The following is a 72,089-nucleotide window of genomic DNA, read 5'->3' as shown; positions in this document are numbered from 1 at the left end:
GGTTTTGCAGCCTGCATTTATAGCGACAGGGGGGCTAATTTTGAGAGTGCACTCATAGCAGAAATGCTTCAGATGGCAGGGGTTGAAAAATCCCATACCACGCCATACCATCCTATGGGAAATGGACAGGCAGAACGTCTAAACCGCACTTTAGGTAGTATGATCCGTGCTTTGCCACCTCGTTCCAAGGTGAAATGGCCTCAGATGTTGAACACATTGACGTTTGCTTATAATTGCACGGTGCATGAGACCACAGGGCTCCCACCCTTCTTTTTGATGTTTGGCCGCACCCCAAGATTACCTGTCGATGTTATGTTTGAGAGTGTCCTTTTGGATGGAGATACGGTGGATGTGGACAAGTATGTCCAGTCACTGGGGAAGGATCTGAGGGAAGCAATGGCACTTGCTCAAAAGCATGCTGAGAAGCAACAGACCAGGCAAGCTGAGGTGTATAATAGACAGTTGAAGGGACATTCGGTAGAGAAGGGGTGTAACTGAGGGGTACAATTCCCTGACTGTATTACTAGATATGATACTTACTACCACTACCTTTGTACTTAATATTCGGCCACCCAGTACACGGCATAAATATATTATCATAAACACTCTCACGTAGATGAAACGGATCCAACACAAATGTACGAAGTCGAAACAGGTCTTTATTTCTACACAGCGATGGTGTGTAGAACAAGCACTTAATCACTTGATTACATTTATGAATTGAAATAGTATGCACTTTTATGGCAAAGAGTATTCGTCGGTATATCAATAGAGAATGTCCAATCTCTGAAGGCGCAGGTGGTAAATATACGACCTGGAATAGTTAAGGAATAACAGCAATGATACTTTAATGATTATATACTAGATACACTAGAGGGGGTTAATCCGGTCGCTTGTAAGCCGACAGGAGTAGGAGGGGGGGGGGGGTAGAATCCGGCTGCCTCGTCCGGCCAAGGGTATCCCAGGTGAACCCACTGTAGTGCCGTTCAATGCGCCGGCGATCCTTGGACCACAGATGAAAGCAGGTGGACTCTTTGTGGGCCGGCTCTCTCCGGTCCACGGGGGAGAGACGTGAAGCGACCTCGTCTTGCAGAGCGTCTCCTCACCTTGCGTCCTCTCCAGGGGGGGGGGGTTCCAACACACGGCAGTGTCGGGGGTCTTTATCCATGGAATAATCAAAGTATACAAAGCATAATCCGTGCCTGGGAAGGCGGGCTGTCGTCGGTAGAATAATCCGGTATACAGGTCCACTCGCTCGTCGGCTCTGGGGCTCCTCGGGTGCAGCTTCACATGGGGTCAACCACCCTGGGTAAGCAGCCAGTTCTCTGCCCGAAACGATGGGGTACTGACTACGGTAGTATTCTCACCGCACGAAGCACTATATATTAACAGACTATTATTAGCTTAATAGACTACGTCCAACTCGACGATATAGTGCCAAATATGACTATTCAAATATTAATATACACGATGTCTCAATACCGATGGTAGGCGAACTTGGCCTTACTCCCACACGTGGCGTCGCGGGGAGGCTTTACGTCTGTGACTCTATTGGAGGGTAAGAAACTGGACTGAAAAGAAAGTCCTACTTTAGTAGCGCAGTATATATACGCACTATGAACAAATAGTCCCATTAGTGGTGCGGTAGCCAGATTCCTACGCGGAACTAGGACTTGTTCGTACATGTGGAGCGGTACGTTTGAACTGGGTCTGAGGGGTATGGCAGCCTGGCACCAAGGTCTCGACCAATAGTAGAATGGAGACTATTATGGGATGTTCAGTAGGCTAGAATGGATATTCAATGCATATTGTACAAGGAATATACAAGGGATATCAGGGAATATTAGAGAATATACAAATACAATTAAATATATATATATAAATAAATATATATATTCGGTTTAATCTGGCCCTTCACAACAGCCACCCCCTGAATAGGTCCCAGACCTAATCAGTTAAACAGAGACAGATTAATCGCGTTGTCTATTTACACATAAGGGTTTGCTGTAGGGGTCAGTCAACTTCACAAAGTCATAGGGTTGTAGGGTCATGGTCATCATCGATTGTGTCTGGGAGTCGAGGCAGTTCTATGAGCCTCGCCACGGGACGGGTGTAAGTGCGACCCTGGACGAGCACTTCAGCTGCTCGGACCTTGCCGTCGGCACCGGTGATCACTTTGCTTACGCGGCCGGCCGGCCACATAGCTCTGGGCAGTGATTGATCAATAATCATGACGACTGTTCCTTCTGTCAAATTGTCTCTCTCCTTTACCCACTTCTGGCGGGTCTGTAGAGACGGTAGGTAGTGCAGTAGGAAACTGTTCCAAAACTTGTCGGCTAATACTTGGCTGTACCTCCACATTCGTCGGCCGTTCGCTTCTTCAGGCCGGTACATTGTCTGGGGTAATGCAGGATCTAGCCGCCCCATCAGGAGTGTGTTGGGGGTAACTGGGTCGATATCCGCCACATCACTGGAGACATATCCGAGGGGCTTCGAGTTAAGTACTCCCTCAATCTCCGTGAGGACTGTCATTAGGACTTCTTCCGCCACAGTCTGGGCCCCAAGTACTGCGTACAGGGCTGTCTTTATGGAGCGCACTTCTCGTTCCCAAGTGCCACCGAAGTGGGGTGCGTTTGGGGGGTTGAATTGGAAATCAACCTGTGCTGGAGCGAGGTGGGTCTTAAGTTCTGGGCCCATAGCTTGGAAGCTCTCTCTCAGCTCTCTTTCGCCGCCTTTGAAGTTTGTCCCATGATCGGACAATAGGGTAGACGGTCTTCCTTTCCGTGATGTGAATCTTCGGAAGGCCATAAGGAATGAGTCTGTGCTCATGGTCGGGAGAAGCTCGATGTGTATCGCTCTGGTGGTCATGCATTTGAATACAATACCCCACCGCTTCTCGGTTCCTCTTCCTTTCTTTATGTGCAGCGGGCCAAAGCAGTCCATACCCGTTGAGTGGAATGGCTTGTCACCGATTCGGAGGCGACATGGAGGAAGGTCAGCCATCCTTGGTATGCTGGGCTGCGCGCGCCACTTGCGGCAGTCTAGACATGTTCGCTGGAAGCGTCGTACCGCCTCTCTTCCTTGTAGGATCCAGTAACGACGTCTGATTTCCGCGAAGACTCTTTCTGCTCCTGCGTGATGTACATCCTCATCGTATTTCTTTATAATCAGCTCTGTGACCTTGTGTCGGCTGTTCAATACGATCGGGTATTTAATGTCATCCGGTAGATTGGGGGCTCTGCGTAGGCGACCACCCACTCTGATGAGGGTATGAGCGTCGCTCTCGGGGGCCAGGTGAATTAATCTGCTGTCGGATGGGACGGGCTTTCCTCCCTGTAGACAGGCCAATTCATCGGGGAACGAGTCTCTCTGGGCTCGCTGCAGTAGAAGCAATTCTGCTTCCTCGTAGTTAGCTGCTGACATATCAGCGGGGGACTTGCACTCCGGGTGGTACCGCAGGAATGTTCTTTGTTGTGCACTCTCTATGGACGTGCAATCGTCTATGTTAGGGTCGGTGGAGGCTACGGTGCTCAATCCACAGAACACAGACTTCTTATTTTCCACCTCCTCTGGACTTGCTTCCCTCGGGATAGGCATGGGCCACTGTCCTTCCGGGAGTCTTAGGAATGCGGGGCCGTCACTGTAGACATTGCGACGGGTGAGGTCATCCAGGGGCATCCCCCGGGTGATGACGTCAGCTGGGTTCTGTTTTGTATCAACGTAGCGCCACTCTGTTTCTCCGGTTAACTCTTCGGTTAAGTCTTGAATCTCGGTGACTCTGACTCCCACGAAGACTTTGTACTTGCATGAGTCCGATTTGATCCAGGCGAGTACCGTCGTGGAATCTGACCACAGGATTGTTCTAGACACCGGTATGGTGAGCTCACGTTGGATGAGCGTGGCTAGGTGCGCTCCGGCTAGGGCTGCGCAGAGCTCTAGACGTGGGATAGATTGTTGCTTGCGTGGGGCTATTCTCGAGCGGGCGAGGACAAATGCTGTGTAGATCTCTCCCCCCTGGTCTTGGGCCCGCAAGTAGGCTACTGATCCGTATGCGACCTCTGAGGCGTCACTGAAGACGTGTAAGTCCATTTTACATGTCTCTGGCCTCACCGTGGGTGGGAAGTAGCTTCGGCGCATATTAACGCCTGGGAGTGAGTGGAGCTCCATCTCCCACTCTCTCCAGGTGGATGCAAGGTGTGCGGGAATGGGGTCGTACCAGCCCTGGTCCTTGTCCCACAATGCTCGTACAATCATTTTTGCCCTGGTGGTGTACGGTAGAATACATCCTAGCGGGTCATATTGTCGGGCGAGTGTTGTGTACACACTCCGTCTGGTGGTCGGCGCCGCCGCCGGCCTTCCCTGCTCCGTAGTCAGGGGCTTGTGTCTGTAGTGAAGCGAATCTGTTTTGAATCGCCACACCAATCCCAGGGTCATCTCCTGGGCTTCTCCCGGGATTGTAGCCATCCAGGTCTCGCTGCTGGCTGCCTTGTCCTCGGAGGAGAGGCTGCGCAGTACTTGCGGATCGCTGCTGGCCCACTGCCTGAGATCAAAGCCGCCTTTGATCAATGAGGCGCGGAGTTTAATCAGGAGAGCCTCGGCTTCTTCCTGGGTTGAAAGGCTTTGTAGACAGTTGTCTACGTAGAAGCTGTTCTTTACGCTGTGTCGGACCTCTTCGTCCGCTGCTGGGTCCTCTGCTACATGTTTCTGTAGTGCAAATGTCGCACAGCAGGGGCTGCACGTCGTTCCGAAGGGGAGGACTTCCCATTGGTAGATGGCTGGGTGCTCATCTCCTGGCTTCTCTCTCCATAGGAACCGTAACAGGGGCTTGTCCGCCTCTACTAATCTCACCTGCAGGAACATTCCTTTAATGTCCCCGCTGATGGCCACCTTTTCCTGGCGGAAGCGGAGTAGAACGCCGAGTAGGGAGGGGCCGAGTGTGGGACCGGGCAGTAACTCTTTATTCAGATTTTGGGATCCGATCTGGTAGCTGCAGTTAAATACTATGCGGTCTTTACCGTTGTGATGGACCTTGTGGTGGGGCACGTACCACGATTCAGTGGTCTGGTCAGCCTCTTTAATGTCCATCTTTGTGACGTGTCCCGCTGTGATGAGCTTCTCAATCTCAGCGCGGTATACACTCTCTTGGGCGGGGTTCTTGGCTAAGCGCCGCTCCGTGTTCAGCAGGTACCGTTCTGTGGCGTCTGTCTTGGCGTGGAAAGTAGGCATTCCTTCTCGCCGCAGGAGTGGCGTGGCGTATCTCAACACGCCGTTGACCGGGACTCTCTTGGTCCCTGTCTCGAGGAGGTGAATGGCGTAAATGTCATCTTTAGAGCGAATGTCTTTCTTTCCGTTCTTAAAGGGCATTTGTTCCAAGGTCCATAGCCGCTCTACGTGTTGCAGGAGTGCGGTTTCTCCCTCTGTGACTCGGGAGTGGAGACATCTAGTGGCTGTACTTCGGTTGAGAGATTTGGCGAGCGGGCCTTGGAGAGTCCATCCCAAACGGGTCTCGACTGCTGCAGGACAGCCTCGGGGTCCGGTATGAACCCGGTCTATCGGGACAATGAGGTCTGCATGGTCGGAGCCTATCAACAGGGTCGGCATAGCATTGTCTATGAGCGGGATCGGTAACTTGCGCAGATGTGCATATTTCTCCATCAGCTTGGCGACGGGGTATGTGTACCGCGACAGTCCTATTTCTTGGCTGGTGAAAGCGTCTGCAATCTGGTACCGTCGCTCAGGCTGGCCGCTTGCTGCGATAGAGAATGAGACATTCTCGCCCTTTATCGTCTTCAAATCTCGTCTTATTGTCCGAATTGTCATTTGGGTTTCGCTTCCCCGCAGCCCTAGCTGGGCCGCAGCGGAGGCGAGCAGCAGGGTCTTCTCTGACCCGTCATCGAGGACGGCGTAAGTGTCCAGGACTTTATTCTGGTAGCTTAGTGTCACACGCACTACTTTTAGGAGTACTCGGGCTCCACTGCTGCTGGCGGGATCGATGTACATGACGCTCGCTTTGCGGCTGGATGGTGCAGGTGAAGGGCGCCGTCTGTTACTGTCGTGAAGTATGTCCAGATGGGCTCCATCGCACTTGGTGCACCTTTTCTTTAAGCGGCATTCGGCTGCCATGTGTGAGCGCGCACAGCGAAAACAGCGCTTGTTGGACTTTATCCATTGACCTGCTTCCTCCGCGTTCAGCTTGGGGAAGGAGTCACATTGCGCTAGCCAGTGTTCTTTCTCACAGTAGGGGCACACTATCTTCCACTTCTCCGTTCTGGAGGGGGTACTGTGGCTCCTGCTGCTCGGTACTGACTCCGATTGGTGCATCACAGTCACCGATCTTCTTCCATCATTTAGTCGTCTGGTTCCTTCTCTGGAGCCAGGGGTGCTCCGTCCGAATGTATCTAGCCGTAGGCTGCTGACTTCTCTCGCCAGGAAGTCTGCTAGATCGAGGAGGTTCGGTTCGGGGCCATTCGGGTCTCTGTGGTCCCTCTGCCGCCTAAAGCGCTCCTGACGAGCGGGCGGCAGCTTCTCCAGGATCCTTTCCACATTTGAGTTGGCGTAAAGTTCATACTTCCCCTTCTCTCTTTGCGCTCCCAACATCCCTACCAGGGACTGCACTCTGATGGACAGGTCGTCCAGTGCTCGATTGTCTATTGCTGGGGGTAAGCGGTCGATGTGTCGGATCTCCTGGATCACGTAATCCCATATGCGCCCATACCTCTGGTCCAATGCTACCAGCGCTGCTGTGTATGGGGTGGTGGAAGTCGCGTAGGCGAGCGCTATATTATGTGCGCGGGGTACCTTTAAGTGCTTCAGTAGGATGGCGTATTTGTGGCGTTCATCCAATACATCCACCAACATGGTCTCCAGACACATGCGGAGTTCTGTATACTGGGCCCGGTTCTCCTGGGTGAAGTCGGGTACCATAGGCGTGCCAATGTATGACGCTGACTGTGGATACATCGGCGAGCGTTGGGGGAGAGGCCTCCTAGGCGAGTCTCCTCCCGCTCCTTGGTATGGGCTGGTACCGGCAGTGTACCATGGCCCGCTTGTCCAGGTGCTGTTCCTCGGTGCGGGTCGTGCGTCGTGCTCACCCGTGTATAGAGTCGGGGGTCTGTAGCGCAGCTCCGCGGGAGTATAGCCTGGGCTGTACCGGACCTCCTGGTCCGGTAGAGTACTGTGCTGTCTTCGGGCGTGGTTCTCCTCCTCTTCCTCTTCGTCTTCAGTTAGGTCATCCAGTGCTTGTAGTCTCTGGTTTAGCCTCTCCACAGGATATGCTGCTCCTTCCCGGTTGCTAGGTCTCGCTTGGACCGGTGGGGGGAGGTGGTCTGTGGGGGGTATAGACCTCGTCTGTTGGTCAAGTTCAGGGTTGTTTACTCGGCTAGGGGATGCCGCCCTGGAGGTGTGTCTAGACGAGTTCCTGGAGCCTCTGGCGGAGGGAGAGGGTGTTGTCCGTCTGATCAGCTGTTCTATTAGTTGCGACTGCTGTCTGTCGCGCGCTGCGTCCCGTTGAGCACCGGCTCGTTCTCGGGCCACATTCTCTTCCATCTGAATGCGTCTTATTTCTAGACGTATCTGCTCGTGTTCGCTTCGCTGCTGGATCTGCAGTCGGTCGCGTTCAGCAGCGGCGTTCAGGCTGATGAGGAAGGCCTGCTGTAGGGTCCTCTCTGCCTCGCTGGGAGAAGGCGGTTGTATAGGGGAGCCTTCCCTCGGGGTACTCCTTGCGGAGCCTTGGAGCTCTATCTCCACGGTGCTCTCCCCGTCTTCTTCCGTGCCGAGTTCTCTCTCGGTAGCGTTGTATTCCTCCCGGGACTCATCGGGGACTACTTCTTCAGTACTGGCGGGGTGTGAAGTCATGTCTGGTTCCCACTGGTCCCCACCGTGAACTTGGTCAGTTACATTAGAGCCCGTAGGGGCCTCTATGGTCGGGGTAGTCTGGGCGTTGGGGTTAGACATACTTTTACTTTCTAGTTTTACCGCGTTTACTGTTAGTAGAAGACTAGGTTGTTGACTGACAGCGTAAGCCTCTAAGTACTGAGGGAGCCGTCGTTCGCGCTGCGGGCGTTGGTTAGGAGGATCGTTTCGTGGAGTGTTCATCATAGGCCATTTCAATATTAATAACACTATATTAATATTACACTGATTACCCTCCGGCTCGAAGGACCAATTGTAACTGAGGGGTACAATTCCCTGACTGTATTACTAGATATGATACTTACTACCACTACCTTTGTACTTAATATTCGGCCACCCAGTACACGGCATAAATATATTATCATAAACACTCTCACGTAGATGAAACGGATCCAACACAAATGTACGAAGTCGAAACAGGTCTTTATTTCTACACAGCGATGGTGTGTAGAACAAGCACTTAATCACTTAATTACATTTATGAATTGAAATAGTATGCACTTTTATGGCAAAGAGTATTCGTCGGTATATCAATAGAGAATGTCCAATCTCTGAAGGCGCAGGTGGTAAATATACGACCTGGAATAGTTAAGGAATAACAGCAATGATACTTTAATGATTATATACTAGATACACTAGAGGGGGTTAATCCGGTCGCTTGTAAGCCGACAGGAGTAGGAGGGGGGGGGGGGTAGAATCCGGCTGCCTCGTCCGGCCAAGGGTATCCCAGGTGAACCCACTGTAGTGCCGTTCAATGCGCCGGCGATCCTTGGACCACAGATGAAAGCAGGTGGACTCTTTGTGGGCCGGCTCTCTCCGGTCCACGGGGGAGAGACGTGAAGCGACCTCGTCTTGCAGAGCGTCTCCTCACCTTGCGTCCTCTCCAGGGGGGGGGGGTTCCAACACACGGCAGTGTCGGGGGTCTTTATCCATGGAATAATCAAAGTATACAAAGCATAATCCGTGCCTGGGAAGGCGGGCTGTCGTCGGTAGAATAATCCGGTATACAGGTCCACTCGCTCGTCGGCTCTGGGGCTCCTCGGGTGCAGCTTCACATGGGGTCAACCACCCTGGGTAAGCAGCCAGTTCTCTGCCCGAAACGATGGGGTACTGACTACGGTAGTATTCTCACCGCACGAAGCACTATATATTAACAGACTATTATTAGCTTAATAGACTACGTCCAACTCGACGATATAGTGCCAAATATGACTATTCAAATATTAATATACACGATGTCTCAATACCGATGGTAGGCGAACTTGGCCTTACTCCCACACGTGGCGTCGCGGGGAGGCTTTACGTCTGTGACTCTATTGGAGGGTAAGAAACTGGACTGAAAAGAAAGTCCTACTTTAGTAGCGCAGTATATATACGCACTATGAACAAATAGTCCCATTAGTGGTGCGGTAGCCAGATTCCTACGCGGAACTAGGACTTGTTCGTACATGTGGAGCGGTACGTTTGAACTGGGTCTGAGGGGTATGGCAGCCTGGCACCAAGGTCTCGACCAATAGTAGAATGGAGACTATTATGGGATGTTCAGTAGGCTAGAATGGATATTCAATGCATATTGTACAAGGAATATACAAGGGATATCAGGGAATATTAGAGAATATACAAATACAATTAAATATATATATATAAATAAATATATATATTCGGTTTAATCTGGCCCTTCACAACAAGGGGGATTGGGTCTTACTGGCAAATAAGGGGGAGCGAGGCAAGAAAAAGCTAGCTGACCGCTGGGATAGTGCTGTTTATACTGTAGTGTGTAAAAACGGTGTGCTGAACATATACAGTATCCGTCATCCTGTCACAGGGAGGATTAAGACTGTTCATAGGAACTTGATTATGCCCGTCAATTTCCTGCCTCTGCCGTCATGGGACGAGCCAGAGATTGAGGTGTCTATTCCTGGCACTGTTCCGAGTGAGGAAATGACAGATGATTCTGATCAGGATGAGCTGAGAACTGCCCGGTGGGTTGCTCATCTTCCTGAGTCCAGTGTGGAGGGGGTAGTAGATACCGTGACAGGGACGGGTGTATCAGAGCCGGCAGAGGAGCAGGTGGGAAGTATGGGTAGTGATCAACATCATAGAATTACACTTGAGACACATAATGGTGGGGAGCAGGAGTGTAAACTGAAGAAACCACGCCACTTTTGGATGGAGGGACCAGATGCAGATGTTGAATCAGAGGAGTCATACTCTGTAATTGTTTATCAGGATAGTGATCAGTCGTCAGACACGACAACTGTGGAATCATTCACTGGAGACATGATGGCTTCGGAGGAGGCCCCTTATTAATTTCCTCATATTGAGTTATTGATTCTCCAAACGAAATCCCTTTTGGTCTTTTATAATGGGTTTAGAGAGGATAGGTCATCTTTCCAGTTGAGTATTTGTTGTATAGTAAATACTTTCAACCAATGTACATAATGGTTTAGCCGGTTCGTCGGCAAGGGACACGCCGGCGGAAGTGGGCGTTCTCTTTGAGTTTACCGTGAAAGAGCACAGAGGTACGAACTTTCGGTTACCTAATATTTGATTTAATTGCTATGTATAACTTGTAAAATTGATTTATGTTCTGGTTTTGGTACTGAAATTGTCCTGTGTGTAATGACATTAACTCGCCCTGTGTAAAACAGCCACAGTACCGTCGTGTGCTAACCAGTATTCTGTTTGGCAATCACAGGTGGACTACACGGTGATGATGGTAGCTCACGCCATGTTTTGTATGTGCTGTTTTGGTTCGCTAACAGGTATGAACCGTTGTTTTTGTATTTCGGTTTAATTAATGCTTACACACTGCCTTTCATTTCATATTATTTCATATGTTTTTGCTGAAGTTGACTTGTATTGAGTTACATGTATTTAATAGTAGCTAACAATTGTTGTAACTGTGGATGGCGCACTGTTGTGAGTGTGCGCGAGCTCTCTTTGAGTTCTAACGTGAAAGAGCACAGAGGTGGACTACACGGTGATGATGGTAGCTCACGCCATGTTTTGTATGTTCAAGTTCAAGTTCTTTAATAGTTGTCATACAGAAGTACAGAATACTTTCATACAAAATGCTTCTTACTGTTACGCTCCAGAGACTGTGCTAGACAAGATAGTATCAAATAACATAATAACATAATATAGCATGAATTTAGAAGAAGAAAATGAGGTCACAGTGTTCGGTATAGACATATGTACAATGTTCTGAGTTACCATATAATATACAATACACAATACTATGCAGTGTACTAATGTACAGTACTATCTAGTGCAAAGCAGAAATGGGATGAGGTACAATTTTAGGTACAATTTACAGTAAGGTGTACGAGTTGTAGTGCAATCCTTCATCCATAAATATAAAGTGTGGGGAGTGGGTGCTACAGTGTGTTTGTTTAAAGTGGGTGTGTGCTATAAAGTGTGTGGAGTGGGTGCTACAGTGTGTTTGTTTAAAGTGGGTGTGTGCGTGTGGATGTGTGTGCTATGTGCGTTTGGTGGTTGTTGTTGTGTAGTGTTCATTCATTGTTCGTTTAGCAGCCTGATGGCCTGGGGATAGAAGCTACTTCTGAGTCTTTCTGTGCTCGCCTTGAGACTCCTGTATCGCTTGCCTGACCGCAGCAGTTCGAAGAGGCAGTTGTTCGGGTGACTGGAGTCTTTAATGATTCTCTTAGCCTTGCCCTTGCAACGCTTGTAGTAAATGTTCTGGAGGGTGGGGAGCCCCCCTCCAATTGTGCGTTCGGCTGAACGTGTCACTCTTTGTAGTCTGCTTTGGTCTTTTGCAGTGCTATTCCCAAACCAGGAGGTGATGTTGCCGGTCAAGATGCTCTCTATTGTACATGAGTAGAAGTTCTTAAGGATCTTCTGGCTGACTTGGAACTTCCTTAGGCGCCTGAGGAAGTAGAGGCGTTGTCGTGCCTTCTTCACCACACTGTTAATGTGTGTGGTCCATGTCAAGTCCTCGGATATGTAGGCTCCGAGGTACTTGAAGCTGTTGACTCTCTCAACCGGTGCCCCGTCGATGCTGAGGGGGCTGTAGTCCTTGACCCCCGACCTCCTGAAGTCCACAATCATCTCCTTTGTTTTGCTGACGTTCAGGGAGAGGCTGTTTTCCTGGCACCATCCCGCCAGGACCTTGACCTCTTCCAGGTAGGCCCTCTCGTCGTTGGCAGAGACCAAACTGTGCTGTTTTGGTTTGATAACAGGAGATCACCAATAAAACAACCATCAATTGAGTACCGTTGTCTGAGTCTACTTCCACCTCACACCAGACACAACGCAGATTGGATCACGCTACACAAGCCAGAGTAAACACAGTTTTCATTCAATCAATAATCAATAATAACATTAACGAGACTCTCGTTGTGTCTATTCTGCTAACGCTACCTCTCATTGCTTTAGCGTTACCTAGGCTCTCGTGTCTATCTGCTAACGTTAACGTTAGCATTAAGCTAACAAGCTGGGGCCGCTGGTGTACAGCTGAGAGCTCCAGCATAGCTAACTTATGTCCGCGAGCTAGGCGCAAGCCAGAGTAAAACAGTTTTCATTCAATCAATCAATCAATAATAACATTAACGAGACTCTTGTTGTGTCTATTCTGCTAACGTTACCTCTCATTGCTTTAACGTTACCTAGGCTCTTGTGTCTATCTGCTAACGTTAACATTAGCATTAAGCTAACAAGCTGTAACAGCACCAGTCGCGCGTCTATCTGCTCACGTTAGCATTAGGTAATAACCGGTTTAAAATGGATGGTGATTACCTCACGTTGTGTCTATTCTACTAGCATTAACCATTAGTTACTAGTACAAACAATCAATAGCGAGTTATATTGATCGCACTATGTACGATAGCCATGCTAAAACGCTAGCACAACATTAGCACCTAACCTAACAACAACAACAAGCTTAACAAGTCAGCAATCTTTTTGTGAGACTAAACTCTCCGCTCGGTGGCAAATTGTGTTGATGTCGGTTTTGTTTCATCAATAAATGAGGCAGAATACACAGTGACTGTATCCTTTTTTGTTTATTGCACAATGAAATCCTACGCGAGACATTAAAGATGGCGGCTTTCTGTTTTTCTGGAGAGCCTCCAACGAGTGACGCGTCTCTCTTCTGACCAATCAGTGGTCTGCAGTGTTTCACGTGACTCATGAGGGGGTAAACGAGCGTAGAGCGGCTGGTATTCACGAAGGAGAGCGCTGGCCAACACTGGCCAATCAGAGAAACGCGGAAGTACACAATTGGTTGCCGAAAGTGTTCACGCGTCCCCGACTAAGGATTTGGATGGTCGACTATGATTGGCCAAAATTTGCCGTTAGTCGACTATTGGTAGACTAAAAAAATATATAAAAAAAATTATTTTTTTTATATTTATTTTTTTATTTTGTATCATTCCATTTGGGCTGTGGGGGGTGCTTAATGTCTGAAGGAGTCGACTGAAGGCTTCTTGTCCTCTGCAAAAGTATGCAATTGGTCCACTGATGGATACATCTTGATATTTGTCTAGTCTGTGTCATTAAATGGGTGAAATCCTCTTTCAGTGCCTCTGTGCCTGTTTTCGTAGGCAGTTAGCCTCTGGTATGCGTGCCATTAGCGTTAGCCACGCTTCTAGGCCTCTTTTCTTTTGAAAAGAATGATAAAAAAAAAGATTATAAAAAATTTGTATTTTTATTTTTTTATATTCGACTAAGAGGTTGGCCAGTCGACTACGGCTCCTTTCGACCGATTAGTCGACTAATAGGGGTCAGCCCTTAGCTAAAATTTTTACAAATGAAAAACACTTAGTTAGTTACTTTTCCACCACTGCCTGCTAGATAAGATAAGATAATATATTCCTTTATTGATCCCCTTGTACAGTATATACTGTAGCACCCAACCGGTGGGAGACACTGCCACAAGGAGTGAAACCTCTAATCAGACATTATAGAATTGTCACCTTTTTAGATTATCTCACTGAGCTAACTTCTAGTGAATGAAATAGACTAGGGCTGTCAGTTTATTGCGTTAATTAGATTAATTAATTACACAGCAAATTATCGCGTTATGAAAATTAACTCAAAATTAACCCTTTAATCACCGTTGACGCTGAAACACGTCATTCCCCGCCATGCTTATTCTGCCGATGACGCTGGACAGCGTCTTTGATATCAATATTTCAAAAATCTGTGATCGAAATCATATTTCTCCCCCGGAGACATTATATGTACTGGTGAGCCCCTGTCAACTCTCTAACGGTTCAAGAGCGCCATCTGGTGGCTGATCGGCAGATCGCCCAGGGAAGAAACAGGGAAGTGGAAGCTGGTGCTCATTTCAATTTGGTCCGATCACTTGCTATAGGTCCCGGGACTCGAGGTCGACACAATGGATATCGATCCGTTGCCAATAACTCGATAAACAACATGATTTGGACGTATATACTATTATACAACCTGGAAATGGATCGGGTATTTCTACATCCCATAATAGAAAAAATTCTGTTCCACGCTCATCTCCCAACGGCGAGAGGAAGCTACGATGAGTTTCAGCGTTATTTTGTAATGTCTTCTATACTAACTGCTCTAATGATCATATCACCCACACTAGATGAATGATATAACGTTGCCCACGGAATTATAAACGACCCCCCGCCCATCCGGTCAACATCAGATCATACGTAGTAACTTCTAGAAGTACGTGCAGTTGAAATGTTTTATCTCGTGCCGATTGCTATCAAACTGTATACAATCATCAATATAATGCATTCAGGGCTATAAATCACGTTCTGGAGAAAGCTGCAGAAAACGATAAAAACATACTTTAGACCGTATTTTAGTATGAATATGTGAATGAAAAAGTATAACGTTGCTACACCCTGAACAATAGATATAGGACTTTGAATGGGCCATGGTAATGTCAATTTAGCAATACAATTTAAAAAGTTATAGCCCTGCAAAGAAGGGGAACTTCTCCATGTTAAATAGGGCTGGCGAGGGATGGTAAATTATGAATTTAACCCCGGCGATCAAAGTGTTAATTACAAAAAATAAAATAAAAAATGTAATCTCATTCATTCCATAAGAACGTAGAATACACATTTACAGACTTTTTTTTTATATGGTCCATTTGCATGTTCTTGGTATCTGATTCTAGGGACATCTATGGATCTCAGGGAATGTATTCCCAGTGTCAGAAATACTGTATCTGTTACTAGGCTTGAGTACATTGTAAGGAACCAAATGAGAATATCAATTAAAAAAAAATTTATCTTTGACTGTGAATAACACTATGCTCAAATTGACCAGACCTGAAAAATCTAAGAAAATTAATAGATGGAAGATGATTAAACAGAAGGTTTTGTACAGTACTGAATTCTGCCATCCGGACACATGCAATTTGAAATATGATTATAGAATATAGAATATCAGGCATAAAATGGTTATGCGATTAAAATGCGATTAATTAATTACAAATCCTGTAATTAATTAGATTAATTTTTTTAATCGCCTGACAGCACTAAAATAGACTAGAGACATTCAAATATTCCCAATTTGTCCTAAGACCCCCTGGAACCTAGGGGTCCCCAGGGCCCAGGCTTCGGTGACAGCCCCGTATAGACATTAAGTAAATGAGTTACAGTAGAGGAAACCAGCTATAGAGCTCACGTGTCACAACCGTGATAAGCATAGAGAGTTTTAGACAACCGACTAGACCGTTGACCTTTGAAATGGTGTCATCAACGTTGTGCACACACTGAGTGACTTCGATTACCCTGAAGCAGCCTTAGGCGGGGGAAAAACAACATCGCTGGCCCCTTTTCCAGTAGATGTGTTCTCATTAAATGTCCCTGCTTTGGAGTCATTCAAAGTTTTATTATCAATCACGGTGTGGCTATAGGTCGGAGTGGGTGCAGGATGATTTATGGTGCCACCTCCTTATAACTAGATAGATAGATCTTAGTGTTAATGATGTAGCCATTTCAGATAGTGTGAAGGCCATTGGTTCTCAGGGGTCCTTGAGGGGGGTTCCAGAGGGTCTCACTATTATTTAATTGTCCAGAAGTTAGACCAAAGAGAGAATATATAAGAAGGACTATTCTCCCCCCACTGTCATCACAGTGCAGACGGATATAATCAAATGTGGGTCTGTATCAATTTGGGGCGTCCTTGACATGAGAAAGATGGAGGATCCCTTGTGTAGGCGGTATTTACTCTGGGGAAGGGCCCCCAGCCCCCCAACACCAAGGGCCCTTCTGCAGTTGCATCTCCCGAACCCCCTGCACTGTGTGTACACCCTGTTTCACAAAACAGGACCTAATAGAATAGAATAGAATAGAATAGAATAGAATAGAATAGAATAGAATAGAATAGAATAGAATAGGATAGGATAGGATAGAAATCCTTTATTTATCCAGAGGGAATTCGGCACTACGGATCACTCACAGTAAACAATAAACATTTAGGTAGTGAATAGGACTAAAATAAGAATAAAATAAGAATAAACAATAAAATATGGTCCGGGGAATATACATTCTGGTATGTATATACATTCTAAAATCTTAAATATAGGGTGGCTGAGTGGCGCAGTGGGCAAGGCGCTCGCCACTAACGCAGGAGATGCTGGTATCGAGCCCAGCTCTCTGCGTTGCTACCGGCTTGGCCAGTCGTCATACTAACACAATTGGCAGTGTTAGAGGGTGGGAAAGCCGGTGGGTGGGGATTGGACGTTGTGGACAGCGACTCCTACAGGTCGGTTGGTGCGCCTGTACAGCAGAATCAGGAAGTATCGGGGGCAGCGTGAGCCTCCCACGCGTTACTCCTCGCCACTGAGAGATCGCGCTGTTCAGGTGAAAAGATGCGACAGCTGCCTCCTCGTGTACCGGAGGGGACACGTGATGCAAGGCTTGGTCCTCACTGCAGCCGACCAGTGGGAGGCATGGTCTAACAACGTTCGAGACAGGGGAGGGGAGAATTGAAGGGAGAATTGGCGAGCCGAAATTGGGATGGGAAAAAAAATAGAAAATAAGGAGAAAACGTGGATAAAAAAAGAAATCTTAAATATAAAAAATATACAGAAATATACAGTCAAATGTACAGTAATAATAAGTGTAAAGTGTCCAGGAAGATTGGACCATGGATCAGGACCAGGGATCATTCATAATAAAGAAATGTTTAAATCACACAGTAGGATGATGATTTTGATGATTTGAAATGCAGACCGTGTGTCGATGCATTGCTATCATGACGAATGTGGACTTTGAGCCACTAAATGACATGCTTATTCCATGTATGTGTGCGTGTGGTTGAGTCAACACAGCCCTCGTCTCAAATCAACAAGATATTTCTTAATGTATCTGTTACAGTACTTTTACAGTTTTTGGGAGTATCTATACTTTACTTTTTTAATTTTTTTTTACTTTATTGTGACTTTCCCTTTTACTTCACAACATTAAAAATATAATAGATACATTTAATGTAGTGGAGTAAAAGCGTTTTTAATATTTTTTTTAATTATTAACATTGGACACCTCGTTATACAAAATACAAATCTGAATATAATGTCTCTCATCATGATATTCAATTATCCGGACTGTATAAATCAAAGCCTCTGGGTGGCTGTATACATGACATGAAAACAGTCAATCACTCCTGCACATAGAAGATAATTTGTGCATGAACAACCAGCGCTCTCATCAAGACAAGTTGAGATGGCATTAGCAGTAAATGTCACAAGGATTTAAAATATTATATAAAAAATTGCTTTCATTACCAATGGATGTGCACAGTGAATCGAATAATAATCTTTGGGAAGGAGTCCTTAGTTTACATGGTCCTAATGCGAGGGTTCTTTGATACAGCCTTGACATACTGTACATCCGGGTACTTTTGTCAGTCACGCATTACTTTGGGTACAAAACACAGACACCGTTCATCGCTATTGTATATACTGTATAGAAACTGTTGGCAGGTTGCTTTGTTAGTGCATCAAGTTACGTCAAGCAATTGCTTTCTAATACTTTTATACATTTGATCCAGGACGTTTAACGTTTATACGTTTAATAAAGTCTGGAGAGGATAAAAAACAATTTTCTGGCTGTTTTCAACACCAGATGAATACATTTGATATGTAACTACATTTATGTAGCTACTTTAAGACTTCTTCTCAAGTGACTTCAACTGGAGTCACTTTCAAGTAAGACATCTTTACTCTTACTCAAGTATGACTTTCAAGTACTTTATACACCACTTAAATAAACACATACATGGACGGTGATGTGAAATGAAATGACACAACATGCTATGCGGCAGTGTTGTAGTCGAGTCACTAAATCTCAAGTCTGAGTTGAGTCTCGTGTCCCCAGTGTTTCAGTCCAAGTCCGAGTCACCAAAGAGAAGCCAGAGTCGAGTCTGAGTTGAGTCCCCATTACCCGGCCTAGTCCGAGTCCGAGTCCAAGTCATCAAGGTTGAGTCCACTCCACTCTGGCAGTCAAAAAGCTGACATACAAATAAAAAAAGGTCTACATTAATGACACAGCGGTCACCATTTCAGAGGGAGTTTATTTTCTTTGTGACACAATAGCCAAACAAACGCACTAGCCATCAATATCTTATGCCAAATGATTAGGGCCCATTACAAAAATAAAAACAAATAAATAACTTTATTTATCAATTAACAAGTCCGAGTCCAAGTCTGCACCGTCCGAGTCCGAATGCAGCCAATGCTCGAGTGCAAGTCCAAGTCCGAGTCATCAGTGCTCAAGTCCAAGTCGAGTCACGAGTCCTGAAAATCAGCCCAGGACTCAGACTCGAGTCAGAGTCCTGAACTCGAGTACTACAACACTGCTATGCGGTATTGCGGTATGACCACTAACTATGTCATACTGCTAATATAGTACTACAGTGTGTCACTTCCCAAACACATGCACACATGTTTGGATTTAGGCGTGGCATGTCCTGCTGTCTTCAGCACTTCTTTCCCAAGAGCCATCCCTACAGCAGATCCAGGACCAGGAGTCATGGCATGTCCTGCTGTCTTCAGCACTTCTTTCCCAAGAGCCATCCCTATACAGCAGATCCAGGACCAGGAGTCATGGCATGTCCTGCTGTCTTCAGCACTTCTTTCCCAAGAGCCATCCCTACAGCAGATCCAGGACCAGGAGTCGTACTGTCCGGGAGCCTGAGATAACACGATCCCAGCTGACGGCACGAGATCCCTCGGAGGTCAACGGAGATGAACCCACACTGAGACCAGTGACCTGACGGGTGTGAGCTGCTCGAGTCTCTCCGTAATACGATACAAAAACATATGATATGCACCGTTGAGGCTTGAGCCTTGGCCTACACACTATGTAACACAGTGTGTAGCACTAGACCATGCTGCTGCTGCTACAGGCTTCCTGACACAGAGGCGCGGGCGGAGATGGAGTCACAGCAGACCAGTTTATTTATTGAAGAGGGTGGTTGAAGAGAACAAGCCAGAGCGGGGGGTGTGTGTGTGTGTGTGTGTGTGTGTGTGTGTGTGTGTGTGTGTGTGTGTGTGTGTGTGTGTGTGTGTGTGTGTGTGTGTGTGTGTGTGTGTGTGTGTGTGTGTGTGTGTGCGTGTGCGCGTGTGCGTGTGTGTGTGTGTGTGTGTGTGTGTGTGTGTGTGTGTGTGTGTGTGTGTGTGTGTGTGTGTGTGTGTTTAACTTTAGATTTACCCTGTGCACACACAGTGATATGCAACAGGTGAGCAGCCACTCCTGCTCTACCTTGTGATTTCGGGCTTTACAGATACATTTGATTTGATTTGATTTGATTAAATATACCCAGTGTTGATGGGTTTTCAGTCGTCATCTGTCTCCCGTCTGCACTTGGGTCCACCTCCATATCTGTTTGGTACATACAGTGGGTGTGTTTAACCCTTTCACTGCCACACTACCAAATGTTTAACCCTTTCACTGCCACACTACAGCAGGTTAACCTTTCACTACCACACACACTACAGATAACCGTCTGTAGCGTGGCAGTGACAGGGTTAACCATTTGGTAGTGTGGCAGTGAAAGGGTTAACCTTCTGTATTGTCGCAGTGAAAGGGTTACCCCTTTGGTAGTGTGGTAGTGAAAAGGGTTAACCTAGAGGTCTGCTATTGTTATGTGTATATCCGCAAGATAACAATACACTCTGGATGACAAACCACAGTACATACATGTCTTTAATATATTAATCACAACACATTTACCTGGATATTGATTTCATATAGAGCTTGTTGCAGATACATTTACGCTTTCAATGTGACATTCATTAACATTCATTTTATTAATTTTGAAGCATCTACTAAGTGTCTGATATGGATAAATTATTAGAAGATTGAATAATTTGTTGATATAAACATAGATAATGTATGAAAAAGCTAAATTGTATAGTATGCTGTATTGTATTATGAATTGATTAGGAGTATGTATTGTTGTATTGTATATTATGAATTTGATTAGGAGTATGTATTGTTGTTTTAATTTGTCTGTATGCCATGCATGCCTCCGGAAGGTTGGGGATCTCACCCTCAACATAGACGTCTGCTCCATCTGCCCATCCCCTAAGGTCCGCAACCTGGGCGTTATCCTGGACTCCCATGTCAGTTCCCTCACCAAATCCGCCTTCTTCCACCTCAGAAACATCTCCAGACTCTGACCATCACTTTCCGACACCACAGCTGAGACCCTCATCCACGCCTTCGTCACCTCCCCCCGCCTGGACTACTGCAACGGGGTCCTGTCCGGGGTCCCAAACAAAACCCTGGACAGGCTCCAGTACGTTCAAAATTAAGCTGCCAGGGTTCTAACCCGCACTGAACCCTGGCAGCACATCACCCCCACCCTCATCCACCTCCACTGGCTCCCCATCAAATCCCGCATCACCTACAAAACCCTCCTGCTCACCTACAAATCCCTTCACGCTCTGGCACCTCAGTACCTACTACCTCATTGACCTCCTCCACCCCTACACTCCGTCACGGTCCCTGCGATCCACGGACACTGGTCAGCTCTCCATCCCCCGAACCAGATTGCGGACGTTCGGGGACAGAGCTTTCAGTGTGGCAGCTCCCACCCTCTGGAACTCCCTCCCCGCAGAACTCCGCACCGCCCCAACTATGGACTCGTTTAAAAAACTGCTCAAAACCCACCTTTTCAACTTGGCCTTTAACCCCTAATTTCTCACTCTATATGTATATGTATATGTTGTGTCTGTCCAAGTTATTATTATGTGAATGTTTGTGAGTGTATAAAGTCTGTAACTGTATTTTACGTGTTATGGACCTGCTGTGCATTAGCACTGCTGTGGCTAATGGGGATCCAAATAAACTTAAACTTACTAGAAATGATTTGTCTGTTAAAGGGTGAGGTGTGTATAGCCCTGCACGTGCCACTTGTTTTTTTCCTGGTAGTTTTCCATCAAGTTTGCAGGGGCTGTTCTGCTATCTGCAGGGTCTCAGAGGGTGGGGCTATGTGTGTCTTTGTTGCACCACTAACAACCCAAGTGTCCTTAACCCTTTCACTGCCACACTACAGAAGGTTAACCGTTCACTAGATGGTTAACCGTCTGTAGTGTCAGTGTGGTAGTGAAAGTTTAACCTTCTGCAGTGTGATTGTGAAAGGGTTAATCCTTTGTCGTGTGGCAGTGAAAGGGTTAAGGACGCTTGGGACATTGTTAGTGGTAATACCGTCTGTATTGTCGCAGTGAAAGGGATAAGCCTTTGGTAGTGTGGTAGTGAAAGGGTTAACTCATCATACATAAAGGGCCCCCATGGAGGACCCCTGAAGCAAGGAATCTCTCCAGGAGAAATAAACAATTCAGCAGTTATGAAGACACATGATCAGGCATTGATAAATCATTTTGTTTCATGAACTCTATGCCAGAGGCCAAAATATATAGCCTACCATTTAGAGCATGGTTCGATTATATAGACATGCCTTTATAATAACCTTTTTATAGATATAAAGAGTGTAATAATAAGAGTGTAATCATCAATAGTCTAAGAATGAAATAATCCCTCTATATTTCATGGGAAGACTTTTGAATCCGCGATGTCATTCTTGTTTACTATAATGTCCTCATGGCTCATTTCCATGCTCTGTCCCATAGGCTGGCTGCTGAACGCTGCTGCTTGTGTTTTGGAAGGGGACCAACTCTGTCGCATAACTGCCAGAGACTGAAATCCTCCACTTGGATTGGTCGGGATAACTTATCTGGCACCTCTCTCGTTGCGTTTCTCTCCCGCCCACTTCGTTTCAGATACACAAAACCCGTTAACATTTCTCTTCACTGCTGCATTTTGTGTGAATATATACCGTTGGCTCAATGAAGATACTTTAAATTGGACAGAGTTTGGACACACAGAGAGCAGTAGAGTGCATTGAATTATTATGACCACCAAGGAACTGGCTGCTGCATCAAAAAGGACTGGGTTTCATATTGATGATTTCATTGCGGGATGGATCGGCGGTGAGTTATCGATATTATTATCCCATCCCATCCATACGGCCATGCAGAAATGTGTCATTATATTCAGTGAGGCGCCGTGTGCCCCTGGGACCATGTTCTAAAGTAAACAATGGCCCCTCAGATAATCCTGATGACTCCCCCTCCTCCACCTCTGCTCTCTGTTTCCCACTGCTGTCCTCATGCAAAAAAATGCAATATTCTAACATGTAGGATGAAGTTGTTGCAGCATAATTGGATACTGTACAAAACCAATTCCATTAGTTCCTCTGTAAAATAACGGTATTCGAAAGCAATCACGGGCATGGCCACTATGGGCGTATACTTGCAGAAACAATTCAACTGTGGAATGCAGCAGGGTTTTACAATGAATGGCCTATATAAGTTGTTGGAGTTTTGCATAGACTATTACGTATGGTGAACTCACTGAACTAAATGGATGCTGCATGCTGATTACATCATTCATCTGTTTTGTGCACTAGAATACTCTTTTTCAATTAAAAAAAAAAGTTTTTAGTTACCAAATTCTTCAGGATATTTTTTGTTTCTGTTTCCAAATAAATACATAAATAAACACGTAGAAAGAGGTGTTTATAAACATGCCAGTCTTGGATTTCGTTTTAATTGCTTCATGCAATATTTCTAGCTTTCTTTTGTCATTTTCCCCTTTACTCCCTTTTATTGCAATTGTGATGGTTTATTGTTATATATATTTTGTCTTTTTTGTACTTTGTGAAGTGCTTTGTAAACTCTATTATTATTATTATTATTGCTATTATTATTATTATTATTATTATTATTATTATTATTATTATTATTATTATTATTATTATTATTATTATTATTATTATTATTATTATTATATATAATATATATATATATATACAATATATATACTATATATATATATACAAATATATATATTTGTTTAATTATTATTGATAATTAAATGCTCTAGTAACATTACTGGCTGCAATGACTTAGTATGCCTTTAAGGCAGAAGATGGAGGGTTTTCATGAAACCAGGAGATACAGTTTTGATTGATTGATTGATTGATTGATTGAAAACTTTATTAACAGATTGCAGAATGGGTACAATACAGTACAGCTCAATACACACAATTGTTAAGGGGATGCAGACCAGAGAAAGACTTTCGTCTTGTTTACATCAGGGTCCCCCATTTTCAATTCATCAGGAGTCTGTTAAAGGGTGTTTGGTTTATTTTTGGGATGATACTATGAATAGCCATGCAGGGTTGAACTGTTTCCTAGTCAGATTTGATGTATGGGTGAGTTTGTTACTAATACTACAATCACTAGACACTCTGGGTTGCTTTAAGTTTGGACAGCGCTTACCTGTCCAGCCCAGGATGTTGTTATTGTTATATTGTTATTATTTAGAGGCTTTGGGGCTTTTTAGTGTACAATACAACTGTGGACATGTCATGGAATGGGAGATTAAACAAAATACTCTAGTACATGATAAATAACATAAATGACATAAGACATGAATGAGCTCAGCATACAGTATAGGATTGTCACTAAACAGTAGAGCTGCAAAGGGGAAAAAGGTTGCTATATCCTTTATCATTTATCACAGAAATATTAGTTTTCATCTCTGTTTTAGGTTAGGGTGAGACCTCTCCACGAGGTTAAGGTCAGGGTTAAAGGTAAGGGTTAGGTTTATAAACAAAAAAAATTGGTTATTGTAACTGAGGGGTACAATTCCCTGACTGTATTGTTAGATATGATACTTACTACCACTACCTCTTGTACTTTAGACTCTGGCCACCCAGTACTAGGTATAAATAATTATGATAAACACTCCCACCTGATGAAACGGATCCAACACAAATGTACCAAGTCGAAAGTCTGCGTTTAATAATAATACATAGCAAAGGGTATGTACAACGATCACTTAATTACATTTATGATTTGAAATAGTATGCACTTTTATGGCAAATGAGTATTCGTAGGTAGATCAATATCGAATGTCCAATCTCTGATTGCGCAGGAAGCAAATATACAACCTGGAATATTTAGGGAACAATAGCAATGATACTTGAATGATTATATAGCTGGATACACTAGGGGAAGGTTCCGACTGCTTGTAGGACAGCTGGAGGGGGGGGGGGTAGAGTCTGGCTGTATCCCGTCTGGCCGAGGGTATCCTGGGAGAGCCCACAGTCGTGCGACCCGGTGCCCAGCGATCCTCGATCCACAGATGAAAGCAGTTGGACTCTCTGTGGCCGGCGTCCTCCGGTCCACGATGGAGAGACGTGAGGCGACCTCGTCGTGTAGAGCGTCTTCTCACCTGTCGTCCTCTCCGGGGGGGGTATTTCCAACACACCGCAGTGTTGGCCTTTATCCATAGAATAATCAAAGTACTCAAAGCATAATCCAAGCCGGGGAAGGCTAGCCGTCGTCGGTAGAATAATCCAATATACAGGTCCACTCGCTCTTTGGCCTGGAGCTCCTCGGGTGCAGCTTCACGTGGGGTCAACCACCCTGGATAAGCGTCCAGCTGATGCCCGAAACGATGGGGGTGCTGATTACTATAGAACTCTTACCGCACGAGGCACTACATATGAATAGACTATTATTAGCTTAATAGAATACGTCCAACTCGACGATATAGTGCCAAATATGACTATTCAAATATTAATATACACGATGTCTCAATGCCGATACTGGGCCGAATTGGCCTTACTGCCCACACGTGGTTCGCGGGGAGGCTTTTGCATCTGTCACTCTGTTGGAGGGTAAGGAACTGGACTAAAAGAAAGCTCTACTTTAATAGCGCAGTATATATACGCACTATGAACAAATAGTACCATTAGTGGTGCGGTAGACATATTCCTACGCGGAACTAGGACTTGTCCATACATGTTGAGCGGTACGATTGAACCTGGTCTGAGGGGTATGGCGACCTGGCACCAAGGTCTCGTCCAATGATAGAATGGAGACTATTATGGGATGTTCAGTAGACTAGAAGGGATATTCAATGCATATTGTACAAGGAATATACAAGGGATATCAGGGGATATACAAATACAATTAAATATATATATATAAATAAATATATATATTCGGTTTAATCTGATCCTTCAGAACAGTTATTATTATGGTTATGATGAGCTCCGGCATTGTTGGCCAAGTTGCAACGACGAAACCATTTGGCCATTTAGTGACAACCAAGTTATGGGGTATGGGAGTTGAGTAGTCTAGTTAGGTACGGCATGGGAGACTTTTAATAGTCACTCTCTCTTTCTCTCTCTCTCTACAGGAGCATCCAGCGTGGTGGTGGGCCATCCTCTGGACACAGTAAAGGTAAAATCAGACTTTCAACTAGTAACTGGGGGCAACAGTGGCTCAGGAGGTAGAGTGGTCATCTGGTAATCAGAAAGTTCCCGGTTTGATTCTGCCTCCTCCCGACAGCGTGTCAAAATGTCCTTGAGCAAGACACTTAACCCCTAACTGCTCCCGATGAGCAGGTTGGCACCTTGCATGGTTGCCTCCGCCGTCTGTGTGTGAGTGAATGTGAGGCATACGTTGTAAAGCACTTTGGATAAAAGTGCTACATAAATGCAGTCCATTTAGCAAGTCTTACCATACACAATAGCCCTGCCAGATTGATTCACTTGTGTTGTCGTGTTTACAAGTTGTTACATAAAAGAGGCCTGTTTGTTGACGTCAGGACTCTTGAATAGCTGTTGATGCCACATGTGAGCCTGCGCCGTGGTAACTAGGGGCGACAGTGGCTAAGGAGGTAGAGCGGTTCGATTCCCTCTCCTCCCGGGCAGCATGGTGAAGTGTCCTTGAGCAAGACACTTAACCCCTAATTGCTCCCGATGTGCAGGTTGGCACCTTGCATAGTTGCCTCTGCCATCATTGTGTGAATGTGTGAGTGAATGGGTCAAATGTGAGGAACAAATTTTAAAGCGCTTTGGATAAAAACGCTATATATAAATGCAGCCATTTACCATTTTATTTACCTTTGGAGGTACTTAAGGGATATTTCACTATAGTTTTTTCAGCAGTCTTACCTCCATATCAGGTAATCTACAAGTAAACTAGAGACCACTAATGTCCCTGTTGTCCGCTTGTCAACACCACCTTCCTGGTGTCCTTCCAGGTTTCAGGCTTCCATTCTTTTTGGAGACGTACTTTAACCCTTTGTTGTGTCAGTGAAAGGGTTAACCTTCTGTATTGTCACAGTGAAAGGGTTAACCAATTTGGTAGTGTGGTAGTGAAAGGGTTAAATATCATACCATATGGTTGCAGTCACTAGCTTATTCGTAGATGTATAGGTATTTGGTATCGGCACTGATTACCAGATTCGATTAAATTTCGATTCACAAGGTTCCGATTAGATTTTGATTTGATCACATTCTATTCAATACCTTGATGGTGTTGGTGTTCAAGTGTGCCCGCTATTGTTGTGAAAAGAGTCAACTGAGCTTTCATAGTAGTTCAGCAGAGACTCAGCTCAAGGCAGACTAGAGACACCTGCAGGACGGGAGGCGCGCTACAAATAACGTTTTGCGATTAAAAGATTGATATTGGGATTGTAAAGGACTATACCAGTCTAATTTTGACTTCTCACCTCTAAATAAATTGGATGCTGGATTTCACTTATGGATGATCATGGACTATAAATCATCTAAGGCATCCAATTATAGATAAAATATCTAAGAATCTATCTCAAACCCCACCCTCTTTTCTTGATCCTCCAATCACAGCTGTTGCTTTCAACGTTTGTCCAAGGGAAGCAACAGACCATCTGGTTGTGAAAAAAGACATTCCTCTATTTTTGGTGTCACACGTGAAAAAGGTTGAAAATCACTGTTCTATCTTTCTTCTCCTTTCTTGCTTTGTGAATCCAGATGCTCAATTTTAAAGGTAAATGCTGACGTTCCATTGTTTGCTCTGCAGACTCGGTTGCAGGCTGGACACGGCTACAGGAACACTCTCCACTGTGTCCTCACCATCTACAGGAAGGAAACTGTAAGGTCCACCACTTCCTCGCTCTGTCACAAACTGTCTGTCTGTCTGTCTGTCTGTCTGTCTGTCTGTCTGTCTGTCTGTCTGTCTGTCTGTCTCTCTGTCTGTCTGTCTGTCTGTCTGTCTGTCTGTCTGTCTGTCTGTCTGACTGTCTGTCTGTCTGTCTGTATGTCTGTATGTCTGTCTGTCTGTCTGTCTGTCTGTCTGTCTGTCTGTCTGTCTGTCTGTCTGTCTGTCTGTCTGTCTGTCTGTCTGTCTGTCTGTCTGTATGTCTGTCTGTCTGTCTGTCAGTCTCTCTGTCTGTCTGTCTGTCAGTCAGTCTGTCTGTCTGTCTGTCTGTCTGTCTATCTGTCTGTCTGTCTGTCTGTCTGTCTGTCTGTCTGTCTGTCTGTCTGTCTGTCTGTCTGTCTGTCTGTCTGTCTGTCTGTCTGTCTGTATGTCTGGCTGTCTGTCTGTCTGTATGTCTGCCTGCCTGTCTGTCTGTCTGTCTGTCTGTCTGTCTGTCTGTCTGTCTGTCTGTCTGTCTGTCTGTCTGTCTGTCTGTCTGTCTGTCTGTCTGTTTGTCTGTCTGTTTGTCTGTCTGTCTGTCTGTCTGTCTGTCTGTCTGTCTGTCTGTCCGTCCGTCTGTCTGTCTGTTCCTCATCTGGGACACAATCGTTCAGTGATTTCAGGGCCTGCATTCACAAAGCTTCTCAGAGCAGTAGCACTGATCTGGGTCAGTGACCAGGAACACTCGTCTTCACGACCTTACTCAATCTTACGGAGTGAAGCTGACTCCAGAACAGTACTCCCACTGTGAGAGGCTTTGTGACTAGGGTCTGAATGAAGAACTGCGTGTCCATATTCACAAACAGCTGACCACTGCATCTGGCTCTCTTCCATGGAACCTATGCTCATCATGCTGGGCTAATGTGACTAGCTAGGTCCGTCGTCCTCACTTAATGCATAAACACGTGTGTTGTGAAGGGCCAGATTAAACCGAATATATATATTTATTTATATATATATATTTAATTGTATTTGTATATTCTCTAATATTCCCTGATATCCCTTGTATATTCCTTGTACAATATGCATTGAATATCCATTCTAGCCTACTGAACATCCCATAATAGTCTCCATTCTACTATTGGTCGAGACCTTGGTGCCAGGCTGCCATACCCCTCAGACCCAGTTCAAACGTACCGCTCCACATGTACGAACAAGTCCTAGTTCCGCGTAGGAATCTGACTACCGCACCACTAATGGGACTATTTGTTCATAGTGCGTATATATACTGCGCTACTAAAGTAGGACTTCTTTTTCAGTCCAGTTTCTTACCCTCCAATAGAGTCACAGACGTAAAGCCTCCCCGCGACGCCACGTGTGGGAGTAAGGCCAAGTTCGCCTACCATCGGTATTGAGACATCGTGTATATTAATATTTGAATAGTCATATTTGGCACTATATCGTCGAGTTGGACGTAGTCTATTAAGCTAATAATAGTCTGTTAATATATAGTGCTTCGTGCGGTGAGAATACTACCGTAGTCAGTACCCCATCGTTTCGGGCAGAGAACTGGCTGCTTATCCAGGGTGGTTGACCCCACGTGAAGCTACACCCGAGGAGCCCCAGAGCCGACGAGCGAGTGGACCTGTATACCGGATTATTCTGCCGACGACAGCCCGCCTTCCCAGGCACGGATTATGCTTTGTATACTTTGATTATTCCATGGATAAAGACCCCCGACACTGCCGTGTGTTGGAACCCCCCCCCCCTGGAGAGGACGCAAGGTGAGGAGACGCTCTGCAAGACGAGGTCGCTTCACGTCTCTCCTCCGTGGACCGGATGACGCCGGCCCACAAAGAGTCCACCTGCTTTCATCTGTGGTCCAAGGATCGCCGGCGCATTGAACGGCACTACAGTGGGTTCACCTGGGATACCCTTGGCCGGATGAGGCAGCCGGATTCTACCCCCCCCCCCCTCCTACTCCTGTCGGCTTACAAGCGACCGGATTAACCCCCCCTAGCGTATCCAGTATATAATCATTAAAGTATCATTGCTGTTATTCCTTAAACTATTCCAGGTCGTATATGTACCACCTGCGCCTTCAGAGATTGGACATTCTCTATTGATATACCGACGAATACTCTTGCCATAAAAGTGCATACTAATTTCCATTCATAAATGTGATTGATTTGATTAAGTGCTTGCTCTACACACCATCGCTGTGTAGAAATAAAGACCTATTTCTAATTCGTACATTTGTGTTGGATCCGTTTCATCTACGTGACAGTGTTCATCATAATATATTTATGCCGTGTACTGGGTGGCCGAATATTAAGTACAAAGGTAGTGGTAGTAAGTATCATATCTAGTAATACAGTCAGGGAATTGTACCCCTCAGTTACAATTGGTCCTTCGAGCCGGATGGGTAATTAGTGTAATATTAATATAGTGTTATTAATATTGAAATGGCCTATGATGAACACTCCACGAAACGATCCTCCTAACCAACGCCCGCAGCGCGAACGACGGCTCCCTCAGTACTTAGAGGCTTACGCTGTCAGTCAACAACCTAGTCTTCTACTAACAGTAAACGCGGTAAAACTAGAAAGTAAAAGTATGTCTAACCCCAACGCCCAGACTACCCCGACCATAGAGGCCCCTACGGGCTCTAATGTAACTGACCAAGTTCACGGTGGGGACCAGTGGGAACCAGACATGACTTCACACCCCGCCAGTACTGAAGAAGTAGTCCCCGATGAGTCCCGGGAGGAATACAACGCTACCGAGAGAGAACTCGGCACGGAAGAAGACGGGGAGAGCACCGTGGAGATAGAGCTCCAAGGCTCCGCAAGGAGTACCCCGAGGGAAGGCTCCCCTATACAACCGCCTTCTCCCAGCGAGGCAGAGAGGACCCTACAGCAGGCCTTCCTCATCAGCCTGAACGCCGCTGCTGAACGCGACCGACTGCAGATCCAGCAGCGGAGCGAAGAAGAGCATATACGTCTAGAACTAAGACGCATTCAGAGAGAAGAGAATGTGGCCCGAGACCGAGCAGACAGCCAGCGAGCAGCTGCTGGTGCTCTACGGGACGCAGAGCGCGACAGACAGCAAGCGCAACTAATAGAACAGCTGATCAGACGGACAACACCCTCTCCCTCCGCCAGAGGCTCCAGGAACTCGTCTAGACACACCTCCAGGGCGGCATCCCCTAGCCGAGTAAACAACCCTGAACTTGACCAACAGACGAGGTCTATACCCCCCACAGACCACCTCCCCCCACCGGTCCAAGCGAGACCTAGCAACCGGGAAGGAGCAGCATATCCTGTGGAGAGGCTAAACCAGAGACTACAAGCACTGGATGACCTAACTGAAGACGAAGAGGAAGAGGAGGAGAACCACGCCCGACGACAGCACAGTACTCTACCGGACCAGGAGGTCCGGTACAGCCCAGGCTATACTCCCGCGGAGCTGCGCTACAGACCCCCGACTCTATACACGGGTGAGCACGACGCACGACCCGCACCGAGGAACAGCACCTGGACAAGCGGGCCATGGTACACTGCCGGTACCAGCCCATACCAAGGAGCGGGAGGAGACTCGCCTAGGAGGCCTCTCCCCCAACGCTCGCCGATGTATCCACAGTCAGCGTCATACATTGGCCCGCCTATGGTACCCGACTTCACCCAAGAGAACCGGGCCCAGTATACGGAACTCCGCATGTGTCTGGAGACCATGTTGGTGGATGTATTGGATGAACGCCACAAATACGCCATCCTACTGAAGCACTTAAAGGTACCCCGCGCACATAATATAGCGCTCGCCTACGCGACTTCCACCACCCCATACACAGCAGCGCTGGTAGCATTGGACAGGAGGTATGGGCGCATATGGGATTACGTGATCCAGGAGATCCGACACATCGACCGCTTACCCCCAGCAATAGACAATCGAGCACTGGACGACCTGTCCATCAGAGTGCAGTCCCTGGTAGGGATGTTGGGAGCGCAGAGAGAGAAGGGGAGGCATGAACTTTACGCCAACTCAAATGTGGAAAGGATCTTGGAGAAGCTGCCGCCCGCTCGACAGGAGCGTTTTAGGCGACAGAGGGACCACCGAGACCCGAATGGCCCCGAACCGAACCTCCTCGATCTAGCGGACTTCCTGGCGAGAGAAGTCAGCAGCCTACGGCTAGATACATTCGGACGGAGCACCCCTGGCTCCAGAGAAGGAACCAGACGACTAAATGATGGAAGAAGATCGGTGACTGTGATGCACCAATCGGAGTCAGTACCGAGCAGCAGGAGCCACAGTACCCCCTCCAGAACGGAGAAGTGGAAGATAGTGTGCCCCTACTGTGAGAAAGAACACTGGCTAGCGCAATGTGACTCCTTCCCCAAGCTGAACGCGGAGGAAGCAAGTCAATGGATAAAGTCCAACAAGCGCTGTTTTCGCTGTGCGCGCTCACACATGGCAGCCGAATGCCGCTTAAAGAAAAGGTGCACCAAGTGCGATGGAGCCCATCTGGACATACTTCACGACAGTAACAGACGGCGCCCTTCACCCGCACCATCCAGCAGCAAAGCGAGCGTCATGTACATCGATCCCGCCAGCAGCAGTGGAGCCCGAGTACTCCTAAAAGTAGTGAGTGTGACACTAAGCTACCAGAATAAAGTCCTGGACACTTACGCCGTCCTCGATGACGGGTCAGAGAAGACCCTGCTGCTCGCCTCCGCTGCGGCCCAGCTAGGGCTGCGGGGAAGCGAAACCCAAATGACAATTCGGACAATAAGACGAGATTTGAAGACGATAAAGGGCGAGAATGTCTCATTCTCTATCGCAGCAAGCGGCCAGCCTGAGCGACGGTACCAGATTACAGACGCTTTCACCAGCCAAGAAATAGGACTGTCGCGGTACACATACCCCGTCGCCAAGCTGATGGAGAAATATGCACATCTGCGCAAGTTACCGATCCCGCTCATAGACAATGCTATGCCGACCCTGTTGATAGGCTCCGACCATGCAGACCTCATTGTCCCGATAGACCGGGTTCATACCGGACCCCGAGGCTGTCCTGCAGCAGTCGAGACCCGTTTGGGATGGACTCTCCAAGGCCCGCTCGCCAAATCTCTCAACCGAAGTACAGCCACTAGATGTCTCCACTCCCGAGTCACAGAGGGAGAAACCACACTCCTGCAACACGTAGAGCGGCTATGGACCTTGGAACAAATGCCCTTTAAGAACGGAAAGAAAGACATTCGCTCTAAAGATGACATTTACGCCATTCACCTCCTCGAGACAGGGACCAAGAGAGTCCCGGTCAACGGCGTGTTGATATACGCCACGCCACTCCTGCGGCGAGAAGGAATGCCTACTTTCCACGCCAAGACAGACGCCACAGAACGGTACCTGCTGAACACGGAGCGGCGCTTAGCCAAGAACCCCGCCCAAGAGAGTGTATACCGCGCTGAGATTGAGAAGCTCATCACAGCGGGACACGTCACAAAGATGGACATTAAAGAGGCTGACCAGACCACTGAATCGTGGTACGTGCCTCACCACAAGGTCCATCACAACGGTAAAGACTGCATAGTATTTAACTGCAGCTACCAGATCGGATCCCAAAATCTGAATAAAGAGTTACTGCCCGGTCCCACACTCGGCCCCTCCCTACTCGGCGTTCTACTCCGCTTCCGCCAGGAAAAGGTGGCCATCAGCGGGGACATTAAAGGAATGTTCCTGCAGGTGAGATTAGTAGAGGCGGACAAGCCCCTGTTACGGTTCCTATGGAGAGAGAGGCCAGGAGATGAGCACCCAGCCATCTACCAATGGGAAGTCCTCCCCTTCGGAACGACGTGCAGCCCCTGCTGTGCTACATTTGCACTACAGAAACATGTAGCAGAGGACCCAGCAGCGGACGAAGAGGTCCGACACAGCGTAGCCCTAGCCGGAGCGCACCTAGCCACGCTCATCCAACGTGAGCTCACCATACTGGTGTCTAGAACAATCCTGTGGTCAGATTCCACGACGGTACTCGCCTGGATCAAATCGGACTCATGCAAGTACAAAGTCTTCGTGGGAGTCAGAGTCACCGAGATTCAAGACTTAACCGAAGAGTTAACCGGAGAAACAGAGTGGCGCTACGTTGATACAAAACAGAACCCAGCTGACGTCATCACCCGGGGGATGCCCCTGGATGACCTCACCCGTCGCAATGTCTACAGTGACGGCCCCGCATTCCTAAGACTCCCGGAAGGACAGTGGCCCATGCCTATCCCGAGGGAAGCAAGTCCAGAGGAGGTGGAAAATAAGAAGTCTGTGTTCTGTGGATTGAGCACCGTAGCCTCCACCGACCCTAACATAGACGATTGCACGTCCATAGAGAGTGCACAACAAAGAACATTCCTGCGGTACCACCCGGAGTGCAAGTCCCCCGCTGATATGTCAGCAGCTAACTACGAGGAAGCAGAATTGCTTCTACTGCAGCGAGCCCAGAGAGACTCGTTCCCCGATGAATTGGCCTGTCTACAGGGAGGAAAGCCCGTCCCATCCGACAGCAGATTAATTCATCTGGCCCCCGAGAGCGACGCTCATACCCTCATCAGAGTGGGTGGTCGCCTACGCAGAGCCCCCAATCTACCGGATGACATTAAATACCCGATCGTATTGAACAGCCGACACAAGGTCACAGAGCTGATTATAAAGAAATACGATGAGGATGTACATCACGCAGGAGCAGAAAGAGTCTTCGCGGAAATCAGACGTCGTTACTGGATCCTACAAGGAAGAGAGGCGGTACGACGCTTCCAGCGAACATGTCTAGACTGCCGCAAGTGGCGCGCGCAGCCCAGCATACCAAGGATGGCTGACCTTCCTCCATGTCGCCTCCGAATCGGTGACAAGCCATTCCACTCAACGGGTATGGACTGCTTTGGCCCGCTGCACATAAAGAAAGGAAGAGGAACCGAGAAGCGGTGGGGTATTGTATTCAAATGCATGACCACCAGAGCGATACACATCGAGCTTCTCCCGACCATGAGCACAGACTCATTCCTTATGGCCTTCCGTAGATTCACATCACGGAAAGGAAGACTGTCTACCCTATTGTCCGATCATGGGACAAACTTCAAAGGCGGCGAAAGAGAGCTGAGAGAGAGCTTCCAAGCTATGGGCCCAGAACTTAAGACCCACCTCGCTCCAGCACAGGTTGATTTCCAATTCAACCCCCCAAACGCACCCCACTTCGGTGGCACTTGGGAACGAGAAGTGCGCTCCATAAAGACAGCCCTGTACGCAGTACTTGGGGCCCAGACTGTGGCGGAAGAAGTCCTAATGACAGTCCTCACGGAGATTGAGGGAGTACTTAACTCGAAGCCCCTCGGATATGTCTCCAGTGATGTGGCGGATATCGACCCAGTTACCCCCAACACACTCCTGATGGGGCGGCTAGATCCTGCATTACCCCAGACAATGTACCGGCCTGAAGAAGCGAACGGCCGACGAATGTGGAGGTACAGCCAAGTGTTAGCCGACAGGTTTTGGAGCAGTTTCCTACTGCACTACCTACCGTCTCTACAGACCCGCCAGAAGTGGGTAAAGGAGAGAGACAATTTGACAGAAGGAACAGTCGTCATGATTATTGATCAATCACTGCCCAGAGCTATGTGGCCGGCCGGCCGCGTAAGCAAAGTGATCACCGGTGCCGACGGCAAGGTCCGAGCAGCTGAAGTGCTCGTCCAGGGTCGCACTTACACCCGTCCCGTGGCGAGGCTCATAGAACTGCCCCGACTCCCAGACACAATCGATGATGACCATGACCCTATAACCCTATGACTTTGTGAAGTTGACTGACCCCTACAGCAAACCCTTATGTGTAAATAGACAACGCGATTAATCTGTCTCTGTTTAACTGATTAGGTCTGGGACCAATCAGGGGGTGGCTGTTGTGAAGGGCCAGATTAAACCGAATATATATATTTATTTATATATATATATTTAATTGTATTTGTATATTCTCTAATATTCCCTGATATCCCTTGTATATTCCTTGTACAATATGCATTGAATATCCATTCTAGCCTACTGAACATCCCATAATAGTCTCCATTCTACTATTGGTCGAGACCTTGGTGCCAGGCTGCCATACCCCTCAGACCCAGTTCAAACGTACCGCTCCACATGTACGAACAAGTCCTAGTTCCGCGTAGGAATCTGACTACCGCACCACTAATGGGACTATTTGTTCATAGTGTGTATATATACTGCGCTACTAAAGTAGGACTTCTTTTTCAGTCCAGTTTCTTACCCTCCAATAGAGTCACAGACGTAAAGCCTCCCCGCGACGCCACGTGTGGGAGTAAGGCCAAGTTCGCCTACCATCGGTATTGAGACATCGTGTATATTAATATTTGAATAGTCATATTTGGCACTATATCGTCGAGTTGGACGTAGTCTATTAAGCTAATAATAGTCTGTTAATATATAGTGCTTCGTGCGGTGAGAATACTACCGTAGTCAGTACCCCATCGTTTCGGGCAGAGAACTGGCTGCTTATCCAGGGTGGTTGACCCCACGTGAAGCTGCACCCGAGGAGCCCCAGAGCCGACGAGCGAGTGGACCTGTATACCGGATTATTCTGCCGACGACAGCCCGCCTTCCCAGGCACGGATTATGCTTTGTATACTTTGATTATTCCATGGATAAAGACCCCCGACACTGCCGTGTGTTGGAACCCCCCCCCCCCCTGGAGAGGACGCAAGGTGAGGAGACGCTCTGCAAGACGAGGTCGCTTCACGTCTCTCCTCCGTGGACCGGATGACGCCGGCCCACAAAGAGTCCACCTGCTTTCATCTGTGGTCCAAGGATCGCCGGCGCATTGAACGGCACTACAGTGGGTTCACCTGGGATACCCTTGGCCGGATGAGGCAGTCGGATTCTACCCCCCCCCCCCTCCTACTCCTGTCGGCTTACAAGCGACCGGATTAACCCCCCCTAGCGTATCCAGTATATAATCATTAAAGTATCATTGCTGTTATTCCTTAAACTATTCCAGGTCGTATATGTACCACCTGCGCCTTCAGAGATTGGACATTCTCTATTGATATACCGACTGTAACTGAGGGGTACAATTCCCTGACTGTATTACTAGATATGATACTTACTACCACTACCTTTGTACTTAATATTCGGCCACCCAGTACACGGCATAAATATATTATCATGAACACTCCCACGTAGATGAAACGGATCCAACACAAATGTACGAATTAGAAACAGGTCTTTATTTCCTACACAGCGATGATGTGTAGAATAAGCACTTAATCACTTAATTACATTTATGAATTGAAATAGTATGCACTTTTATGGCAAGGAGTATTCGTCGGTATATCAATAGATAATGTCCAATCTCTGAAGGCGCAGGTGGTAAATATACGACCTGGAATAGTTAAGGAATAACAGCAATGATACTTTAATGATTATAGGCTGGATACACTAGAGGGGGTTAATCCGGTCGCTTGTAAGCCGACAGGAGTAGGAGGGGGGGGGGGGTAGAATCCAGCTGCCTCGTCCGGCCAAGGGTATCCCAGGAGAACCCACTGTAGTGCCGTTCAATGCGCCGGCGATCCTTGGACCACAGATGAAAGCAGGTGGACTCTTTGTGGGCCGGCTCTCTCCGGTCCACGGGGGAGAGATGTGGAGAGACCTCGTCTTGCAGAGCGTCTCCTCACCTTGCGTCCTCTCCAGGGGGGGGGGTTCCAACACACGGTAGTGTCGGGGGTCTTTATCCATAGAATAATCAAAGTATCCAAAGCATAATCCGTGCCTGGGAAGGCGGGCTGTCGTCGGTAGAATAATCCGGTATACAGGTCCACTCGCTCGTCGGCTCTGGGGCTCCTCGGGTGCAGCTTCACATAGGGTCAACCACCCTGGGTAAGCAGCCAGTTCTCTGCCCGAAACGATGGGGTACTGACTACGGTAGTATTCTCACCGCACGAAGCACTATATATTAACAGACTATTATTAGCTTAATAGACTACGTCCAACTCGACGATATAGTGCCAAATATGACTATTCAAATATTAATATACACGATGTCTCAATACCGATGGTAGGCCGAACTTGGCCTTACTCCCACACGTGGCATCGCGGGGAGGCTTTACGTCTGTGACTCTATTGGAGGGTAAGAAACTGGACTGAAAAGAAAGTCCTACTTTAGTAGCGCAGTATATATACGCACTATGAACAAATAGTCCCATTAGTGGTGCGGTAGCCAAATTCCTACGCGGAACTAGGACTTGTTCGTACATGTCGAGCGGTACGTTTGAACTGGGTCTGAGGGGTATGGCAGCCTGGCACCAAGGTCTCGACCAATAGTAGAATGGAGACTATTATGGGATGTTCAGTAGGCTAGAATGGATATTCAATGCATATTGTACAAGGAATATACAAGGGATATCAGGGAATATTAGAGAATATACAAATACAATTAAATATATATATATAAATAAATATATATATTCGGTTTAATCTGGCCCTTCACAACAGCCACCCCCTGAATAGGTCCCAGACCTAATCAGTTAAACGGAGACAGATTAATCGCGTTGTCTATTTACACATAAGGGTTTGCTGTAGGGGTCAGTCAACTTCACAAAGTCATAGGGTTGTAGGGTCATGGTCATCATCGATTGTGTCTGGGAGTCGAGGCAGTTCTATGAGCCTTGCCACGGGACAGGTGTAAGTGCGACCCTGGACGAGCACTTCAGCTGCTCGGACCTTGCCGTCGGCACCGGTGATCACTTTGCTTACGCGGCCGGCCGGCCACATAGCTCTGGGCAGTGATTGATCAATAATCATGACGACTGTTCCTTCTGTCAAATTGTCCCTCTCCTTTACCCACTTCTGGCGGGTCTGTAGAGATGGTAGGTAGTGCAGTAGGAAACTGTTCCAAAACTTGTCGGCTAATACTTGGCTGTACCTCCACATTCGTCGGCCGTTCGCTTCTTCAGGCCGGTACATTGTCTGGGGTAATGTGGGATCTAGCCGCCCCATCAGGAGTGTGTTGGGGGTAACTGGGTCGATATCCGCCACATCACTGGAGACATATCCGAGGGGCTTCGAGTTAAGTACTCCCTCAATCTCCGTGAGGACTGTCATTAGGACTTCTTCCGCCACAGTCTGGGCCCCAAGTACTGCGTACAGGGCTGTCTTTATGGAGCGCACTTCTCGTTCCCAAGTGCCACCAAAGTGGGGTGCGTTTGGGGGGTTGAATTGGAAATCAACCTGTGCTGGAGCGAGGTGGGTCTTAAGTTCTGGGCCCATAGCTTGGAAGCTCTCTCTCAGCTCTCTTTCGCCGCCTTTAAAGTTTGTCCCATGATCGGACAATAGGGTAGACGGTCTTCCTTTCCGTGATATGAATCTACGGAAGGCCATAAGGAATGAGTCTGTGCTCATGGTCGGGAGAAGCTCGATGTGTATCGCTCTGGTGGTCATGCATTTGAATACAATACCCCACCGCTTCTCGGTTCCTCTTCCTTTCTTTATGTGCAGCGGGCCAAAGCAGTCCATACCCGTTGAGTGGAATGGCTTGTCACCGATTCGGAGGCGACATGGAGGAAGGTCAGCCATCCTTGGTATGCTGGGCTGCGCGCGCCACTTGCGGCAGTCTAGACATGTTCGTTGGAAGCGTCGTACCGCCTCTCTTCCTTGTAGGATCCAGTAACGACGTCTGATTTCCGCGAAGACTCTTTCTGCTCCTGCGTGATGTACATCCTCATCGTATTTCTTTATAATCAGCTCTGTGACCTTGTGTCGGCTGTTCAATACGATCGGGTATTTAATGTCATCCGGTAGATTGGGGGCTCTGCGTAGGCGACCACCCACTCTGATGAGGGTGTGAGCGTCGCTCTCGGGGGCCAGGTGAATTAATCTGCTGTCGGATGGGACGGGCTTTCCTCCCTGTAGACAGGCCAATTCATCGGGGAACGAGTCTCTCTGGGCTCGCTGCAGTAGAAGCAATTCTGCTTCCTCGTAGTTAGCTGCTGACATATCAGCGGGGGACTTGCACTCCGGGTGGTACCGCAGGAATGTTCTTTGTTGTGCACTCTCTATGGACGTGCAATCGTTTATGTTAGGGTCGGTGGAGGCTACGGTGCTCAATCCACAGAACACAGACTTCTTAATTTCCACCTCCTCTGGACTTGCTTCCCTCGGGATAGGCATGGGCCACTGTCCTTCCGGGAGTCTTAGGAATGCGGGGCCGTCACTGTAGACATTGCGACGGGTGAGGTCATCCAGGGGCATTCCCCGGGTGATGACGTCAGCTGGGTTCTGTTTTGTATCAACGTAGCGCCACTCTGTTTCTCCGGTTAACTCTTCGGTTAAGTCTTGAATCTCGGTGACTCTGACTCCCACGAAGACTTTGTACTTGCATGAGTCCGATTTGATCCAGGCGAGTACCGTCGTGGAATCTGACCACAGGATTGTTCTAGACACCGGTATGGTGAGCTCACGTTGGATGAGCGTGGCTAGGTGCGCTCCGGCTAGGGCTGCGCAGAGCTCTAGACGTGGGATAGATTGTTGCTTGCGTGGGGCTATTCTCGAGCGGGCGAGGACAAATGCTGTGTAGATCTCTCCGTCCGCTGCTGGGTCCTCTGCTACATGTTTCTGTAGTGCAAATGTCGCACAGCAGGGGCTGCACGTCGTTCCGAAGGGGAGGACTTCCCATTGGTAGATGGCTGGGTGCTCATCTCCTGGCTTCTCTCTCCATAGGAACCGTAACAGGGGCTTGTCCGCCTCTACTAATCTCACCTGCAGGAACATTCCTTTAATGTCCCCGCTGATGGCCACCTTTTCCTGGCGGAAGCGGAGTAGAACGCCGAGTAGGGAGGGGCCGAGTGTGGGACCGGGCAGTAACTCTTTATTCAGATTTTGGGATCCGATCTGGTAGCTGCAGTTAAATACTATGCGGTCTTTACCGTTGTGATGGACCTTGTGGTGGGGCACGTACCACGATTCAGTGGTCTGGTCAGCCTCTTTAATGTCCATCTTTGTGACGTGTCCCGCTGTGATGAGCTTCTCAATCTCAGCGCGGTCTACACTCTCTTGGGCGGGGTTCTTGGCTAAGCGCCGCTCCGTGTTCAGCAGGTACCGTTCTATGGCGTCTGTCTTGGCGTGGAAAGTAGGCATTCCTTCTCGCCGCAGGAGTGGCGTGGCGTATCTCAACACGCCGTTGACCGGGACTCTCTTGGTCCCTGTCTCGAGGAGGTGAATGGCGTAAATGTCATCTTTAGAGCGAATGTCTTTCTTTCCATTCTTAAAGGGCATTTGTTCCAAGCTCCATAGCCGCTCTACGTGTTGCAGGAGTGCGGTTTCTCCCTCTGTGACTCGGGAGTGGAGACATCTAGTGGCTGTACTTCGGTTGAGAGATTTGGCGAGCGGGCCTTGGAGAGTCCATCCCAAACGGGTCTCGACTGCTGCAGGACAGCCTCGGGGTCCGGTATGAACCCGGTCTATCGGGACAATGAGGTCTGCATGGTCGGAGCCTATCAACAGGGTCGGCATAGCATTGTCTATGAGCGGGATCGGTAACTTGCGCAGATGTGCATATTTCTCCATCAGCTTGGCGACGGGGTATGTGTACCGCGACAGTCCTATTTCTTGGCTGGTGAAAGCGTCTGCAATCTGGTACCGTCGCTCAGGCTGGCCGCTTGCTGCGATAGAGAATGAGACATTCTCGCCCTTTATCGTCTTCAAATCTCGTCTTATTGTCCGAATTGTCATTTGGGTTTCGCTTCCCCGCAGCCCTAGCTGGGCCGCAGCGGAGGCGAGCAGCAGGGTCTTCTCTGACCCGTCATCGAGGACGGCGTAAGTGTCCAGGACTTTATTCTGGTAGCTTAGTGTCACACGCACTACTTTTAGGAGTACTCGGGCTCCACTGCTGCTGGCGGGATCGATGTACATGACGCTCGCTTTGCGGCTGGATGGTGCAGGTGAAGGGCGCCGTCTGTTACTGTCGTGAAGTATGTCCAGATGGGCTCCATCGCACTTGGTGCACCTTTTCTTTAAGCGGCATTCGGCTGCCATGTGTGAGCGCGCACAGCGAAAACAGCGCTTGTTGGACTTTATCCATTGACCTGCTTCCTCCGCGTTCAGCTTGGGGAAGGAGTCACATTGCGCTAGCCAGTGTTCTTTCTCACAGTAGGGGCACACTATCTTCCACTTCTCCGTTCTGGAGGGGGTACTGTGGCTCCTGCTGCTCGGTACTGACTCCGATTGGTGCATCACAGTCACCGATCTTCTTCCATCATTTAGTCGTCTGGTTCCTTCTCTGGAGCCAGGGGTGCTCCGTCCGAATGTATCTAGCCGTAGGCTGCTGACTTCTCTCGCCAGGAAGTCTGCTAGATCGAGGAGGTTCGGTTCGGGGCCATTCGGGTCTCTGTGGTCCCTCTGCCGCCTAAAGCGCTCCTGACGAGCGGGCGGCAGCTTCTCCAGGATCCTTTCCACATTTGAGTTGGCGTAAAGTTCATACTTCCCCTTCTCTCTTTGCGCTCCCAACATCCCTACCAGGGACTGCACTCTGATGGACAGGTCGTCCAGTGCTCGATTGTCTATTGCTGGGGGTAAGCGGTCGATGTGTCGGATCTCCTGGAACACGTAATCCCATATGCGCCCATACCTCTGGTCCAATGCTACCAGCGCTGCTGTGTATGGGGTGGTGGAAGTCGCGTAGGCGAGCGCTATATTATGTGCGCGGGGCACCTTTAAGTGCTGCAGTAGGATGGCGTATTTGTGGCGTTCATCCAATACATCCACCAACATGGTCTCCAGACACATGCGGAGTTCTGTATACTGGGCCCGGTTCTCTTGGGTGAAGTCGGGTACCATAGGCGTGCCAATGTATGACGCTGACTGTGGATACATCGGCGAGCGTTGGGGGAGAGGCCTCCTAGGCGAGTCTCCTCCCGCTCCTTGGTATGGGCTGGTACCGGCAGTGTACCAAATCAAATCAAATCAAATCAAATTTATTTATAGGGCCCGACAACACACGTTAATGTCCCCATGGGCCGTACAGGTCTTCTTTAAACAAGTCAAGAAGACAACATAACAATAAGTCAAGAACAGAACAAGAACACCATAGGGTCCAAACATTTTTTAGATGAATGCAAATAAATGAAAGAATGCAAGCACTCCCAGACATACCCCACGCGAAGGTAAGGAAAAACTCACTAAAACCTAACAATAGGGAAAAAAGCTCCACAGGCAATGTGGAGGAGAGAAACCTTAGAAGGGCCGTTCAAGGGGGGATCTCCCTTCTTAGATGTCGGTGATAGTAGTGTTGCAGACGGACAGTTGGTAAGCATGCACTCATGTGTGTGGTGAAACACAGATGAGTGCATGCAATAGCAACTGTACATTTTGAAAAATTAAAGATAGAGTTGATAGCGGATCTATTTGAAGCACAGGGGCGGCGCAAGAGGGTCACGTCCTCCCCGTCTTAGTCACGGGACATTCAACACTCCGGTCGTTGCTCAGGGACAGCCGGAGACAGGGGGAAGGGGGGGGTGGCACAGAGAGGGTCGCGAACTCCCCGACATCATCGCGGGACATCCGGCACTCCGGTCACCACTACGAAACCTCCGAAGACAGGGGGGCACGCAGAGGGGGTCGCAATCTCCCGGCCTTCGTCACGGGACGTCCAACACTCCGGTCAACACTCCAGGACAGCAAGTCATAGGAAGACAGGGAGACGGGACAGGCGTTAGACAGCTCATGAGATTGTAGTAGGCGGACATAGCAATAGATACAAGTGGTAGGCATATATGTGAATGGAGTAGATATATGAAGTAAGCGTATTATGTGAATAGAATAGAAGTACTTAACCCAGCAATGAAACCGCGTTGACTGTTAATCTGTTAACAGTCTGTTAATCAGTTGACAGGACCACGGACAGACGGCGGTGAATAACTGATCCAATGCCTCGGAGGTGCATGCAGAGCAGTCACTACAAGCTTGGCCAAGACCCCGAGGCATCCATCACCATGGCCCGCTTGTCCAGGTGCTGTTCCTCGGTGCGGGTCGTGCGTCGTGCTCACCCGTGTATAGAGTCGGGGGTCTGTAGCGCAGCTCCGCGGGAGTATAGCCTGGGCTGTACCGGACCTCCTGGTCCGGTAGAGTACTGTGCTGTCTTCGGGCGCGGTTCTCCTCCTCTTCCTCTTCGTCTTCAGTTAGGTCATCCAGTGCTTGTAGTCTCTGGTTTAGCCTCTCCACAGGATATGCTGCTCCTTCCCGGTTGCTAGGTCTCGCTTGGACCGGTGGGGGGAGGTGGTCTGTGGGGGGTATAGACCTCGTCTGTTGGTCAAGTTCAGGGTTGTTTACTCGGCTAGGGGATGCCGCCCTGGAGGTGTGTCTAGACGAGTTCCTGGAGCCTCTGGCGGAGGGAGAGGGTGTTGTCCGTCTGATCAGCTGTTCTATTAGTTGCGCTTGCTGTCTGTCGCGCTCTGCGTCCCGTAGAGCACCAGCAGCTGCTCGCTGGCTGTCTGCTCGGTCTCGGGCCACATTCTCTTCCATCTGAATGCGTCTTATTTCCAGGCGTATGTGCTCTTCTTCGCTCCGTTGCTGTAAATCAAATCAAATCAAATTTATTTATAGGGCCCGACAACACACGTTAATGTCCCCATGGGCCGTACAGGTCTTCTTTAAACAAGTCAAGAAGACAACATAACAATAAGTCAAGAACAGAACAAGAACACCATAGGGTCCAAACATTTTTTAGATGAATGCAAATAAATGAAAGAATGCAAGCACTCCCAGACATACCCCACGCGAAGGTAAGGAAAAACTCACTAAAACCTAACAATAGGGAAAAAAAGCTCCACAGGCAATGTGGAGGAGAGAAACCTTAGAAGGGCCGTTCAAGGGGGGATCTCCCTTCTTAGATGTCGGTGATAGTAGTGTTGCAGACGGACAGTTGGTAAGCATGCACTCATGTGTGTGGTGAGACACAGATGAGTGCATGCAATAGCAACTGTACATTTTGAAAAATTAAAGATAGCGCTAATAGCGATAGCAACTGAACATTTTGAAAGATTAAAGATAGAGTTGATAGCGGATCTATTTGAGGCACAGGGGCGGCGCAAGAGGGTCACGTCCTCCCCGTCTTAGTCACGGGACATTCAACACTCCGGTCGTTGCTCAGGGACAGCCGGAGACAGGGGGAAGGGGGGTGGCGCAGAGAGGGTCGCGAACTCCCCGACATCATCGCGGGACATCCGGCACTCCGGTCACCACTACGAGACCTCCGAAGACAGGGGGGCACGCAGAGGGGGTCGCAATCTCCCGGCCTTCGTCACGGGACGTCCAACACTCCGGTCAACACTCCAGGACAGCAAGTCATAGGAAGACAGGGAGACGGGACAGGCGTTAGACAGCTCATGAGATTGTAGTAGGCGGACATAGCAATAGATACAAGTGGTAGGCATATATGTGAATGGAGTAGATATATGAAGTAAGCGTATTATGTGAATAGAATAGAAGTACTTAACCCAGCAATGAAACCGCGTTGACTGTTAATCTGTTAACAGTCTGTTAATCAGTTGACAGGACCACGGACAGACGGCGGTGAATAACTGATCCAATGCCTCGGAGGTGCATGTAGAGCAGTCACTACAAGCTTGGCCAAGACCCCGAGGCATCCATCACCTTGGTCAGCGCCAGGAGACGGGTACTCAGAGAGAAGGGGGAGGGAGGGGGGGGGGGGGGGAGAGGGGGGGGGGGGGGAAGAGTTAGAGAGTTCCCATGTTTGTGGTGCTGCAAAGGAGCAGACATGTAGTACCCTGTAGTGCCATGTAGTACCCCGTAGTGCCATGTAGTACCCTATAGTACCCCATAGTGCCATGTAGTACCCCGTAGTATCCTGTAGTACCCTGTAGTGCCATGTAGTACCCTGTGGTGCCATGTAGAGCTATGTAAGCCATGTAGTACCCTGTAATGCCATGCAGTACCAAGTAGTACTCTGTGGTACCATGTAGTACCCTGTACCCTAACTAAACTACCCTATAGTAAACTACCCAGTGGTACCATGTAGTACCCTGTACCATAACTAAACTACACAGATTAATCTGCAATCGTTCGCGTTCACCCTGGAGTCTATCGCGTTCAGTAGAGGCTTTCAGGCTGACGAGGAATGCCTGCTGTAGGGTCCTCTCTGCCTCGCTGGGAGAAGGCGGTTGTATAGGGGAGCCTTCCCTCGGGGTACTCCTTGCGGAGCCTTGGAGCTCTATCTCCACGGTGCTCTCCCCGTCTTCTTCCGTGCCGAGTTCTCTCTCGGTAGCGTTGTATTCCTCCCGGGACTCATCGGGGACTACTTCTTCAGTACTGGCGGGGTGTGAAGTCATGTCTGGTTCCCACTGGTCCCCACCGTGAACTTGGTCAGTTACATTAGAGCCCGTAGGGGCCTCTATGGTCGGGGTAGTCTGGGCGTTGGGGTTAGACATACTTTTACTTTCTAGTTTTACCGCGTTTACTGTTAGTAGAAGACTAGGTTGTTGACTGACAGCGTAAGCCTCTAAGTACTGAGGGAGCCGTCGTTCGCGCTGCGGGCGTTGGTTAGGAGGATCGTTTCGTGGAGTGTTCATCATAGGCCATTTCAATATTAATAACACTATATTAATATTACACTAATTACCCTCCGGCTCGAAGGACCAATTATCATGAACACTCTCACGTAGATGAAACGGATCCAACACAAATGTACGAATTAGAAACAGGTCTTTATTTCCTACACAGCGATGGTGTGTAGAATAAGCACTTAATCACTTAATTACATTTATGAATTGAAATAGTATGCACTTTTATGGCAAGGAGTATTCGTCGGTATATCAATAGATAATGTCCAATCTCTGAAGGCGCAGGTGGTAAATATACGACCTGGAATAGTTAAGGAATAACAGCAATGATACTTTAATGATTATAGGCTGGATACACTAGAGGGGGTTAATCCGGTCGCTTGTAAGCCGACAGGAGTAGGAGGGGGGGGGGGGGGTAGAATCCAGCTGCCTCGTCCGGCCAAGGGTATCCCAGGAGAACCCACTGTAGTGCCGTTCAATGCGCCGGCGATCCTTGGACCACAGATGAAAGCAGGTGGACTCTTTGTGGGCCGGCTCTCTCCGGTCCACGGGGGAGAGATGTGGAGAGACCTCGTCTTGCAGAGCGTCTCCTCACCTTGCGTCCTCTCCAGGGGGGGGGGTTCCAACACACGGTAGTGTCGGGGGTCTTTATCCATAGAATAATCAAAGTATCCAAAGCATAATCCGTGCCTGGGAAGGCGGGCTGTCGTCGGTAGAATAATCCGGTATACAGGTCCACTCGCTCGTCGGCTCTGGGGCTCCTCGGGTGCAGCTTCACATAGGGTCAACCACCCTGGGTAAGCAGCCAGTTCTCTGCCCGAAACGATGGGGTACTGACTACGGTAGTATTCTCACCGCACGAAGCACTATATATTAACAGACTATTATTAGCTTAATAGACTACGTCCAACTCGACGATATAGTGCCAAATATGACTATTCAAATATTAATATACACGATGTCTCAATACCGATGGTAGGCCGAACTTGGCCTTACTCCCACACGTGGCATCGCGGGGAGGCTTTACGTCTGTGACTCTATTGGAGGGTAAGAAACTGGACTGAAAAGAAAGTCCTACTTTAGTAGCGCAGTATATATACGCACTATGAACAAATAGTCCCATTAGTGGTGCGGTAGCCAAATTCCTACGCGGAACTAGGACTTGTTCGTACATGTCGAGCGGTACGTTTGAACTGGGTCTGAGGGGTATGGCAGCCTGGCACCAAGGTCTCGACCAATAGTAGAATGGAGACTATTATGGGATGTTCAGTAGGCTAGAATGGATATTCAATGCATATTGTACAAGGAATATACAAGGGATATCAGGGAATATTAGAGAATATACAAATACAATTAAATATATATATATAAATAAATATATATATTCGGTTTAATCTGGCCCTTCACAACACCGACGAATACTCTTGCCATAAAAGTGCATACTAATTTCCATTCATAAATGTGATTGATTTGATTAAGTGCTTGCTCTACACACCATCGCTGTGTAGAAATAAAGACCTATTTCTAATTCGTACATTTGTGTTGGATCCGTTTCATCTACGTGACAGTGTTCATCATAATATATTTATGCCGTGTACTGGGTGGCCGAATATTAAGTACAAAGGTAGTGGTAGTAAGTATCATATCTAGTAATACAGTCAGGGAATTGTACCCCTCAGTTACAACGTGTTTTTATTTTTGATGAGACAGCCTTGTGGACATGGTGCCAGGGTAGAACAACTCTAGTCCACATGTCCGACACTAGACATGACTAATAACAGCGCATGCAGGCCAGAGGCCAGGCAGGTACAGCGCTTCAAGCTCAAGTGGATGTGTTGTTGCGCTCCCTCCTAGTGGCTGAAATTGGAAATTGCTTTCCAGTCAACACGGTTCAGGACATTATTGGAGGCAATGGCCTGGATAAAAAAAGTCAAATAAATTATTTAGTTATTCGTTTTTTATGACCCATCCCTAATTGTTACAGTAATACGCTTTGTCAGTAAGATGCGGTAATGTAACATACCAACGACTGTCAGTCATCACCACAACCTTAGATGACTCACTTCCACTGTAATGTTTGTGCAACTGTATATGTGCTGAACCTCTGTTGAACCATGATTATTGTCTCTATGCACTTTATTGTTGAAAAATTATTATTGCTTTTAATGCAACAATGAACCATGATTAATGCTCTTAATGCATTTTATTTTATTAAACATGATTACTACTATTAATGCACTAAGAATGCTCAATGCACTTCAAACAGACGCCAACGCGCCACTTGAACTTGGAAACAACAGGGACAACGATGGAAATAAGTCTTGGACTTTTCGTTCTATCCCTGACAATGCACATACACATGTTGATCTTTGATTTATTTTATTTTATTACGGATCCCCATTAGCTGGTGCCATAGCAACCAGCTAGTCTTCCTGGGGTCCACACAAAAAAAACATACAAAAACAATTATTATTGCAAAACTAAATTATTAAAAGTCAGTACTCAACACACAATGCATAATGAAACTAACAATTAAGATGGCTAAAATTACATGCAAGCACAGAAACAGAAAACAAACAAAAAACAAAACAAAATACTTGACAGTGTTAAATACAATTTAAGATTATTTTAAAAAGTGAATGTATTGTAAATGCAGCAGAGGTTTTGAGGCAGGTTATTCCAAAGAGTTAATGCTCTAAAAATAAAAGATCTCCTTAAAGCGTTGGTTTTTGGACCTGGCAAATCAAACTGCCCACTACTACTGGAACCTCTAGTGTAATGCTGAAGCACAGTATTACTAAAAACAATCTGTTTAATGTATAAACACAGGAGTTTTGTATATGTTTTTATCAATAAATCAATAAATCAAGTTTAAAAAAAAAAGAAATCTATCAGAGCTCAGACGACAGCTGTTGTTTTGTCAAGTCTCCCAGAAACACATGAGAACGTCAGCCCTCTTCCACGCACCCTGCCAGGAAGTGGCATTCTTTCCCTTCACTCCAGAGTCCCACTCATTGTCAGTTTTTACCAGCCCTATAAAACTCTTTATTAGCACCCTCTTTGTACCCTGAAATACCTCGTAGTACCCTGTAGTACCATGTCGTACCCTGTACGTGCCATGTGATACCTTGTAGTATCGTGTAATACCCTGTAGTACCATGTAATACCTTGTAGTATCCTGCAGTACCATGTAGTACCCTGCAGTACCATGTAATACCTTGTAGTATCCTGTAGTACCATGTAATACATTGTAGTACCATGTGGCATCCTGTAGTACCATACAGTATCCTGCAGTACCATGTAATACCCTGTAGTATCCTGTAGTACCCTGTAGTGCCAGGTAATACATTGTAGTACCATGTGGCATCCTGTAGTACCATACAGTATCCTGCAGTACCATGTAATACCCTGTAGTATCCTGTAGTACCCTGTAGTGCCAGGTAATACATTGTAGTATCCTGCAGTACCATGTAGTATTGTAGTACCCTGCAGTACCATGTAATACCTTGTAGTATCCTGTAGTACCACAGAGGGAAAAAAACATACTTTTTACTCCTTACATTTAAAATGCAGACCTACAAAGTACAAAGTACAAATCTCGCAGGTCCAACTATTTTAATTAGTACATTTGTTTCTCTGGCCGAACTGACGTTAACGTTATTAATCCTGCAGCCGCACTTTATTTAAAAACAGCCAATCAAATCCCCATCAATGGAAAAACGAACCCGCCCATACCCATGCTGATTGGTCCTTGTGCAAGACTAGAAAGCGGGGATCTTTGATTAGACACCTGCTATCAGAAGAATAATTTCATATAAGATGAAAACTTGGCCCATGATGGAATGAGTTTGAGACCCCTGGTCTATCCCTTGCAATAAAAAAAAGTTTTAGCTTTTACTTTTTAGTACTTAAAGGGGAACTCCACTTTTTTTGGAAATGAGCTTATTTAACATCTTCCCTGGAGTTAGACAAGAAGATGCATACCTTTTTTGTCTCTGTGCGTGCATTTTAGCTTTGGGAATAGACGCTCCGTTAGCATAGCTTAGCTTCATCACTGGAAGTGAGGCAGGACAGTAGCCTTACAGTGCCTTACAGTGTATTGCAAGGTCTGACATTGACCAAACTTGATATGCATGACCTTGGTGGGCTCTAGGTCAACTCCTGAAAAGGGGGTCAATGTCAGACCTTGCAATCAAAAGTTAGGGGGCGCACTGAAATTATGGCAAGGGTTATTAGCCCCCTAACTTTTGATTGCAAAGTCTGACATTGACTCCCTTTTCAGGAGTTGACCTAGAGCCCACCAAGGTCATGCATATCAAGTTTGGTCAATGTCAGACCTTGCAATACACTGTAAGGCACTGTAAGGCTACTGTCCTGCCTCACTTCCAGTGATGAAGCTAAGCTATGCTAACGGAGCGTCTATTCCCAAAGCTAAAATGCACGCACAGAGACAAAAAAGGTATGCATCTTCTTGTCTAACTCCAGGGAAGATGTTAAATAAGCTAATTTCCAAAAAAAGTGGAGTTCCCCTTTAAGTACATTTAAAAGTAGAAACTTTTTTACTTTTACTCAAGTGTGTTTTTAGCCAGATACTCTGACTTTTACTTGAGTACGATTTTGAGACGATACCCATACTTTCACTTAAGTATAATTCCTGGGTACTTTTTACACCCCTGACCGTGATCAAGTGTGACTCCACATAGTTCTAATCTAGTCTTTCTTCCCCGTGTAGGTGACGGGCTTCTTCAAGGGCCTGTCGTTCCCGCTGGCCAGCATCACCGTCTACAACTCGGTGGTGTTCGGGTTCTTTAGCAACACCCAGAGACTCATAAGCAAGTATCGCTATGGCGACGGGCGGCACCCCTGCGGCATGCTGGACCTGACCGTGGCCAGCATGTTGACCGGCCTGATGTCCGTGAGCCTGGGAGCGCCGGTGGATCTGGTGAAGATCAGGCTCCAGATGCAGACGCAGAACGTCATGGCAGGTGATTTAATTTGGTGTTTGCTTTCTTTTTTTAGTGTGTTGGTTATTGGATGCAATGAAGCTTAAAAAATCCATATAAAAATATGTAATTTTTTTATGTAATGGATTTTCTGGCAGGTGGATTTTATTTGGTTCTAGTAAATTATATTTTTAGCATGGTTTTCTCAGCCGTTTGTAGTAGGTACAGGATAATGAGAAGTGTGTGATATAACTTACTTAAAGGCTTACTCCATTCTTAGAGGGGACATATTATGAGAAACAGTGTTGTAGTACTCGAATCCTGGACTGATTTTCAGGACTCGTGACTCGACTTGGACTTGAGCACTGATGACTTGGACTTGGAATTGGACTCGAGCATTGACTGCATTCGGACTCGGAAGGTGCAGACGAGGATTCTCGACTCGACTCGGACTGATTTAGTGACTTACATTTACATTACATTACATTTAGTCATTTAGCTGACGCTTTTATCCAAAGCGACTTACAAGTTCTGTACGACAGGTCATCAGGAAGGGTACAACTCTATCAGCTGAGTAACAATATTCATCAAAGTGTTGCGTGTTACAGTGTAGGTTAGTTTATTAGGACAAGTGCATGACAGTAAGGTTAGTTAGACTTGACTAGACTGTAGACTTGACTACAACACTGATGAGAAATGTTTCTTTCTAGTCTTTGTATGGATTTCTCAGTCTGAAATGTTATTTAGGCGCCGAGGGGGGAAAGTTACATAGTTACATCCTTGCCGATTGGCCAGAGTTTGAAGTCTTCAGATGAACAATCCCAAACAAGCTGCTCCCAACCTGAGCATGCCATAAGAGCAAAATGGCCGTCGTGTTGTGAATACGGTCAATGGAATATGTTTCAGTAGTTTCGGAGCATCTATAAGCACCTCTTATCTTTCTAGTGCTGTACCTTTTAACTCAGGACACAGTAGCCTAGATAATGCAATAAGGTAAAGTTATAAACCCCAAGATTACAGAAGATACAGCATCATGTTCAAGAGATATGCTATAGATGAGAAGGTTCAAAGGGATACGGGCGACAGATCCTTCATGCAGTCTCGGTGTGATCTCTCAGGGTCTGTGTCATTTTACAACCGTGTTCCTCTACTGTAAGAAGAAGTACAGTAAGTAAGTAAGTTAGTAGTCGGAGTGGCGGATTGTCGGTATCAGCTGAACGACGGATGGACGTGGGGGGGGGGGGGGGCATCCCCCTCACGAGGCGCTATAGAGCAGGGAGATGTTGAGGTGGAGCGCCACACCTACCCTGAGCTCCCAGCACTTACCACACATCTTAGTTACCAAAGAAGCTGTGCTACTCGTACCGTACGATGAGTTGGTGCTGCGTGATATCAACCGACTCTACCGACTGAGCTACCCAGGTGCAAAACCTTTATTGAAATCCTTTATTGCATTTTATTTGTCTATGTCTTATTTGGTATCATAAGATCACAGATTACTCATTTGATCTGCATGACTCATGTGACTCGTTTTGACTGTAGATTATGATACCTGGATGCAGATCTAGGTATCACGATGTGGTTTATGACTGTTAGCCCTGAGAAGGATTAGATTGGAACACAGAGCAGCACGTAGCAGTAGCAGGGTCCGAGTAGGGCTGACCCCTGCTGTTCCTTTGTACTGCCATGCACAAACAAAGTGTTGGGGACAGTTCTGTAGCTCCAGTCGCCTTGAAGCGTGAAGACAAACCAAGTTCAAGTTCAAGTTCAAGTTCTTTAATAGTTGTCATACAGAAGTACAGAATACTTTCATACAAAATGCTTCTTACTGTTACGCTCCAGAGACTGTGCTAGACAAGATAGTATCAAATAACATAATATAGCATGTCATTTAGAAGAAGAAAAATGAGGTCACAGTGTTCGGTATAGACATATGTACAATGTTCTGAGTTACCATATAATATACAATACTATGCAGTGTACTAATGTACAGTACTATCTAGTGCAAAGCAGAAATGGGATGAGGTACAATTTTAGGTACAATTTACAGTAAGGTGTACGAGTTGTAGTGCAATCCTTCATCAATAAATATAAAGTGTGGGGAGTGGGTGCTACAGTGTGTTTGTTTAAAGTGGGTGTGTGCTATAAAGTGTGTGGAGTGGGTGCTACAGTGTGTTTGTTTAAAGTGAGTGTGTGCGTGTGGATGTGTGTGCTATGTGCGTTTGGTGGTTGTTGTTGTGTAGTGTTCATTCATTGTTCGTTTAGCAGCCTGATGGCCTGGGGATAGAAGCTTCTTCTGAGTCTTTCTGTGCTCGCCTTGAGACTCCGGTATCGCTTGCCTGACCGCAGCAGTTCAAAGAGGCAGTTGTTCGGGTGACTGGAGTCTTTAATGATTCTCTTAGCCTTGCCCGTGCAACGCTTGTTGTAAATGTTCTGGAGGGTGGGGAGCCCCCCTCCAATTGTGCGTTCGGCTGAACGTGTCACTCTTTGTAGTCTGCTTCGGTCTTGTGCAGTGCTATTCCCAAACCAGGAGGTGATGTTGCCGGTCAAGATGCTCTCTATTGTACATGAGTAGAAGTTCTTAAGGATCTTCTGACTGACTTGGAACTTCCTTAGGCGCCTGAGGAAGTAGAGGCGTTGTCGTGCCTTCTTCACAACACTGTCAATGTGTGTGGTCCATGTCAAGTCCTCGGATATGTAGGCTCCGAGGTACTTAAAGCTGTTGACTCTCTCAACCGGTGCCCCGTCGATGCTGAGGGGGCTGTAGTCCTTGACCCCCGACCTCCTGAAGTCCACAATCATCTCCTTTGTTTTGCTGACGTTCAGGGAGAGGCTGTTTTCCTGGCACCATCCCGCCAGGACCTTGACCTCTTCCAGGTAGGCCCTCTCGTCGTTGGCAGAGATCAGGCCCACCACCACTGTGTCGTCAGCAAATTTGATGATTGTATTGCTACTCCGCTGAGCCACACAGTCGTGTGTGTACAGGGAGTAGAGGAGGGGACTCAGAACACAGCCCTGGGGGGCCCCTATGTTGAGGGTGATGGATGAGGAGGTGCAGTTGCCTGCTCTCACCACCTGGGGTCTGCCAGTCAGGAAGTCCAAGACCCACTGGCAGAGGTCATAGCCCAAGCCCAGGTCCCTGAGCTTGGCTATGAGTATGGAGGGGACTATGGTATTGAATGCCGAGCTGTAGTCGATGAATAGCATTCTCACATAGTTCCCCTGCCTCTTGTCCAGGTGTGATGCTGCTGTGTGCAGCACATGGGCTATGGCGTCCTCCGTGGACCTGTTGGGGCGGTATGCAAATTGCAGGGGGTCCATGTTGATGGGGAGGGAGGAGCAGATGTAGCCCTTTACTAGCTTCTCAAAGCACTTCATGGCTATGGAGGTGAGAGCTACAGGGCGGTAGTCGTTGAGGCAAGCAGGCTTGGATTTTTTGGGTACAGGGATAATAGTGGACTTCTTCAGGCAGGTGGGGATGACAGCCTGTTCTAAGGACAGGTTAAATATGTCAGTGAATACTGGGGCCAGTTGGTCGGCACAGACTTTTAGGACGCGGCCGGGGATGCCGTCCGGACCTGCTGCCTTCCTGATATTCACTTTTTTAAAGGTCCGCCTCACCTCATGCTCTGTTACCCTGAACACTGCGCCTCCATCAGCAGCCGACCCCCCCCCCCCCATTGCCGTGGCTTGTGAGCTGGTGTTGTTATTACCAGCATCAAACCTCGCATAGAAGGTATTGAGGTCATTTGCTAAGGAGATGTCACTGTTCAGTTTGAGGGAGGCGCCTTTGTAGTCTGTCATCGTTTTGAGCCCCTGCCACATAGCTCTAGAGTCAGCTTGTTCAAACTGGAGTTCAATTTTATCCCTGTAGCGCCGTTTGGCCTCTGACACTGTCCTCCTTACGTTGTATCGCGCCACCTTGTGGTCATTCATGTTGCCTGCCACTAGGCCGTCGTTGTATGCTTTGGTGCGCTCTCTCAGAGCTTCACGGACGGATTTGTCTACCCAGGGTTTTTGATTTGGGTAAACTCTCATTGTGGTAGTGGGGATTGTTTCTTTCACCCTAGTACAAACATAGTCCAGCACTGTCTCCGTGTAGACATTAATGTTATCTGTGTCGCGGAACACATTCCAGTCTGTGTAGTGAAACACAGACCGGAGCGTCTCCTCTGACGTCAAATCCCATTTCTGCACCTCTCGCGAGACTACAGGAGTACTTTTAATTCTCTGTTTGTACTTTGGTGAAAGAAAGATTGACGCGTGATCTGATTTACCAAAGCCACTATCAGAATGAGCCTTGTAGCCACCTTTAAATTGCGTGTAACAGTGATCTAGGATGTTACCGCCTCTGGTGTTGCAAGTCACATGCTGATAGAAGTCAGGTAATACCTTTCTCAGATTGGCGCTATTGAAATCACCCAGCACTAAAATGGCGGCGTTAACGTTCGCCACTTGTATTCTATTTACCTCGTCGTGTAGTCTGGAGAGCGCAACCTTGTTGCTGGCTTGCGGTGGAATATACACTCCGATCAGGACGATCGCCGTTAACTCCCTCGGGAGGAAGAAAGGACGACACTTGATGGTTATATTGGTTATAACCAATGCTTTGACTTGTCTATGCTTGGCTCAAGATTCAAGAGGTTTAATCGTCACATACATACACAAGACATAGTGACGTGTTACCAGAGTTAGGTTCTGGAGTTTTCAGAATATATATAGTTTTCAGAATATATTCTCAAGGCCCCTCTTGATAGAACCTGATGTGTGGGCACCAATATCAACCCCTCCCCTATCCCCACTCAACTCTAACCCATGCATCAGACAAAAACCAAAAAAGTTAACTAATTGCAATACCACGAGGCACACGTTTGCCTATAGGTAGCTGTTTGCCAACATTACAAATTCTACCAGATTTTTGGAGAATATACCAAATCAGAAAGTTGGTAAAAAAATATAAATAATAAAAGAAAGGGCTTGATGATACATCTGGGTAGAAAACTCCAGAACCTAACTCTGGTAACACGTCACTATGTCTTGTGTATGTATGTGACGATTAAACCTCTTGAATCTTGAGCCAAGCATAGACAAGTCAAAGCATTGGTTTGTCTTCACGCTTCAAGGCGACTGGAGCTACAGAACTGTCCCCAACACTTTGTTTGTGCATGGCAGTACAAAGGAACAGCAGGGGTCAGCCCTACTCGGACCCTGCTACGTCCACGTGCTGCTCTGTGTTCCAATCTAATCCTTCTCAGGGCTAACAGTCATAAACCACACCGTGATACCTAGATCTGCATCCAGGTACCATAATCTACAGTCAAAACGAGTCACATGAGTCATGCAGATCAAATGAGTAATCTGTGATCTTATGATACCAAATAAGACATAGACAAATAAAATGCAATAATAATAATATTTCTCCAGACCTCTCCCTCTGAGCCTGAGCCTGGTGTGAGCAGCAATAGCAACCTGTCCCCTATCTGCATCAACACAAAAAATTTAAACAAGATGCAATACCCAAGCAGGGCTATTTTGCCTAAAGTTTTCTGTGTGGCAACATTAAAGGTTGGTCAACAACATCGGTCCAATAAATTATCACTAGAAGGAACAATGAGTGTGCGGCTATTCTTCATCGTTTGAATGGTGCGTTGCCTGGGTTCTTTTAGCTTTTCTCCACTTCACAGGTTCTACCATTAACCCTTAGCTGCCGACTGTCTTCCAGAGGCTCACTCAGTTGTAAAGCTCACTCAGCTCACTCGAAAAGCTCGAGTGAAGAAAGGATTTTAGCTGGGAATGAGATGGAAACGTTCTACAGAGGTTTTCATTCTTGTATATCTGTCTTTTTCATGGTGGAAGATGCAGAAATATGCCTGCTCTATCAAATTCTATGACGGAAACTGTATTTCGGTATCGTCGGGGGTGGCCTGATTAATATATATTTTTTAAACAGCAGCCATGTTGGATTTTTAAGTGGCCAACATTGTTTTTCTGCAAGGCAGACCCCGAGAGAACCACCGTGCCAAATGTTGGCGCTTGTAGCCTCACGTGGAATGACTCTGTCGATGAGCTGTACGAGTGTCACAGTCTGCTCGTTCCCTCCTCTGCCTCTCCTCCTCCAGAAAACCTCCACCTGGCCAGCAACACGCCCGGCGGCACCACCAACATCCCCATGCGCTCGGTGAGCATGCCCGGCCAGCGGCTCTACCGCGGCCCCATCCACTGCATCAGCAGCATCCTGCAGGCCGAGGGCGTCCAGGGGCTGTACCGGGGGGCTGGGGCCATGCTGCTGCGGGACGTCCCCGGTTACACGCTCTACTTCATCCCCTACGCCCTCTTCTGCGACCTGCTGACCCCGGACGGCAAGGCCACCGCTCACCCCGGCTGCATCTGGCTGGCCGGAGGACTGGCGGGTATGTTTGTTTTTTAGTTTTCGCCCCCCTCACTCAAGCCCCGCCCCTCTGTTGTCACTCACATAATATAAGGAGAGTGGAAATACCGCGAGCGATAAGCCGCCTAGAACAGTGGCTCTCAGGTCCGTGAGGATCCCCTGGAAAAAAGTGAAGAAGCGCACTGGGAGAATGTACAGTATATTCAGGTTAACAGTATAACAACAACTGAATTCAAACCAAAGTCTTTCTTCATTCTGTTTCGGGGGGAGTGATCGAACCATACGACCAGTGTTGTAGTACTCAAGTCCGAGTCCTGGACTGATTTTCAGGACTCGTGACTCGACTTGGACTTGGACTTGGACTCGAGCATTGACTGCATTCGGACTCGGAAGTTGCAGACGAGGACTCAGACTTGTTAATTGATGAATACAATTATAAAAAAAAAAAAATTATAATAATATGTGTAATAGGCAGGGGTGTAAAAAGTACCCAGAAATGATACTTAAGTGAAAGTATGGGTACCGTCTCAAAATCTGACTCAAGTAAAAGTCAAAGTATCTGGCTAAAAACACACTTGAGTAAAAGTCAAAAAGTCCTACTTTTAAATGTACTTAAGTACTAAAAAGTAAACGTAAATTTTTTGAAAGGGATAGACCAGGGGTCTCAAACTCATTCCATCGTGGGCCAAGTTTTCATTTTAACTATACATTGCACCAGGTGAGTTAGTTGAAGAGGTGAGCCAATTAGTGAAATCATCAGCTGGTGTTTAGGCAAGGCTGGAATGAAACCAAGCATACACTATGCCCACAATGGAATGTGTTCTGCGATAGACCATGCTGAAATGAAAGAACAGAGGACACTTTTTTTGCATTAAAATTATTTAATGCACTTCTCCATTGAAGGTAAACTAACATGGACGGCATTCACATCACAGCATGAATAATATCACAATATTAAAAACAGAATGGTGTATCCTGAATAATATCACAATATTAACCACAGCATACTGGATTATCCTGAATAATATCACAATATTAAAGGCAGAATACTGGAGTACCCTGAATAATATCAAAATATTAAAGACAGAATACTGGAGTACCCTGAATTATATCACAATATTAAAGACAGAATACTGGAGTACCCTGAATAATATCACAATATTAACCACAGCATAATGCGGCTCTGACTGTCTATTCTTCTGATAGCAGGTGTTTAATCAAAGATCCCCGCTTTCTAGTGTTGCACAAGGACCAATCAGCATGGGTATGGGCGGGTTCATTTTCCATTGATGGGGATTTGATTGGCTGTTTACCTGCGGTCGCAGGATTAATAACGTTAACGTTAGTTCGGCCAGATAAACAATTAAAATATACTAATTAAAATGGTTGGACCTGTGAGATTTGTACTTTGTACTTTGTAGGTCTGCATTTTAAATGTAAGGAGTAAAAAGTATGTTTTTTTTCTCTGAAATGTAATGGACTAAAAGTACAAAGTATACAAACCTAATAATACTTGAGTAAAGTACAAATCCCCCAAAACAGTACTTAAGTATTGTAACAAAGTACAATTACTCAAGTACTTTACACCCCTGGTAATAGGCCCTAATAATTTGGCATACCATATTGATGGCTAGTGCATTTGTTTGGCTATTGTGTCACAAAGTAAATAAACTCCCTTTGAAATGACTTGGACTCGGACTCGGACTAGGGTAATGGGGACTCGACTCGGGCTCTTCTTTGGTGACTTGGACTTGGACTTGGACTCGGACTCGAACACTGGGGACTCGAGACTGGATTTAGTGACTCGACTACAACACTGCATACGACTTGCAGCAGTGATACATAGTAGATGTATGTTTGTATGTTTACAAGGTTGGGGTTTCGACACAAGTATTTCTCCACATGGAGACCCGTTGAATGCAGCTCTTGTGTGCCGGGTCTGGCACGAATGTGAGGAATGTTTGATCTCAAACGGTCCAAGTTTATTTGCCTCAGCAGGGAGACAATGTCTTCCACGTGTAGAGGAGGAAACACTACGTACAGTACAGTAGGAGGGAGCAAATAATAACAGCTGTACTGTATACTATGTGTTCTCACCGCTGGTGTGTTTTGAGGTTTAGACCACGTCAGTTCAAACTGAAATACATCAACTTAAATAACGTAATGAACCTCCCTGTTTATCATATATACACAAAAATAATTACCTTCAAGTTCATCATACGACTTAAATATTTACCTTAGTCTCGATCAAATCTAACTTATTACAATTAAGGTAATTATTATTAATCTAATAATTACCTTACTGTTGATCAACTTTACACACAACATAATCATCATTCAGGTGCCCATACAGCATGTCCCAACAATCACATAGAACAACAACAACAACAACAACAACAACAACAACAACAACAACAACAACAACAACAACAACAACAACAACAACAACAACAACAACAACAACAACAACAACAACAACGTGCATCTCAGTCCTGAGAGAAACAAGGCCCCTTCCTCGTTCCTCATAACTGCACCTCTCAAAAATACTTATTTTTTTAACCGAGTTGCACAAATTCACCCCACAAATTGAAATACACATCGTCTTCTAGTGTAGTACGAACACAATGTTGTTGTTTTTTTGTGTGCTTTTGTTAGTGCTTGTGTACGTGTTCCCCCACGCCTCCACACAGTAATTCAGATATGGTAATAAAAGGGAACAATACAGAATGTATAACGCTTTATGATCCAATATGTGCCGAGCTTTTCCCAGAACTGCAACGCCCTCCCGGCCAACTCTGCTCGTACATATTTTATGTGAGGTTTCTAGCAGATTTTGTGGTATAATATCACTCCCAGAAATGTATTAAAATAAGAATAAGAATAAGCATAAGTATAAGGGGAACCTACAGTATATACAGATATAGATATAGGACTATAAACACGATGAGCAGAAATATACTCAGTTGTAGATACAAAAAGTACACAGAAGTACAGAAGTACAGATGTTTAGAGTTTTATTGTAACTTTCTGGGACATTGTTAGTGATAATAAAATGGGTCGCTTACTCGCTTGTAACATTCTGTTTATTATGGCTATATATATAATATAGAGCAGAGTATATAGCATGGCTTTCTAAAGTTCAGCCACACTCCCAAGTCTCCTTAAAGCCAGATAGGTTTTCAGAATTGTTTCTGAGAGTAATTAACTCTAGGCATAATAATACTTATTGTCTGGAACACATATTATAATGTTGCTGTGTGTTCTGACTTCATAATGTCCCATGAAATTCATAGTTACTCATGCCACACTTGTTAGGGATACCTGTTGTAAGAATTATTAAAAGAACAAATTAAATAGGAAATTATAATAATTAAAGAAATAAAAGGCATAAAAACACACGTGAAAACCATAAACGTTCAAATAAAACGTGTGAATCTGTACTGTATGGCCATAAGCCATCTGGTGGACACTTTTATCCCAAATATATCAATATCAATATATATCTAAATATATATCAATGTGCTGGTGTCAAACCCCTAACCCTGGCAGTGTTACACCAGGGACACAGAGGAAGAGCGTCTCTTAACATGCTGTGTTGGTCCCTCTGGCCGCGGGTTCTCTAAAGTGTGTTTGCTTGTCCAAAGTTCCAAGTGGTTAGTGTTAGGTTGCTATTGGTTACCGTCAACAAAAGCTGTTCCACCGGCCTTCCTCTGCGTGGCATGGGTGAAGATATATTCATGTCATTGTTTTCTTCCTCTTCTTCAACTCCCGTTCAGCTTCTGGTGAAGGTCGTCCCAGGGAACCCCAATCTGAGAAGCTATTTGTATGATTGAGCACAGAGTTCCATAATAACCATCCGTCACACTGTACATAGGGAGAGAGAAACCAGTGGTCAGATCCTTCTTATACATCCTCCCACTGCACTAACCTATTAACTAGCTAACCCTTTCACTGCCACACTACAGAATGTTAACCCTTTCACTGCCGCACTACCAAACGGTTAACCCTTTCACTGCCACACAACAGTCGTTGTGTGCTAGTAAAGGGTTAACCTTCTGTCGTGTGGCAGTGAAAGGGTTAAATAATAGTGAAATGACATTCACCAGCGGTCTCCCCAGAAGCATTGGACTCTGCTTTGGGGGAGCGTTGTGTTAATGCGGTGGTCTGTCGACCTCTCTTGCCAGGCTCCATCTCCTGGGTGACGGCCACCCCGGCCGACGTGGTGAAGAGCCGGATGCAGGCGGATGCCCACAACCAGAGGAAGTACAAGGGCATCCTGCACTGCATCGTGAACAGCTACAAGACCGAGGGGATACAAGTGAGTACCGTATAGCACCCTTGTGGAACCTCATCTGGTGGACACTTTCTTTCACATCCAATGAATTTTTCTAATAAAAGAAAAAACAAATTATATCAACAAATTAAAAAGTGCTCAAATATATATAATATGCAACGTGAGAAAACTGACTGTGAGCGCGTTTGCGCTGTTATTCGAGGGGCTCGCAGCTCTTTTATAATCACAGGATAGTGGATAGGACAAAAACAGAATCAGAATTCATATATTTAACATTTTAAGCATTTTATGACCCTCGGCAACGGCTTTCTTCGCTTGCCTTAGAGACGAAAAGTAACCAGGTGTAACCCGAGCGCCTCTACTGGTTGATACGTTAATACGGCAACCACCGGAACCCACTCGGCAGTGCAGACCGTCCTAAGGGCTACATCTGTACAAATACATTATCACGTTTATAACCTTTGGTGTAAATGCTTTCTTTTTGTGAAATAATCATTCATTGATTTAGATAAAAAGCATTAGTTTGTGTTGAAGTTCACTATTGTTGAAGTCTCTGCTTGACTAGAATAGGAGTTCCTCTGGTTTCAGGGCTTGTGGTTAAGAACCACTGCCTTACAATGGACCATATTCACACAGCACCCATTTTGCTCTTATGCTCAGGTTGGGATTTCTTTCCACCCTGTTCCCACCTTAAAAATCCCAACCTGAGCATGACCTAAGAGCAAAATGGCCGCCGTGTGAATAAATCCAATCGTTAGAAAACGCTTGGTTTATGTCCGGTAAAGTAAGCCACTGTGATCGTTATAGAAACATGTTTTCCAGTTTGCGATTACTCGTTTATATGTAATTATACGTGTTTATGGGACACTATAGGTTTTGAGGCGAGCAGATCTGCTAGCGATTGCTTTGCAGGAGCGAGTGTTGCAGGAGCGAGTGTTGATAGTCCATTTCATTCATTGCCTCTCCTGTTCCCTTTCTATCAGAGTTCAAAAGGTAGGCGATACTGCCACCTGGTGATATTCGATCGCCATTGCAATTCCAACGTAGGTAGATGAATCATAGACACCTAGATGGCTCCGGCTGACTGTATAGAACGGAGATCAAAGGAAAATATCAAAGGATAAGCCCCAACCGCCCCAACCATTGGCGAGATAACCCAACTATACTCGGGTATGGCCATTAACTCAATCTGCCCCATTCACATATATACGTGTTTGCTCGCCAACCAATGAACGCGTTCTTTGGTCCGTTTTCCTTTTTTTCTATTTTAATATTCTATTCTGTCTCACGGATCTCTATTACCGCTAAAAGCCATACTGAGACCCCGAGAGTGCAATACCGGCCAGATCCTGCTAGGTGGCAGTATCGCCCACCCTTTGAAACCCTGTTCCAGACTGTGTGTCACATCTAATGTCGTCCGGGCGGAGAATTTTGGTCCAGGCAAGTTTAGCGGTTCATCCGAGCACATTGGAACGCGTCCATGGCCCCTCGATGCATGTGTTTTGCCAGATTATGTCGGGGACCCGATGGACATCAATACTGGAAATCGCGATCAGACAATTGGAATATTATTTTTGGAATAACCCTGATCAAAGGTAAGGTAATTAACCTAATTAATACCTAAAAATACCTATACCTTTGATTTGGAAACAGTAGCATGCATCCAAACTATACAATATTCACGACGGGACAACACGCGAACGTATACATGAAAAATGTATTATTTTTTACATGTTGCACAAGGGATAGTTACTGTCAAATGAGCCATAGTATTGTCTCCATAGCTATAATATAGGATATAGATATAGCCCTGCAAACACCGCGACACACAGTGAAAATGCCTATAGTTTAGTGTGGCCCAGTGAGAACGGGATAAGGATAATAGCTGGCAGTGAATGAGTTAAAGAGTTAATAATAATAATAATAATAATAATAATAATAATAATAATAATAATAATAATAATAATAATAATAATAATAATAATAATAATAATAATAATAATAATAATAATAATAATAATAATAATAATAATAATAATAATAATAATAATAATAATAATAATAATAATAATAATAATAATAATAAACTTTATTTGTATAGCACTTTTCATTCAAGAATTGTAGCCCAAAGTGCTTCACAGCAGACATAACATTAATTTGCATAAAATAGACAGAATAAAAGCAATGCAGATAATAACAATACAATATTGATTGATGAGAACCAAACCAACAATTAAATTGAAACATATACTCCCACAGTTTAAAACCTGACATATAAACCATTTTATTCTCAATTCCTGAAAGGTTTGGGGATAAACCATTTTATTCTCAATTCCTGAAAGGTTTGGGGGATAAACCATTTTATTCTCAATACCTGACGAATGGAAACAGATGCTGGGATATTTCAGAACCTGGAACCCACAAGAAAACCCCACAGGTTCAAGCACACTAAAACACATGTTCCTTGATGTGTCTAGGGCCTGTTTTAGTGTTCTTGGGCCGGACAAATACCACAGAATTACAGTTCTAAGAAGGGACATCGCTAGTTCAGGACATCCTTTCCCTGCGCCTGGATCCTAGCTGCTCGATGTGTCTAGGGAAACGTTAGCCTGTCGTCCAGCCCTCCTGAATCTCCCACTTCCAATAATAATAATCCCTTTCAGTTTGCGTGAATAGAATTATGTAATCTATCTAGGATCCAGGCGCAGCAGGGAAAGGCTGTCCTGAGATGAACTAGCGATATCCCTTCTGAGGACTGTAATTCTGTGGTATTTTATCCTGCATCTCACATGTCTCTCACTCTCTCTGAACACACGCCTTTAGCCAAGACCCACAACAAGCGTCTGCCAAGGATCTTTCTGTACAGTAGTTACAGTGTACTGGTTACCTCAGTGATAAACGACAGCAAGGGCTGCAGTAATCTGATCACAAAACAAGTCACTTCAAAGGCCCAGTCAGTGATACAAAATAGGAACTGGCCTCCCACCATACGAAATAGAAATGAAGACGTGTTTTTCGTTTTCTAGTAGATTGACTGAGCTCTTTATACAGGTACATAGGTTTTAATTCCATTGAGCTATATTTTGTTTCTGTAAAAACGTTTTGTTTACATTGGTTATGTTTGTAAATACTAGTAAAATAAGATATTTTCCAGTTTACAATGCAAAGAAAGTTCTTACCCCACATTGATATGGCCAAAGAAAATGACGGATTGGACCTTTAAGCAATCAGATTACAGAAATACGTGGAGAAAAAATCAAATCAACTTGGTCGATGGTTGCAGATAATAATAATATTATTGAATGTACAGTCTATAAATGTAAATTAATTGTTTGTGTAACTTAATATTTAGTGAATTTCTGGGCATGGTCATTTAAAAATATACAGTATATCTAAAGTAACCAGATTACATGAATGAGTTTTGAGCACTCCAGTGGATTACGATATAGTTAATCTTTAGGAGATTACATTACAGGTGTTCATAGAAACGTAATAACAGATGTTTTTGTTATGGACTTTCACTGCATCACAGACAGTTATTTTTTGGACAGAGTTCACTTGAGGTGAACTGTGTGAAACACATCTGCCTCGACGGTCACGAGACGGACACCGATCTGATGACAAACACAGTGTGAAGGGGTCAAGGGTCAGGGGTCAGGGTGAACTCTACACTGTTTACAGTTGGAGCTGGAACGTGACGTTAAAGAGAACTATTTTGAACTTGATTAAAGAACACAAACTGAGTTTGTTTGAACTTTAATGAACTCGTCGCCATGAATCAGTATAATTATAATTACAAATAAAAAGGTTTTGGTTATACAAGAGTTGCTTTCCCAATTCAAATTCAGGTGATAAAGATACATTTGCTAAAGATTCTTTTCCACACTGAAAATTACTTTACAGTATTTTGCCATGACTTTATTTTGTGGAAGTAATCACTTGTGTGTGGACTTTAGGTTCATCATCCTCGTGGTGATTTCATATCAAACGTGTTTCATTGTGAGCATAAAACAATTAAGATTAAATTAAAACTGGACTTTGAAGACGTCTTTATTCATTGCATACACATTGACAATGTCGTCATGCAGTGGGCGGCACACACAGATAAGATAAGATAAGATATTCCTTTATTGATCCCCTTGGGACAATTCGGACGTCATAGCAGCATGGGGGAGAGGAGGTACAGGGATGGGCATGGTAATAGTAGAAGACATAAATATAGGCAATAGAATTATAGTAAAGATAAAAATAAGCAGTGTAAACTATATAATTAACTCTGAATATAAGCATAGGAGCAATTAAACAGTGTTATCAAAGGTGCAGATGAGGGTCTGTGTGCCCTATCAGTTATGTTATACGTTACAATAGATATGGGCAATTGACCACCTGAAACCCCGCCCTCTTTTCTTGATCCTCCAATAACATGATGGCGGGGCTTGAAATAGGCCAATCGCACTCCGATGTCATTTTGTGGGTGATCCTCCAAGTACCTAAATGACCCAACGCATGGGTCATTGGACACCGTGTGGTCTCGTCCAGACTGTCCCCGGAGACCTCCGGAGGACCGAAACATCCTGGGTCTACATACTCAGCCTTCCAATATCTCTCTCTCTCTCTCTCTCTCTCTCTCTCTCTCTCTCTCTCTCTCTCTCTCTCTCTCTCCAGGTGTTCTTCCGCGGAGCGTCGGTCAACGCCATCCGAGGTTTCCCGATGAGCGCCACCATGTTCCTGGGGTACGAGCTCTCCCTGAAGTTCTTCAGAGGTCATTGAGCTTCCACATCTTGGGTTTCCCCAAAAACATCATCTCACCACTAGGATCATTATGGTGCTGTTGTTATAGGACAGTGAGGCAAGAGTTATCTCAATATTTCACTTTAGTATAACATTTGACATTTCTTTGGCATGTCAACCATTGTATGGGAGAACATAGATAGTCAACTACCAATATTGGCCTTTGAACCGTATAGTCACCACCACTTACTTATTTACATTTTGAAGAAGAAGAGGAAAAAGAAATTAAATTAGAATTAGATAAGAAATGTATGTTATTATTTCATTCTGTGTCCAGGGTCTGACTATTCAGTATATTTTAGTAATTTGTAATTATGAATTTTGGGGGGGGGGGGGGGGGGGGGGGTGGCTGACTGCCGGTGGTGACAGGGTTGACTAGAGGTCGACTAAGCTGAAGGGGTGTGTGGGCTAAATAATGAAGATGTTCCAACCATGACAGTTTTGGGAAACTCATCACCGAAGATCTGTCTGTCTCACCAGCAGAACATTGTGTAGACAGCTGTCCTCTTGACCTTGGGACACCAGCAGCCTTCTCCTGGAAGAGTTGGACCCACTTCAGTTTCATGTCAACCAGTTCAACTTATACGTTTATACTACAATTCATTCACAAATTACTTTCTGATAACCTTTTAGTGGCAATATTTTCCTAATATTGAAATTTTGGGGAGAAAAGATATATATATATAGCATCCCACTTTCTCTCTGAGTTTACAGTAACCCTTTCAATTCCAGCTCTCTCATTTCCACATTCATGTAATGAGGCTGAAGCTACTATTACAGTCATCTAGAATCAAGAATCAAATCAAGAATCAAGAGGTTTATTTGTCACATATGATACATACCAGGGCATACAGTGAAATGCGGGTGGCCTTGCCCGCATTGATTGTGCAAAATACAATAATAAAATAGAATAAAATAGGCATCGAAAAAATTAAATAGATAAGACACAAGATATGCATGGTAAAAAAGTAGAAGGAGTGGAGTATCTTCCCCGATACTCTGAACTTCCTTAGCTGTCTCAGGTGATTCGCCTTTTTCACCACAGAATCTATGTGTGTAGACCATGTCAGGTCCTCTGTGATGTGGACTCCCAGGTACTTGAAACTGCTCACCCTGTCCACGATAGCCCCGTTTATCCACAGCGGCGTGTGTGTCCCCTGCTGTATTCTCCTAAAATCCACGATCAGCTCCTTGGTTTTACCAATGTTCTGGAGGAGGCTGTTATCCCGGCACCAGCGTGCCAGTTCATCAACCTCCTCCTGATAGGCCTTCTCGTCATTGTTAGAGATCAGCCCCACCACCACGTGTCGTCCACAAACTTCACTATGGAGTTGGAGCTAAACCTGGCCACACAGTCATCTGTGTACAGTGAGTACAGCAGGGGGCTCTGCAGGGAGACTGCAGAGAATTAAGTAGCTTTTTCTTGAATATCGGACACATTGTGTCACCCCAAATACTTGTGGGGTCACACACTTCACCGGCCCTGTGTCTTCCATGTTTTGTATTCACAGAGTGACTCCCGCCAGAGCAGTATTGTGACAATTGTCAATCTAGAGTGACTTAAAAGTCACATGAATTCCGATATGACTTTTCAGACTGAGGTTGCATTAAAAAAAATCTGACCTGTATCTGAACCACATGGCTGAAACACAAACCCTCCTATCTGCAAAGTTTTCTGATTTTACTTTGAATGATAAGAAACATCCTATTCAGTCTGTCAACATGTTTTTTTTGTTTTCTCAAAAAAGTAAGATAAGAAGTCAGAAAGAGTCATATAAGCAAAAGGAGAAAAAGATCTGGGCCACTTTTGCCTGCAGACTGATCAATAATCAGTAACCGTTTCAAAATCAATAACCGTATCACTGAATGAAATCAGGTCACACTTTGTTACTGTCGTTTACACTGTGGTGAGAGGGAGGTGTTACCAGGCTGTGAAGGATGAAAGAGGATGAATTAATGTCTGTGTTTTCAATATACACATTTAGCTCTAACACAAGTGTTGCTGATGTAATGTCTTAAAGGAACACGCCAACATTTTGGGAAATTAGCTTACCGTCTTCGCCTGTCAGAGACCAGAAAATAGTTTCCTCTCTGTGCGTTCAGTAGAAATCTATCTGGCTGCACGTTAGCCTAGCTTAGCACAATGAATGGGGGGGGGGGGGGGGGGGTCGGAACAGCAGCCAGTTTAAAGCTCAATCCATAATCCAAATGTAAACAGGAGTCACTCCCAAGTTATGGCATTTGAAACATTGTCATTTCTGATAAGAGATTGTCAGAGCTCTCGATGCAAGGACTGGCAGAATACACGACAGCTAAACGCTTAAAAAGGAGGATTTTGAAGCTGTTTTTGAATTTCCCAAAATGTTGGCGTGTTCCTTTAATGTTGATATAACAGCTTTCATCCCTGAGTTACCAACTTAATTTGTACATATAGCGTGTTTTTGTTTCTTATATTAAGAAAAGCAAAGGAGTCTTACAAGTACATTTTTACTTCACATTAACAAAAGCATTTTGCCATGATACAGCTAAAATGCGTAAATTCAGGTACGTCTAATATATAATACAGTGTATGTTATTGCTTTCTAGATCCACTGCACAAAATAATCATTGGCCACCATCCAACAGTTAATCCGTATTTAGTAATTATGCACAAATAGTATTTGACTGTATTTGAATTTTATAGCTATTTTTCTAAACGTTTGTTTTTATGTAAATACATGTAAATAAGCGAAATGCCATTCCTGATGGTTGGGGATACAAATGTTCTATTGTAAATAAAAAAAGCTTTTAAAAACAACATGCCTCGTGAATCATGGTGTCCTCTTTCTCAACATAGCAGTGTGTCCCACACGTGACTGACATGACCAGGGAGATAATGTGTCCTTATTAGATAAAACACTGATGTTGCGGTGGATGTTTTGCTCGAAGGGAAGAAGACTCACGCGAGTAGCCGGTCCTACTGTACCTTTCAGAAGATAAGCTTATCGCTGAGCCTGCGTGATACTGATAATAATAACATACAGTGGAGGCCCTGGACTCGAGGAACTAGAGTGACCGACAAAAGTACAGTATTCTAGGTTCTCTCTGTCATCTTCTTAAGTGTCTTGTTCAAGGACACTTCGACATGCTGCCAGGAGGAGCTGGAGTCGAACCGGGAACTTTCAGACCCCCCCCCCCCCCCCCCCCCCATGACAAGGGGTGTGACAAAAACACAACTACATTTGCAGTAGTATTAAGTGTAGTGCTGAAAACTCTTGTTCAGCTTTCAGTGTCTGAAAGGTCATAACACGTACTGCCCACTAAAGTAGCTTTGCACAAATCCAACCTTTTCAGTCCCGATACCAACACCTGGGCTTTGGGTCTCTGCTGATACAGAGTACAGATCCGATCCATTACTTGTGTAATGAACAGTATAGACTTGGGCCGTCATTTTGGGATCATTGGACAAAAATGATTGAGATATAATAAATGTCTCTCCATTAGAGAGAGTTAATGTGTCAAACATGCAGCAAATCACTTTGCTTTGATTTCTGGCACGTTAGGCGTGTTTCTTGGTATCAGATTTTCATATCTGTGAAATTCCCAGATCAATATTCTACATGTTGTCGGACCGATATTCCATACCTAGCTGCTCCCTACTTCTTCCAGTCCTTGTGCTAAGCTAGGCTAGCAGTTATCTACTGCTTCCAGTCCTTGTGCTAAGCTAGGCTAGCAGCTCCCTACTGCTTCCAGTCTTTGTGCTAAGCTAGGCTAGCAGTTATCTACTGTTTCCAGTCTTTGTGCTAAGTTCAAGTCAAGAGTTTTATTTGTCACGGCATACAAGCATACAGTGAAATGCGGGTGGCTAGCAGTTATCTACTGCGCCCAGTCCTTGTGCTAAGCTAGGCTAGCAGTTATATACTGCTTCCAGTCTTTGTGCTAAGCTAGGCTAGCAGTTATCTGAATACCACGACCACAACACCAGAGGAAGCTCAACAAATCATGTTAAACCTAGATTCTGCTCAAACAAGGGACTAAACACGTTTCGCAATTATGCCACATCAATGTGGAACGCCCAACCCACAGCTGTAAAGGAATGTGAATCCCTACCCACATTCAAAACCGCTCTTAAAGAGCACCTACGGGAGGCTGCAATTCGAAACCGTAAATGTCCAAACCCCCCCACCCCCTCCTAATAGACAGTCTCCTCCCCACCGCATGTATATATTCTCTCCCCACCGTATGTATATTTCTCTCCCACCCGCCCACCCCCTCCTAATGTAGTCTCGTCCCCACCGTATGTATATTCTCTCCCCACCGTATACATGTATATTCTCTCCCCACCGTATACATGTATATTTCTCTCCCACCCGCCCACCCCCTCCTAATGTACAGTCTCCTCCCCATCATTTGTATATACTCTGTCAGGGTCTATGGGTAACAGTACTGTATATTTGCATATTGTATATGTCACAAATGTAACAGTACTAAATACCTGTATGTCATGTATGTCCCTATGCCATAAATGTCATGTTGTGTATGTCATAAACGTCACTATGAATTGAAAATGGGGGACCCTGATGTAAACAAGACAAACGTCTTTCTCTGGTCTGCAATGATCCCCTTAACAATTGTGTGTATTGAGTCGTACTGTATTGTACCCATTCTGCAATCTGTTAAATAAAGTTTTCATTCATTCATCATTCATTCATTCATTCATTCATTCATCTACGACGCTACATAGACTAGCTGCAATGTTGCACAATGGCCACTGGGTGGCAGTGCTTCCCTAAACAACAATGGTCTCCACTGCTCGTTGTCACTCTGCTCACATCTCTGTGAGAGGAAAAGTACTGCCTTACCCCTTGTTCAGTGTTGCAATCCAGTGTGTATACAGGGTTAACTTAGGGTATATAGAGAATACCTGTCTCTTCTAATGGGTATAATGTAGTTAGTATACCCACCCGATTAACTGTATTACCAATGATTGATGGTTCCAGTGTACTGAGAGAGTAGCCCAGCTTAGGCTCAACATTGGTGCACTAAATAATCAATCATAGGGCTCCACAAATATTTTAGCAACTATTGTCCTAGTAGGGAATCACACAGCCACAGTACCAGATCTAGCTTAGCAAACCTGCATCCTCCAAGGTGTAGTAGACTAGAGCAAAGATGGGACAGTGTTAATTTGCTCACACAGGAGCACAGGAGTGGAATGAGTCAAACTGGGCTTGAACCTGTGTAGTTTCAAGGTGAACGTTGGGAAGTGGCTCCTAGAAAATGTCCCATAGTAACTCCCATAGAGGCTTCCTGCTTGGTGCATTTTGTACATGTTGTATTTATAATGTATTTTGCTTTTTGTAGCAATATACTGTACGCTGATGATAATAATGTTTATGTGAATACTATGTGCTGCTGAGACCAAGGACCAAAATAGAAATATGTCTGGGACTTGTTTGTGCTACCCTTGATCATTTTAGTATGCATGATTTGTTGTAACATGTAGCCTACTGTATTTTAATAATTGTCACAAAAAAAACTAAACTAAACTACCAGACTCATGGTCACAATCAGCCCAAAAACATTGACTTGGAAAGTAAGATTACAGTACTGGTACAGTAATACTACTGTAGACTAGTATATGCACCATGAATCATGATTCAGCCTACCATTGACTTACACGGGCGACCGGATAGTAGGGTTACAGTATACCCATCTC

At 46.0% G+C, this 72,089-nt stretch overlaps 1 protein-coding gene across 1 annotated transcript; it reads left to right on the top strand.

Annotated features, from left to right (window-relative positions):
• Positions 1 to 22,287: 22,287 nt before the first annotated feature.
• slc25a48 (solute carrier family 25 member 48) lies at positions 22,288 to 66,433 on the top strand (the record flags this gene model as incomplete). The annotated part of the gene is made up of 7 exons (XM_084332126.1): positions 22,288 to 22,366; positions 25,650 to 25,693; positions 27,299 to 27,370; positions 50,708 to 50,960; positions 57,038 to 57,328; positions 61,491 to 61,624; positions 66,266 to 66,433. 7 exons carry the CDS (start codon positions 22,288 to 22,290, stop codon positions 66,368 to 66,370), a joined length of 978 nt encoding a protein of 325 aa, XP_084188252.1. The 3' UTR covers positions 66,371 to 66,433.
• Between the last annotated feature and the right edge of the window lie 5,656 nt (positions 66,434 to 72,089).

This window comes from Notolepis coatsorum (assembly GCF_963971535.1).
Source record: "Notolepis coatsorum genome assembly, chromosome: 16".
NCBI lineage: Eukaryota > Metazoa > Chordata > Actinopteri > Aulopiformes > Paralepididae > Notolepis > Notolepis coatsorum.
The sequence above is the reverse complement of the archived record's forward strand: the minus strand, read 5'-3'. Positions and strand labels throughout refer to the sequence as shown.